This window comes from Chanodichthys erythropterus, chromosome 3 (assembly GCF_024489055.1).
Source record: "Chanodichthys erythropterus isolate Z2021 chromosome 3, ASM2448905v1, whole genome shotgun sequence".
Taxonomy (NCBI): domain Eukaryota; kingdom Metazoa; phylum Chordata; class Actinopteri; order Cypriniformes; family Xenocyprididae; genus Chanodichthys; species Chanodichthys erythropterus.
The window spans coordinates 53225348-53297436 of NC_090223.1; the positions used below are offsets into that span (position 1 = coordinate 53225348).

The following is a 72089-nucleotide window of genomic DNA, read 5'->3' on the forward strand; positions in this document are numbered from 1 at the left end:
ATTTTGCTAAAAATACAAACTTTACAAAATACAAACAACAGACTTTTGCTTTGTGACATTTTGACGAGTACAGGACAAAGATAAATAAGATTCCATATGCTCTCTTTCCAAAACCCTTCCATCCAAAGGCATTTATAAATACTCTTATAAACATTTATAAAGGTAATCATGAACGTGCTATATTGATTTATTATATTGAGTGGCTAGTTTATTTTACAAGAAAACAAGAAAAAAAACTGTTAACTTTTCTTTGTTGTTCGCAGATTCTAGATCTCTTACAGAGTACCTCAATGAAATGTCAGATATTAGGCATAATTTCATTCTTAAAGCTTCTTAAATTTATATAGAAAATACTGAAAAAAGCAAAAATACAAAAAAAGTTTAGTATAATAAGAAAAGGAAATTGCACATATGAAATAAAATAATTTCTTTTTAATCTATTTTAACAATCAATAAAATGAGTTTGTTGAAACAGAAAAAAAATTAGAAAAAAATATATAATTAAAATTGAATTATTATAACTGGCCAGAAACACCTTCACATTGTCATTATTTTATGTCACACATCTATAGGTGAAATATGAATGGGACAGTTTTTATGTCTTCACTATTAGAGGAAACAATAACACTTTACTGTATAAAACTGCTTTTCAGGGGTATTCGCTTTCAGAAAGAACAGTCCTTACACTTTTTACACAGAACCTTTTTGAAGGCTTTACGGAAGTCCCTGTTAAAGATGGTGTAGATGAGCGGGTTCAGGGCACTGTTGCAGTAGCCGATCCAGAAGAAGAACTTAAAAAGTGCTTCCGGCGGTTTACAAATTGGGCAAATGGCCTGCAAGCAGTAGGTGAAGAAGAACGGGAACCAGCAGACAACAAAAACCCCAATGATGACTGCGATGACGAAGGTGAAACGCTTCTCGCGGGCGATCATGGCTTTCCTCCTGGTGTTCGGAATTTTTGCTGGTTTCACTTTAGAAGAGGCCAGCTGGCTGCCCTGAGAAGTAACAATGACGTAAGTTTGAGTCGGTGAGGAAGTCTGGTGGCCTGGCTCCAGTGCCCCTACATTTGAAGATGTCCCACTGCCATTATGTCCTTCTTCTACCTCGACATTTGAGCTGGAGCTTGAACTGTCCTTGTTGTTGTCTTTCCACCTCCATGAGCATTTCTGCTGCTGACTTTCTATTGGAGGCTGAGGCTGGGTTATGGCTTCAGATCTGGAAGCAACCAGATTGGGAACATTTGCAGGGTCAACACCTCCCTGGTCTTTGCTGCCCTGCCCTTCGGTGTCTTTTCTTGGCTCTCCTGGAGGACATCGAGTGTGCTTCTTGGCAATCTGATAGATGCGAACGTACACCAGGATCATTATGAGGCACGGGACAAAGAATGACCAAGTGGAAGAGTACAGGATGTACCATAAATCCTCGTTGATTTTGCACTGTGGACAGCCCCCACCCTGGGTCTTATTTATGGCAACCAGTGGGGGGAATGAGATGATGGCAGAAATGAGCCACACCACCACAATGGCGCCCTTGATCTTGCGAGGGGTGCGCTGGGTGACATACTTCACTGGCTGGGAAATAGACAGGTAGCGGTCCAGGCTGATGGCACACAGGTGCATGATGGAACTTGTGCAGAAGAGTACATCCAGTGCCACTACAATCTCACACCAAAACAATTCGAAGTACCAGTAGCCCATCAGCTCATTGGCCAGGGAAAACGGAATGACCAAGGTGGCCAGCAGGATGTCTGCCACAGCCAGGGACACCAGGAAAAAGTTCTGAGGTCCTCGCAAAGAGCGGCATGTCAGGACAGCGACGATCTCCAGGATGTTCCCAAAGATGTTTAAGAGCATGATGAGTGTCATTGCAGTGGCAAAAGCAGCTGTGGCTTCAGGGGAATAAGAAGAACTGGAATTACATGCACTGAGATTTTTCAAGGTGTCTACTACTCCCAACATACTAGTAGCTGATTGCCTACTGGTACTTTCAATCACAATATTTGGAGATGTCATATTTAATTTCCAGGCTAGACAGAGAAGTCTTTGATGTAAATTTGTATCCTAGTGTAATTCTTCCAAAAACTTTCTTTCTTTTAGAAAATTGTTGAAAGTGAAATGTGTCTTTACAGCAAAGAATGGCATCCTCCAGGTACTTCTTTGGCAAATCAGGAGAGAGAGAGAGAGAGAGAAAGTAATCAAAATACTGCATTTGTAGTCAAATTAATTACAAAATTACCACAGCATAATCCAAACAGCTTTTAGACACAGTTAAGTCACCCAATCTACAAAAAAGTATCCTTTACTGATCTGATTATAGTCCAAAAATGAGGCACCATGCACTTAACTAATGCTCAACAATCACTTACATATTCACTTAATTATCTCACTGCAACACTATTGATTTTACCTTTACACTTTGTAGTGTGGACACTGCAGGATTTTGATGTAGGATTAAAAGGGTTAAAGGTATAAGATAAAAAGAGACACCCAGAAAATGTACAAGTGAATATGTAAGTGATTGTTGAGCATTAGTGACAAACACCTGCTGTTAACAAGCAAAATAGACAAAATGAGAAGCACATGAACAACAACCGACTTTCAGCAATTACACGTTATTACACTTATTTCCAGTGGGGTAATGTCTTGATTTACTGATCTCATCCACTGTTTAATCTTCTATCAAATGTATTACATTATTAACACACATAAATTTTACATTACCACCACTGTAAAACTACAAGAAGTGTTCCAACAGCTACAGCATAATTTAGGCACACACAGACATCAAAAATCAGCATCTTAACATGGTGACAAAAAAAACAAAAAAAAAAAACAACACAAAACAGGCTACAAACTCACAACAAAAATTCTAACAAAAATAGAAAAAAAAAAGAAAAAAGAAAATAGTAAGACCATTCAGCTGCATAATTTAATGCTGCAGTGCCTGCTGGGAGTTTTGTATTTGTATCTGGTACTCAGCATGCATTGCAACATGAACCTTTGATTGTCACCATTGTTGAGATTCATATTCTGATTGTTGATGTCTGTGTGTGTCTAAGTGATGCAGGGGTTCAAAATGTTTTATGCAGCGTACGTTTTTAATTTCCTTAGATCTAGAAGATCTAGAAAAAATTAGAAAACATAATTTAATCAAGGATTAAAGGATCAGTGTAACAGATGGATCCATTTCTTCTTGCTATAATAAATGTGTTTTATTAACACTTATTTACAGAAGCCAGAGACAAAATAATGTTCAAGTATCAAGAGCCTAACTAAAGCAAATACTGATCACCATAATGATGAAACCAACTTTAATATCAAGTTTGTCCCCCTAAAAATGCCATTAAAACCACACTGTGTATTGTAAATAATATAATGATATATAATTAAGTAATAAATAATAAAACAATACAAAACCAAACGGGGCAACAAAAAAAAAAAATGCATTTTAAGTTTAGAAACATTTTCAGTCTCCCTTTCCTCACAGTGGTTTGGTTCACCACATACCTCACCTACACACACAAGTCCAGTGGGAGAGATCAAGCGAACTCCAGTAAGTCGGCTGTTAAGTATGAAGTGATCCTTTTCTCTTTAACACAGATGATGCTAAGTCATTAATAATTAAGTCATGACAAAAAAAAAAAAAATGATGATAACCAATTTATTTTTCTAAGAGTCTATGAGAATTAATATCTTGTGGCCACGACAAAGCTAAGTGAACTGAACATGTCCCCAGTCACCATAGGATTTACTTTAAAAAAAATGGATATTCATTTAAATTTATTTAAGAAGCAAGACAAGATTTGACAGGAGTATGTTGCACAGCATAACAGAACATGTAGTCACATCAGTCTTTGTGACAACACCACAACATACCTTTCATTGAAATTACACATTTCATTAAAATCTGTCAGGTATTTGTGATATTTTATGCTATAAAAATGTTTAAAAAAACATTTAAAAATTAACATTCTCATTTCATGCTACAGTAAGGAAACATTAACAACTGAATATGCCAATACTTTGTGTTAGAGATTTGTTTAAATTATATTTTAAAAGTAGATGGTATGCATATGTTGTAGTCCTCCTTTTTTGTGCTATTAATGTTTATATATTGCTAAATTGATTGTTATTTTTAATGGCAACTGATTGTGAAAATTCCTGAAAATAGTTTTACAAAAAATTAAATGTAGATATATATTCATCTCACCTGGAATTTGCGACAGCTGCTGGACTGAAACAAAAATAAACAGAACTGTGTACACATCTGGAGTCTGTGAAGAGTGTCTGGCTGAATAATCGTCAGCTGAAATTTTATAAAGAATTAAGCCCATCCCAACCAAATCTAATATGTAAGTATGCAACACATCTTCATACTGTATGTGCGTGCTTTAGGTATCTTAGGGCCCGTCTTGAAAAGTACTGTTTAAATGTATTAATTTAGCAGACACTTTTATCCAAAACAACTTACAAATGAGGAAAACAACAAGCATTCATCTTATGGAAGCAATAACAAAGTATAACAAAATAAAAGTATATGCTAGAATATTGAGGGAAAAAGAAATAGCGAAAAAATAAAAGATTTGCATATAAGCAGGATGCCGTGCTCACTGAAGAGATGAATTTCCATTAACACTGGTAAACATGCCTGAACATCTGATTTGTTTAACAAACAAGGATGTGTGTCACATGCATGCAAAAAATGCTACCTCTTCTTCTTTGATACACCTCTGAGAAAAGTTAAGAATTCATTTTAGACCGAATCTGCTCGAAAAAGGTAAACTAGTTCAGGAAAAAAACAGGTCAAGGTTTGGCTGTGCTCTACTAATGACTTAAAATGCTGTGTTAAACAAATATTAAAATATTTCCTTTAACATAGTGATTTCATGGTGAGCACCTAATGCCATTATCTACTTCGGAAGAGAAAGAACCCTGGTAGGCCCATTGTTTCTCTGACTGAAAGACACTGACTGTTTGAAATCACAACCTATACCCTCATTCACTATTCCCTACATTTTGTTATTATACACTGTAAAAAAAATCCCGTTGTATCTACAGAAAAATACCGGCAGCTGTGGTTACCAGAACAATACTGTAAAAATGACATCAAACCGTAAACATACTTACGGAGTTACATGTGAATTTTACATTTTAAATCTGTTAAATTTACGTTAAAATAACGTATTTCATTAACTGATATAATGTTAATTTACCAAACTAATGAAGTACTAATATCTGTTTTGTACCTTTATAATACACTGACAGTCACCAAAAACAGTGGTGATGAGAGTCACATGATGAATCAAAGTTCATCACAAGCAGCTTTTCCACAAGCTGAGAAGCACAATACTAATATATAGAAGGTGCACACAGTGTCATTCACACACACACTAAACACCATCATGGTAACATGCATGACATTTTAAAAATGCAATAAACATTAATTTAACAACATTAGATGTAGCATAAAACCCTAATGTACATAACTGATTAGAAAAAAATGAGAAAAACTAAGAGTTATTTCAACGAAAATATATCAAATGTGAAGTATCACGCAGGGAATTGTGGCAATGTCGATATACGGTTTTTCACTGTAAATTTTACAATTAATTGTTATTTTTCACTTCCAAAAACTGTGAATTTAAAGGTATTTTACCGTAAAATTACATTAAATGTACCATTAGATCTATTACAGTTATTCACCATATATAGTACGGAAACTTTTTGTAAACCAACCAACAGTCTTTTACTGTTAAAATCACGGTCATTTTTTACAGTGAAGTCTACCCAGTCTCTGAGTGTCAACTCTGAACACTGTTAATATACAGTATATTGCTGTAGGCCATGTTATATTGCCCAAACATTGTTTCCTTATTACTATAACAGCAAGTTTTTACAGTGTAGAGGGAAGGCTTCTAAATTTTGAATTTTTAGGGCCGTGATATTTAAATGATGTTTGTTTTCAGCCGCTACATTTATGTACGATAGGATTGGCAGCATACAAATGTTTTTAATAAAATCACACGTGAAGATATCACGTCATCAGATATCTGTGCTCGGATTTGCGCTTGTTTCTGCGCTCATTTTTAGATTGATAAATCTCTGAAGATCTCAGTGGAGGAGGATTAAACAACTCCACAAACAGCATTACCAGCTTCACTGGTATCAAGAATCAACAGAGGTTTAAATGTTGATGACTTATTGAAAATGTTTGGTCCGAAGTCACCATGGTAGATATCAGTGTTTGCTTTTGTTTGGCTCTTGAGCCTTATTTTTATTTATTTATTTAGTTTTGCTGTTCACCAGCTGCTGTAACTGTGTGTTTATAAAACACACTAATAGCAAAAAATAACTAACTAAAAAAAAAAAAAAATGTGAATACATAATCAAGCGATCGATGCTGTGTGCTGCTGATGTAATCATCAACTCACTGATCTCATCTCATTAATTCCTTATTAAACATGTGTTATGGAATTAATACACTTAAATTTTGCATTACTACCACTGTGAAAGTACAATAACAGTTCCAGCAGCAATCAGTCATTATGAAAGTTTTAAACACATTCACAGAAAGTTTTGAACTACAGCGACATTTAGACACACAGAGACATCAAAATTCAGCATATGAATCTCAATAATGGTGGCATTCAAATAAAAGGGGATAAAATCTGAAACAGGCTACAAATAACTCACAACAAAAACAACAGCAAAAATAAGCAAAATAGTAAGAGAGAGAGACAGAATGTGTGTCTCTCAACAGTGTTCGGCAGCAGCGTCTTTACTAATAGCAAAATTGTATGTTTATCTGCTTCAAGAACAGGGCCGTAATTGCATCACTAGTGTGAAATGTCATGTACCTTTTAAGTTGCTAAACTATTTTACTGATAAACCCATCAGAGCAGCGCAAATTTCTGTGCGAGTGTATGTTCGTACTGTATGTGTGTGTGTTTGAGTGGGAGAAAGTGAGTATGTGCTTTCCGTAATACATAATAAAGTCATAATTTGACTTGGAAATAATTTGTCGTTTTTTTTTCCTATTGTATGCTATATTTATTTGCTTGGTCAGTGTGTTTATTAAAAACATCACATAATGTAAATAAGTTGTCACAGAATAAAATATGTGAACAACTACATTTTGACAAAAAAAAAATAATAATAATAAATAAATAAAAATAAAGTCCTTCTAAAAGCTTGTAATTCCAAGGTGACGTTATGGCAGACTTCTCTGGGGGCTGATCATGTATTAGACCACTTTTTTCCCCCCAGTATTAAAAGTTGATGTACAATTGTGTTTTGTTTTGGGTGATTTTGTTGATTTGGGATTTTCCTTAGTTGTCAGTTATAATCATCAAAATTAAAAGAAATAAACATTTGAAATATATCAGTTTGTGTGTAATAAATGAATATAATATACAAGTTTTACTTTTTGAATGGAATTAGTGAAATAAATCAACTTTTTGATAAAATTCTAATTATATGACCAGCACCTGTACATATGGTCCAATGCTACAAAGTGTTAAAGTAACACTGAAACAGAGTTAAAGTTAATGGGAAAATTACACAAAAATTATTCTAGTTGTTTCATAACATTAAGGTTGAACCACTCTAGTCACATGAACTGTTTTAAATATGTTTTTAGTAGCTTTCTGGGCATCTGAAAGTGTTAATTATCTTGCTGGCAATAAAGGGCTCACTGAGCCTTTGGTTTTTATCAAAAATATCTTAATTTGTGAAGATGAACGAAGGTCTTATGGGTGTGGAATGACATGAGGGTGAGTAACAAATTTTTGGGTGAACTAACCCTTTGAAAGCCCCTTGAAAGTAAAGTTGCTGGCAAGTGTTTGTCTCATCAGAAGAAGAAGAATGAGCGAGGATAAGCAAAGATGAGTGACAATGACCTCTGGTGTAATTCTCTTCTTAAAGACAAACCAGTCCACACCTATCTTTAAAAAAAAACAAAAAAAAACTGATCAATACAGAGTCTAAATTTTCCTTTGTCTCCATTTACAGCCATTTGCATGTTTATTGCTGGTCTAAAGAACTGGTGCAGTTTTACCACAAAGTATAGTAAAATTAATATAATGTGTTTTATCATAACATACTATACATCATTAATTCAGGCATAAAGACATGATCATTTGTAATATGATAGGGTTGAAAGACATTAAAATAGTGAAACATTCTCACATATGAACATAAGCATTTAAAATTACATAACATAACTAAAGAATCATAAATGGGCCAATATAACAAGGGGATATGCATACACACAGGAATACATCATATACATTCTGGGATGACTTAATTAGTTGAATGTCTGTATTTCGGATATTGTGTGTGTTTTTCCAATGTGTCCTTCATGCATAGCATGGGGTCAATCTAGGAGAAGTCACTTAGGAACCTGAAGATGTGTCTGCTTAGCATCTGTAATGGCATCTAAAGTGACAATGGACCCATAAAAGACAGACTGGTCCGAGTCCGGGCCATGATTTAAATGACCATTTCAGGCTTTCAGATGGGCAAAGTAAAACCTACGGAAGCCCAGCGGGAGATCACACGGAGTACAAGTTCCAGCCTGGTGAGAGAATCACCTCACTGTCCCTGTGGGGCAACGGTAATCGGACACAACTCGGAGGCATCAAATTCAAGACTGACCGACATAAAGAATTTTTTGTGAAAATGACAAGCTGGGGTTTAAAAACCGAATACCCCATAGATGTTGGCTCTGGTTTTTGTCTGGGCGTTGAAGGAAGGTCTGGATGCAACATTAACTGCATGGGATTTGTGTTTCTCAATAACATTCAATCCGTAGTTCTTACCAATGTCAGCTATCCCACTATTGAGGAAGTGATTCCACAGATGGCATGGGAAGAACTCAAATCCGTCACATTTAGAAATGACACCTCTGTCAGTCAACAGCAAACAGTTGAAACTTCAAAAAAAAAAAAAAAATCCAAACAACCTCGTGGTCTATGAGCGAAAACATTACAGCAACATTCTGTGTGGAGGTGAAGGCCGGGATTCCAGGCATTGGAGAAGCTTCCACAGGATTCAGTACTACCGTAGGAAAAGAAAACACTTACAGTCTTGTGTACACAACTGAAAAAACTGAAACTCTTTCCACCAATATAGAAGTTCCACCGAGGAAGAAGGTGGATGTAAAGATCACTATTGGCAGATGCTCTTTTGATCTGCCTTACACTGGCACAGTGAGGATGACTTGCACTAATGACAGAGTGTTTTCTTTTCTGCTTCAATATATATCTTTCGAGTGATTTATAATCAAGTTATTAATCAACATTCAATTATTTGAATGATTTCTTCATCTTATGTTAAAGCATTTATATTACTTTTCATTTTCACACTCATCAGTTTTGAGAATCTTTCCTGAACAACCTGAAGTAATGACGTAGTTAGTAGATTCTGTTAGAGTATAATTGTTGTGGAAATGTGAATGTACGCAGAGCGGCCTACAAACTCCTTGTGAGACTTGAAGCTGGCTTCTTTTGATGAAATTGCAAACTATTCTTCAGTAAAATTTCTTCAATTTAATTTTTTTTTTTTTTAATTGAAAATATTTTTCAATTTAATAACTTCATTCACCATATCTGGTCTTTTGGGTCTTTAACTGTAAAATTCCCCTACAACTCATACTGCATTTTCTTGATATGATTGCATTTATTGATACAATATGGTTGTCATGTCAAAGTTACTCATGTTTTGTTGATTCCTTTCACCTAGTTTAGTTCGCATTAACCCATGTGTATATATAGCCCTCAGTGAAGAGTTTATTTGCAAAAACAGATAACTCCATTTTTATGAATTCTCACAAATCATGTTTTTTTTATTGTGCATTCAAAGTAATAACAATCAAACTGCAGTTGGGCTGTTTTGATTAAGTAATGATAACTCTAAAAAATACATGTAAATTAAAAAATTAAAATTCATTGAAAGTATGTTTTATATATATATTAAAAGTTTGTTTTTTAGCAAAAGCAGATAACTCCAACATTCGTTTTTTGGCAGAAGCAGATAACTCCACATTTCATGTTTCATAGTTAAACAAAACCCAAGTAATTGCATTTAAAACACTCTCAAACACACATGTGCACACAAACACCCACCCACGCGCACACACACATACACACACACACACACAAACAAACAGATCGGCACGCACACACACACACACACACGCTCTCTCTCGCTCTCTCTCTCTCTCAAACACACACACACACACACAGATCGGCACACAAGTACACACACACGCACTCATCCACACACGCACGTGCGCGCGCGCGCACACACACACACACACACACACACACAAGCAAAAGGACAACCAATTTTTCAGCATGTAAGTCGTGTATGGTGTACAAGGACTTACAGGAGTCAAAATTTAAAAACCTCGATCACTTTTAGTCAGCTTTGATAAAACTTCCCTCAGCTAGCGCGTCTTTTTGAAGTGACTAGAAGCCTTGTCACCTGACCTGAATACTGCGCGCTGATTCGCTAAAACGGACTTATCGGTTTCTGTCTGTACACAAACAAGGGCGCTTGTCGGCTTCTGCTGTAAAACGTGAACTTGCGATGCCTGAAAGTGGGCAAAACCGGCTCTTCTGACAAAATGGATTTAGGGTACAGAACGTGCTATATATGGAGAATAATGCACAGCACTTAGTTCATTTTTTTAAAAAATGGCGTTTATCGGTTTTTGCAAATGAACTCTTCTGCCGTTGTTTGTGTATAACACAGTGTTTGTTTATTTTGCCATATTTGGATTATCTGCTTGTTGTATTTTTGTTTTGATTTGTGTATTAAAGTTAAAAATGCTGCATGTTACATCTGTTTTGTCTCTTCCAGCCTATAACTAAACTTTACATTCATTTCAAAGGGATGTCTGCTCCATTCATTCATTAGAAAATTTATTTAACATTGACTTTTTCAAAAAGTCTTTGTAATTCTAGCACATACTAGCATGAATTAGAGGGTTAGTTCACCCACAAATGAAAATTATCCCATGATACTCACCCTCAAGCCATGAGGTGTATATGACTTTCTCCTTTCAACCAAACACAATCGTAGTTAATATCCTGGCTCTTCCAAGCTTTATAATGGGAGTGAATGGTACCTTAGATTTTGAAGTCCAAATATTGCATCCATCCATCATAAAAGTAATCCACACAGCTCCAGTGGGTTAATAAATGCTTTCTGAAGCGATGGGTTTTTGTAAGAAAAATATCCATATTTATAAAACTTTTAAACTATAATCACTGGCTTCTGGTCATGGTCTAGTTCTGGTGGAAGAGTGACCTCTGATCTTGGACTCTGAATTGAACAAAAGGGTTCACTCTTCAGGGCACTGTACATGTGAAGAAATGAAAAAGACTGAAATAGTACATTGTCAAGGAAAACTTTACAATGTAATTTACACTTATTGCACTTATTTTTACTTACAGTGAACTTACATTTCAAGAAACTACTCTGTAATTTAAGGTAATTACATGGATTAAGGTTAGGTTTAGGGGTAGGTTCAGGGTTAATAACAAGTTATTACCTAGTTATTGTAATTACGATAAGTATATAGTACTTATATAGATCTTAAAGTGTTACTGTTAAATAATTAGATGTTACATATATTTTGGTAGTTAAACATAGTGTTGCACATTTTATCACTTAATTGGAAGCATCACAATGCCATCTGTTACACAGAGACTACTGAACAGACATTTAGATTACTTTAAAGTGCGACGTATTAAAAATAGGTTATCAAAAGTTCTACACACACTTGTGAACTTCAGATCCACTTGAAAACTTGAAAATACAGGAATACATCGTGTAAGTAGACAAAATTGGTCAAGTGCAAAGACTGTGAGTGTGGTTATTGGGACAGGCCCAAAATTCAGTTCTGATTGAATGGAATTCAATGGAGGCAATGGCAATTGTTTATTCAAACATAACACTGAGGACAATTTTGAGGTCAGTTGAAGACAAGCCTGGTTTGCTATAGTGATGTGTCGTTCATTTTGAACGAATCTTTAATATGACTCGAGAACAACAAGTTGTCTCAGAGAGTGATTCGTTCTTTTTGTGCTGACCGTTCATGCACAACATCCCATAGGTTCTGTACAGGAAACAGAAATGATTAGTTCACTTCTCGAGTCTTTCGGGTTTGAGCCGTTCGTTCATCAAGTCCCAACCCCATAGACCGTACCAGAAACAGAAATGATTAGATCGCCTCTCGAGTCTTCGGGTCTGAGTCCTTCATTCTTTTTTCACGTGATTTGACAGCCATTCACAACCTTCCTTACAAACAAGTGCATAGTTATTTTTTTAGTTTAGTTTAGTTTTTTTTTTTTTTAGCTAGTATAATTGGAATAGGAATAGACTTTTGTCCTCTGGACATTATATTTTAGTGATTTTCTCTGACATCATACATGTCACAGTTTTAATACCAAATTTTTGGAGGTTTCGCCATGACAACAACAACTCCTTTGTCTTTAAATATGACTGACATTAATTTAATATATATATAATATAATAATTATAATTATTTTATATCATAATTTTTAAATTGTTTAAATCAGATTATTTTTCAAATTGTTTGTTATAAATCAACATCTCAGGAAAATGTTATAAGGCTTCTAATAAAAATATGACTTTCTTTTACAAAACAGGGCATTCATTTTATGCATGTCCACTGTAGAGGACACCAGGACTTAAATCTTGTTTATCAGGCAATTTGGGAGACAAAACAAGAGAATAGCGAAATAAATTATATATCAATATTCTTATTAATTATTAGATATTATTATGAAAATTTTGCCAATTAATACTCCCATTATTACACTTCTTTTTTCATTACACGTTGCCCCAAGAACACAGAAACCCACAGAAACAGTGTATAGATACATTGTATTGAATGGGAAAACTCATGTATGGCTATTTTACCCACATATTGCAAAAAATTAAAATGGTATATTAATTAATCCCATTATATCTTTCATAACATAGTTGAGAATCATCTTTGAACAAAGCTTGGTTTAAAAAAAATCTTGAAGCCTAAAAATTGATTGATGAATAAAAAAAAAATTAAATAAATAAAAATAAAAAAAATCCATTGTCATTTCATGTCATTTTATTTTTTTAAACAACTTAGTCCTGGTGTCCACTATAGAGGACATAGCAATACATACAAATAAAATGTCATTTCATGTGTTTTTTATGCTCTAAACAATGTAATGATGTGGGGAAAAAATACTAAATTAAAATAAAAAATCTGGGTCCCAGGAGGATATGAAGACTGGACATATTGGTCTAATATTTGTATTAAAAAGACTGGTCAGAAGGGACATAGTGGCATAATAAATGTTTATTGCACATATCTTTTGATAATTATGATAATTCCTAAATATAATACAACATACAGTCAATAGTAATAAGAATGTAATGTTGTATTTGTTGCGGACACTGAGCCAGGAAGCCGTCACGTGACAAAAGAACGAAGGACTCAGACCCGAACTTGAAGACTCGAGAGATGAACTAATCATTTCTGTTTCTGCATTCAGCCTATGGGGCTGTGACTGGATGAACGAACATCTCGAACCCAAAGACTCGAGAAGCGAACTAATCATTTCTGTTTCCGTTACTGTAGTTCAATATCGGGCTGTCATCATAATGTCTATGGCTGTCACGGCCCAGATGACAACGGAACTAACAACTCAAACCCAAAGACATGGGAGGTGAACTAATCTTTTTGGGGAACAGACGTGATAAATGTAAGATGACAAAAGAAAGAACGACTCGGATAGGGAGGTGAGGTGAACTAACACACTGCATAGCCTGAAGACCCTGCTAAGCAATTAATTAATCATTTCTTACTCATAATTTGGCCTTCATGGCTGTATTAGCCAATAGTTTATTTTTTATTCCAAATGTGATAAACTTATGTGTAAGTAGTATGTGTTGAGGAATTTAACAAATAACATTTCAATTATATTCTGCTGAAATGAACAAAATAAATGGAATGACTTGAAAAAAGATTTGTTCATTTTTCTGAACGAGATTCAAAGATACGAGTCAGTAAAATGATCTGAACTTCCCGGTACTAATAGTGACTGACACCATCAAACAGCCAATGGGCATTTATTTAGAGAATTTGGCTTTTACTGTTTTGAGTATACAGAACTTCTGAGCAATATAGAGATAAAGATAGAAAATACTTTAATTAAATGTAACAGTACATATACATATCAACTACAAATTTCATTCAGGCTAGTCCAGATAAGCTTTGCTAAATACAGCATAATCAGACATGGTTTAATAAATCTACACAGTGCATGGTTTACAGTGTGTATCAAGAGAAACTAATGCTTAGAGTTGGTCCAAACCAGCCAAAAAAGGCAAAACGCACAATATTGACAACTGAGCGCAGTATAGGTTATAAAAATGCTGGATAACCAGTTCATGAGAACAACTTAAAGCATTTTTGGTGTAAGCATCTGCAGTTCTTGGAGTGGTTTCATCCTTACTGTAAGCTGGATCATGACGATCAGGTTCAGTTTTTCTTGTGTTTGGGGTTGGTGCTGTTAAAGAGGTTGAGGCCGGTCCTGACCCCGACCCCTGTTGTCGTGACACCTGGCTGCTGAAGCACCTTGTCCAAAGTAGTCTTCTTTATGGCGGCTGGAGAAATCTTCTCCTGGTCTGCCAAGTACTGAAGCTCCCTGTCAGAAAAGAGTGAGCTTGAAATGTCCTTCAGGAGACACAACTGTTTAAAAAGCCCAAAGGAGTCTGTGTCTGCAGACAATTATATGCAGATAAACATTTGAAAATAAATAACATAAATGGACCAACTTAACTATAAGTATCTTTAATGACTATACACTATAATCTAAATTAAACATTAGATTCAGTGCACTAACTGCATAGATACAAAATTAAGAGAGGCTACTCACTGCAGAGCCATAAGTGGAGTATAACCTCCAACCACACCCTAACTCTACCCATAACCCTATCTCTCCATGCATTAAACACGTAGGGCTGGGTAAAAAAAATACTGATTTCTTGATTTTGATCGATTCTCATTTTTACGAACAGATATTGATTCTTAAATCCCAAGAATCGCTTAGTCTAGTCTGTTTTCAGTTGATGAATGAATAGAACATTGTAGCGCTCTTCCCATTAAATAAATGGCAATAATCTTTGTGCTTTGTTACTTTTGATATGAAACAAAGTCTCAGATTTCAAATTCTGTCCATTTTATTACGATATTCAAAAAAATAACCATTTTGGCACTGTTTAATGTCACGTGACAGATTGCTGTAACGTCACATTTACCTCAGAAAAACCATATTCAGTGACATAACTCGTTATTCAGCTATAAAACTGAACTCTAGAGAATAGCATTTTGCTAAATATATGCACCATATTACACATTCGTTATAATTTATAATGTTCTTCAATATTTAATGCTTCGAATAAATCCGTCAAGTTTTTATAACAGCCACCATTTAAATAATGTATTTAAAAAAATGAATTGGAGTAGAAATATAATTACATAATTGTAAAGTTATTATTTTAACTTTATTATTATAAAAACTTCCTTAACTTCCACTAATTTAAGTGTTTGAATACAAATCAGTTCATTTTAACCTTCAATATTATAATGCAGAACTGATTCCCTTACTGATTTATAGTTTATAGCATTAGTTGAGAGATTTTTTTCCTTATGAAAATTTGCCATGTACTGTTCCTTATATTATATACATATATATATATATACACAAATTAATCTTTATTGAATCAAATCGAAATCGAATCGAATTGCAAGCTTGTGAATCGAAATCGAATCGAATTTTGAAATTTGTGTCAATACCCAGCCCTATTAAAACGGTTAAGCTCCACCCTTTGTTTGTTCCATGGATGGCTCAGCTCAAATCACATGACTTTGGCAGGTTGATACACGCTTCGAACCACTGTTTCGAAATCGCCCATCACTAACGTTTACCTCTGTGGATGCTATGTGTTTGGACTGATAACATGTGTTTTGACAACAACAAAGCTGGAGAATCTCACGCAGCCAAAATGTTTGATTGTCAGGAACGGTGTTCAGACTTACATTGTTCAAACTGGAGTCGGACACTGATGGAGAGACTCGGGAAGAAGTTATGACTTTTAGGATGCATCTGGACATTTCTGAATGGTTAGTGGATAAATTTATGTAGTTGCTGTTGAGTTGATTCAACTCATCGACTAGCATGTGTCGTAATGTTAATCTTTTGTGCAAAACCACTATAGACGCCCACTATACATAGCGTACCTGTTTGCCAAACAGAGCCCTACACACCAGGCTAACATTTATGATTACTATCAAATGCTGTGAATGGTCTAATATTTTTTCCAAAATATCGTTCGGAAAGATATATATATATATTTTTTTTTTAGCAATCGAGCATGCCAGGGTCAACTTGCAGGTTATCCAAGCTAATAAGAGTCTAAAGAGTGTTTTGTGCCATACATGACAGAACGTCTCGGTTACGTATGTAACCCTCGTTCCCTGAAGGAGGGAACGTAGACGTACGTCAGTAGTGACCGACGAATTGGGATATCGCTTAGAGAGCCCTATCAGCTTCGTGTAAACTAAAACAAGCCAATGGAATTGGCGTGCGATATTTGCATAATGCGCACCGCCCCCGACAGGTGTATATAAATAGGAAGCAGATGCAATTGCACTCTGTTTTTCGCTGAGGAGACAACTGGTGTCCGCGCTACAGCGAGGGTACAGAAACTGTGGCGACGGGACGTACGTCTCCGTTCCCTCCTTCAGGGAACGAGGGTTACATACGTAACCGAGACGTTGCCTTTCAGTCGGTCACGTTCGACGTACGTCAGTAGTGACCGACGAATTGGGATCCCAACTAAAGCGCCACAGTTACGAAACCCCTTCCAGTGCCCAGCGCAAGCTCAGCCGCCCATAGCACCGGCTGGCGGTGAAGGGGGCGAGCTTACACCGAGAGAGTCTACTGCTGTCTAACCAATACCCACTAAGTAAACTAGACACACTGGGGAAGCAAACCCGTAAGGGACGCTGCGGAGACCACTACCTACCCAATGGGGGAGGAGTTTACGTGGGAATACACACATGGACTGGCCCGGGGGGCAGTACGCATATGGAGTCCCTGGGATGGCTCCACCTGGTAGGGGGAGACTCATCTGACAGGTGACAGCAGAGCTGGCTCTGCTAAGGGAAAGACACGGACTCAGCCCGTAGGGAGTTTTAAACCGTGGATAATTACACATATGGGACCGCTCACGTAGAGGGGTCACGGCATATGGGCCCCAGCCAACAGACAGCGTCAGCGACGGATGTAGGCCTGGCATTAGACACTCCGCAATGTCCGAGCCGAAGGGGGAGGCGGAGGAACTCGACAGGGTTCGCCAAGCGGGGAACACGACTGGAGTGAAAGTATGCACGTATCCGGCCAGTGGCGGGAATGGCATTGCAAGCCGACGCTTAGAGTGGGTACAACACGTCTACCGACTAGTGGATGCGAGTATACGTGAGGATACCGGCTCTACACGTAGGCTATAAAACCTAGCGAACGTGTTTGGTGTCGCCCAGCCCGCAGCTCTACAGATATCTGTCAGCGAGGCGCCATGAGCCAGCGCCCAGGAAGAGGCCACCCCTCTGGTGGAGTGGACTCTCAACCCGAGCGGGCAAGGCACGCCCTGGGATTCGTACGCCAGGGCGATGGCATCCACTATCCAGTGGGCCATCCACTGCTTGGAGACAGCCTTTCCCTTCTGCTGGCCTCCGTAACAGATGAAGAGCTGATCTGAGGTCCTGAAGCTTCGCGTTCTGTCCACGTAAACGCGCAGAGCGCGGACGGGACAGAGCAAAGCTAGGGCTGGGTTTGCCTCCTCCGAGGGCAGCGCTTGCAGGTTCACTACCTGATCTCTGAAGGGAGTGGTAGGAACCTTGGGCACGTATCCAGGCCGCAGTCTCAGGATAACGTGAGAATCACCGGGCCCGAATTCTAGGCACGTTTCGTCGACCGAAAATGCATACAGATCCCCAACCCTCTTCCGGGAAGCCAATGCAACCAGAAGAACCGTCTTAAGAGACATTAGTTTCAGGTCGACTGATTGCAAAGGCACAAAGGGATGACCCCGGAGAGCTGTGAGAACCAGGGTCAAATCCCAAGAGGGTACGGAGGAAGGGCGAGGAGGATTCAGTCTCCTGGCCCCCCTCAGGAATCTGACGATCAGATCGTGTTTCCCCAGGGACTTACCCTCAAGTGCATGGTGATGTGCGGCAATAGCGGAGACAGCCTTCGCTCCAACCCAACTTGCAGGAAGGAAAGCACGGATCCGACCGAACATGATCAGGGGTCCTCTCGGCGAGAGGCGCACCATTCGACGAACAGGTTCCACTTCAACACGTAGAGACTCCTAGTGGAAGGAGCTCTAGCGGAAGTGATGGTGTCTACGACCGCTTGCGGGAGATCACTCAGAACCTCCACATCCCGTCCAGGGACCACACGTGGAGGTTCCATAGATCGGGACGCGGGTGCCACAGGGTGCCACAGGGTGCCCCGTCTCTGAGTCAGGAGGTCCTTCCTCAGAGGAATCGGCCAGGGAGGGGCTGTCGTGAGGAGAATGAGGTCTGAGAACCAGGTCCGAGTGGGCCAGTACGGAGCCACTAACAGAACCTGCTCCCCGTCCTCCCTGACCTTGCACAGGAGTTGTGCGAGAAGGCTCACTGGGGGAAACGCATATTTGCGCAGACCCGGGGGCCAGCTGTGTGCCAGGGCATCCGTGCCGAGCGTGCCGCCGGTCAGGGAATAAAACCACTGGCAGTGGGCAGTTTCTGGGGAGGCAAACAGGTCTACCTTGGCCTCGCCGAAATGCTGCCAAATCAGCTGGACCGCCTGGGGGTGGAGCCGCCACTCGCCCGCAAGTGGAGGCTGCCGTGACAGCTCGTCGGCTGCACGGTTGAGCACACCTGGGACATGAGTGGCCCGAAGGGACCTCAGATACTTCTGACTCCACAACAAGAGATGGCGGGCGAGTTGCGACATGCGACGGAAGCGTAGACCACCTTGACGGTTGATGTACGCAACGGCCGCAGTGCTGTGTGAGCGGACTAGAACGTGCTTGCCTGACAACAGCTTCTTGAAGCGGGCCAGCGCAAGACGAACCGCTAGCAACTTGAGGCAATTGATATGCCAATGCAGCTGAGGCCCCGTCCAAAGACCTGCCACTGCATGCCCGTTGTACGTGGGCCCCCATCCCGTGGCAGAGGCATCTGTGGAGACCACAGCGTGCCTGGACACTCGTTCGAGGGGTACTCCGGCCCGCAGGAACGAAGGGTCCGACCACCGGACAAGGGTGCGACGGCAGTTCGGTGCCACGGGGACACGGAGCGTGCCACACTGCCACGCCCATCTCGGGACCCGGCCGCGGAGACAGTGTTGAAGCGGTCTCATATGAAGCAATCCGAGCGGCGTGACCGCGGCTGCAGATGCCATATGCCCCAGGAGCCTCTGAAAATCTTTCAGTGGAGCCGCTGTCCTGCACTTGAGCGAGCTCAGGCAGTTCAACACCGACTGGACGCGCGCCTCGGTGAGACGCGCAGTCCGTGCGACCGAGTCTAGCTCGAGACCGAGACAAGAGATCCTCTGCCCGGGGGCGAGTTTGCTCTTGTCCCAGTTGACCCGAAGACCCAACTGGCTGAGAGCTAAAACCATGTCGGGTAGGACTTTGTACTGACATGCCCGACCCTCGAACACAGACCGTTTCTTTAGGAAGGGTCTGTGTCGAGGCAGAATCGAGACATGAAAGTATGCGTCCATCAGGTCTATCGCTGCAAACCAATCCTGGGGACGGTCCAGGATTGGCCGTAGCCCACCGCCCTTTTTCGGTACAATGAAGTAGGGGCTGTAGAACCCCGACTTCATATCGGCTGGAGGGACCGGCTCGACTGTATCCTTCACCAGGAGGACAGCAATCTCCGCCCGGAGAACAGGTGCACTGTCCAACGACACCTGAGTGAAGTGGACACTCCTGAAAACCGGGGGACGCCGGGCGAACTGAATCGCATAGCCGAGTCTGATAGTGCGAATGAGCCAGCGGGACGGGCTGGGAAGCGTGCTCCACGCCACCAGACTCCGAACCAGCGGGACCAAAGGCACTACAGACGCACCGGGGGTGGGGCAGCAAGGCAGAGAGGGACCCGACTCGGACGGCTTGGGAGTGGCCCGGAGTGGGGTCGGACTCTGCGAGGCAGCAGTGTGCATGGGAGACGGCGCACAGGACGCGGTCTGCGCCATCACACTGCCGCCTGCTGGCGCTCCAGCTCCAGGTCGCCCGTATCAGGGCCGAGTTTTTTTTGGGCTAGGCACCATGTCCGCGACCGGCACCCTGCTGTTTGGCTGGTGTAGGCTGCTGCTTTGCCGACTTAGCAGGGGCGGAGGAAGACGCAGGCGGGCGCCCTCGGCGACGAGCGGGCTGAGGCTGAGCCACGGGCGGCTGGGTGGAGGCAGCAGCAGACCGCCGTGGCATGACATGTCTGATAGCCTCAGCCTGCTTCTGTGCAGTGGAGAACTGTTGGGCACAGCTCTCCACCGCGTCGCCGAAAAGGCCGACCGGAGACACGGGGGAATCCAGGAACCGATGTTTATCGGTCTCCCTCATGTCTGCCAAGGTCAGCCAGAGGTGGCGTTGCTGGACTACCAGAGTAGACATCGCCTGGCCAACAGAATGCGCTGTCACCTTCGTTGCCCGGAGGGCAAGGTCAGTGGCAGCGCGCAGCTCCCCAAGCAGCTGTTGGTCAGGACCTTCCTGGGGCATCTGCGACAGCGCTTTTGCCTGATAGACCTGCAAAAGGGCCATCGCGTGCAGGGCAGAGGCAGCCTGCCCACAGGCACTGTAAGCTTTCTCAGTCAGACCGGCTGAGAATCTACAGGCCCGGGACGGGAGACGCAGCTCACCGCGGCAGCCAGCAGCCGTTGGACACACTTGCATCGCAACAGACCGCTCGACTGGCGGGATCCTCGCATATCCCCTGGCTTCCCCGCCGTCCAGGGAGGTGAAGGCGGACGAGGGACCAGGCCCCGTACGAGCCCTATATGGAGCTTGCCAAGACCTGGTCACCTCATCGTGTACTTCCGGGAAGAAAGGCATTGGGGCGGGACGCTGGATTTGACCCACTCAAGCCCGACGCACAAGGCGGCCCGGGAGAGCACAGCCGTGAGCTCGGGATCCGACTCGGGCAACGCTACCGTCCCGGGCGGCAGCGCGTCCGAATTTTCCTCCCCCGAGGACTCAGACTCACCTTCCGATGCAGCGATCGACATCCGATCCGCCGCCGGCACACCAAAGGTAATGGCTGGACAGGCCGTAGAGGGCCCAGCGGAAACCAACGGTGGCACGATGGGTTGCGGTGCTAATGAGGCGGCAGGGGCCCGAGGAGCGTTTCTGCTCGGCGGGGGAGCCCTGACCGTAATCCTCAGGTCACCCTTCCTATACACCGCCGAACCGTCATTCCGGCCCGGGCCGGAAAAAACGGTCGAACGGGGCATAGGGGAGGGGACCCCCGCTTCCTGAGACTTCAGGAAGGAGAGTCTCGACCTCAGCACCACGATAGTCATGTTCCCGCAATGGGAACATGAACCATCTACAAAAGCTGCTTCAGCGTGCAGAATGCCCAAACACGAGATGCAACGATTGTGCCCATCAGCAGGGACCAGGGAACGACCGCATCCATCAACGCACAGACGAAATGACATACTGTCAGGGTTCGTCTGTAAAGCTCTTTTAGAAGGGGAAAACAGTCAACTCGCTCGTGCCGAAGCACACAGGGAGTGACGCGATGTGCCAGGTACACCACTCCCTAGACACACCGAGGAACCGGCCCAAATCGCAACACACACACTTTCACTCTAGGCATGTGCTGTGAAAACAGCAGTTGAGAGCTATAGCTCGGATCCTCGGGAGCTCGCGACCTCGCTGTAGCACCGTTACACCGGCACACACGGCTGCTGTGAATCCTCTTCGAGGCAGTTTAGTTCACACAAAACAGTCTTCTTAAACAGGACACCACTGAATGGCTCCGAAGCGAAAGACAGAGTGCGATTGCATCTGCTTCCTATTTATATACACCTGTTGGGGGCGGTGCGCATTATGCAAATATCACACGGCAATTCCATTGGCTTGTTTTAGTTTACACGAAGCTGATAGGGCTCTCTAAGCGATATCCCAATTCGTCGGTCACTACTGACGTACGTCGAACGTGACCGACTGAAAGGGGACAGATAGCATGCTTTGCTCAAACTTTTTGCCTTAGAAAACTTTCACTTGCGAAAACAAAATGATGGTGCCGATGGAAATGTGGGTGGAAAGTGCAGATTAAAGGGCGGTAATATTTATAATAAGATCCACTGTCTACATCACAAGGGGAGCGAAATCTGAGTGGCTCGCTTTTTCACATACTTGCAGAGAAAGGCTTGCCAAAACAAAGTTACTGGGTTGTCCTTTTTCACGTTTTCTGGGTTGGTAGATGCAACGGGGACCCGATTATAGCACTTTAAAAAAAGTCAGATTTTCATGATATGCCCCCTTTAAAAAATATCTGAATTAAAGCGGCTGACCCTTTCTAGCTGAAAATCACTCATCAGAAATGAAGTTGCTGTACCTGGTTCTAATGCATGATGCCTCCACAGCGTTGATCAGGAGGCTACGGAAGCCGCCACTTTCCATGACATGCAAAGCGTGAATCGTAGCACCTCCAGGTGAAGCCACGTTGTCTTTTAACTCTCCAGGGTGTTGCTCAGACTCCAGGAGCATTTTTGCCGCCCCCTTTGAAAAAGCATCATAGTATTGTAAATCTTATACACAGAAATATTTTTTAAGATTATCAATATCAGAAATGTTTTAGAGACTGTCAAGCACTAACAAGCAGAGCCTGAGCTCCTAGTCGCACAGCCAATCTTCTGGGCAGTCCCATCTTTACTCCTCCATCAGCAAGAGCGTCAACAGCTAGGAATGCCTATGATAAAAAGATATATAAATATTCCCAGTCAGAGGTGGATGCTTTTGGGCAAAGGAAGCCACAAGGAGCCCAACGGTTGGTTTAAACCTCTTGAATATTCCTAGGTTGATGCTTACATAGGCTGGGCCGCTGCCACTAAGACCAGTGACAGCATCAATCAGGTCCTCCTCCACCTCCGTGCAGTAGCCCACACTGGCCATTAGCTGCTCCAGGAGCTTCCCATCCTCCACCTCTGCATGGGTGCCGGTGGCGTACACCGTGGCCCCTTCACGCACCACCACTGGGGTATTTGTCATGCAGCGAATTACTTTAGGTGCCGGACGGTACTGCAGCAGTTTCTGCAATATATGAAGATTTGAATCGATATAGAATTTAATTGATGTATGATCACAGGTTTGTGTATATTGTGTGGCTCATCCATGTAGCATTAAGAGTGTAGAATCTCCATTCATAATATTGGTTTTACTATTTTGAGTCTTTCGTGTTACATAAAGTGAAGCTGTTTTTGCACTGAAGCAAGACTAATTCATTTGTTATGAATAACCTGGTTTGTGTCCATCAAGTTCAAATAAAAAGAGAAAATAATAAAATGAAGAACCTTTCATATGAACTTCAAAAATAGACATTTTTAACACTGCACAGATTCTTAATATATAAATAATTTGATGAATTTGCATTAAAAAAAACCCTGATATACAGAAAATTGGCTGCCCACAAACATGAATTAAAAAAGTGAATTAATGATAAATACAATATGTATACTAAACAAAATAAATGATAAACATATACTACCTGTCAAAAGTTTGGAATAATTAAGATTTCTCGAAAGGAGTTTTCTTTTTTCTATTTGAATATGTTAAATTATTTATTCCTGTGATCAAAGCTGAATTTTCAGCATCATTACTTCAGTCTTCAGTCACGTGATCCTTCAGAAATGCTGATTTGCTGCTCAATTATTAACAATTATTATTATTAAAAAAAAAACATTAAGTGAAGTGAATGAGACTTTTTCAAAAATAAAAATAAAAAATGCTATTATTCCAAACTTTTGACCAGTAGTGTAAATAAACATGCATTTACCAAAACTGAAAAAAAAAAAAAAAATAGAGAAAATGTTTATTTACTAATTTATTATTTATTTTGTTTAGATTTTCATTTATTTAGCATTCACGTTAGCATTCACATAAAATCTCTGTATATAATGCATTATAAAATTATCTGTCTTAATAAATTGATTATGCCCATTAAAACACATGACAAACATCCAATTTCAGATGTAACAAGGAATATTATTTTATAATGCATTTTAACTTTGGTTACAATTATTTATAAACAGATGCATTATAATAATAAATACCTTTATAATGCATTACACAAAAAAGCTTAAAGTGTAATCATTATTTTTCATAAATGAAATGCTTTGCTTCACCAAACAGGCAGGACGTGTTAAATCATTACTATAGATCATGGAAAAAGTGCATTCTGACCTTTTCTATGGAGCTGATCGTGACTCCTGCTGCACAAGAGACAATGAGATGGCGGTCTTCGATGTCTGGCCCAATCTCATCCAAAACGAAGGGAATGATATGTGGCTTGACCGCAAGAAAGAGAACATCACTCTTGTTCACAGTCTCTTTATTGCTGGTAGTGAAGTATGCTCCCATTTTCTGAAGAACAGAGAAATTGCCTTTTTAAAGATGTTCAACAGTGTATCACTGCTACTTTTGTCACTCTAACATGTCTCAGATGCTGGTCAAAATCTTGTCAAACACTCACTCTTAGCCCAGTGACAGTTGGCAGGTCTTTGTCTGGAGAACTTGCTGTTATCCTGTGCGTGGCGATCACACCTGATGGACAGGAGAGGGAAATGTAAAAGCTTCCATTAAATATTGATGAGAATGAGATTCTATGTTTTAAGTGGTGGTACTACACACATCATTTCGCAAATGTGATGTGTCATGCGGCCAAAAGTTATATAAGTTAGTATACACTGCTTTGCCAAAAAAAAGTCGCTCTTTGGATTTAAATAGACAAATACTTAAGAGTCTATTATTACAGTGATTATTAACATGTTATATGTTTGGGAACAGTTCAGTTAACCCTCATTGATAGAGTATATTGCTTTTCATTTCTTAAACAACCATGTAGGAAGACACATCATTCCAGAATGACAATGTCAAGATTCATCAGGTTCAAATTGTAAAAGAATGGTTGGTTGTGAGCATCAAGAATCATTTTCACACATGAATTGGCACATCTAAGTCCAGACCTTAAATTCATTGAAAGTCTTTGGTTAAGATCTTGACCAAAAAGTGATGCACCTCTGGATGGAAATAAATGTTGTGATGTTATTTCCATCAAAAGGTGCATTTTTTTTTTAATCATAAAATGAGCAAATGTGATTATTACATGCATTATGTTTTATTAAATATTCTGTAAATAAACAACTTTTTGAGAAACAACTTGTTCTGATAACTTCCCACTGAGATCATTACTGTGTGTCAATATTACTTGATATAATATGCTTATTTAATAAAAATTATGCCAAAAATGAAAAAAAAATGGCATGGTTTAAATGTATTTAAAGGGTTAGTTCACCCAAAAATGAAAATAATGTCATTTATTACTCACGCTCATGCCATTCCTCACCAAATTAAGATATTTTAGTTGAAATCTGATGGCTCCGTGAGGCCTGCATAGCCAGCAAATGACATTTCCTCTCTCAAGATCCATAAAGGTACTAAAAACATATTTAAATCAGTTCATGTGAGTACAGTGGTTCAATATTAATATTATAAAGTGACAAGAATATTTTTGGTAAGTAACGACTTATATAGTGATGGCCGATTTAAAAACACTGCTTCAGAAAGCTTCGGAGCGTTATGAATCTTTTGTGTCAAATCATGATTTGGATTGCCAAACTGCTGAAATCACGTGACTTTGGCGCTCCGAAGATTCCTGAAGCAGTGTTTGTTTTGAAATCGGCCATCACTAAATAAGGCATTTTTTTTTTTTTTTTTTTTGCCGCACCAAAAATATTCTCGTCACTTTATAATATTAATATTGAACCACTCTACTCACATGAACTGATTTAAATATGTTTTTAGTACATTAATGGATCTTGAGAGAGGAAATGTCATTGCTCCCTATGGAGGCCTCAGCCATAGGATTTCAACAAAAATATCTTAATTTGTGTTCCAAAGATGAACGAAGGTCTTACCGGTGTGGAATGGCATGAGGGTGAGTAATAAATGACAGAATTTTCATTTTTGGGTGAGCTAACCCTTAAAGACAGAAAAGTCTTATTTGGTTCAATATCATAGATTGTTCAGCCTGTAGAGTGTTTTGGCGCCTCTAGCGGTGGTTTTGTGTGTTTAATGCGCTGTTGTACCTGCTGCTGTGAAGCCCTTCACCAGCGCGTGCGCCAGCTGACCCGCTCCGATGAAACCAACGCTCATCTTGACCTGTTAACAACCAGACCGATGAGTTTATTCACCAGCAGACAAAAACACACACGTTATCAATCACTTTACACACTCTAATACATCAGCTGAAGACAGACTCTACTACTCTATTTCCTGATCGGACTGAACAAGCTGTAACGCACCACAAACATCGAGATAAATGTAGACAACTAAATGTTTAAACAAACGTACCTAAAATACGATCTTTCGAAGAGCTCGTACGCATGTATTTTGTTTGTTTCACGTTTGTTTATCGTGTTCACGTTGTCTGTGGACGTTTAGTTAACCTGCCATTCCTGACGTGGAGTAGCAGGCTGTGACCAATCGCGGTAGAGCACTGCTTGAGCCTCAGCCAATCCCTGTACTTTATGCGTGCACCATACGTCCTGATAGGCCAGAGAAGCCAGTTGCATCACTCTTCATGAGCACGTGGTGTTGTGTCAACAGAAAGACAGCAAAACTATCCCTGCGTTCCAATGTCCATACTATCCATCCTAAATAGTATGTGAGATTAAAATAAGTGTGTCCCAAAGCATAGTATGTAGAAAAGAGTATGCCAAAATGCCCGGATGGTCTACCGGTAGATTTTCGAAGTGTGGATCCGTGCACACTATAAAGGCTAATATTGCCCACAACCCATTGCACGTTGGACGAGGATTCAGTTCAGAACTACAAACACGAGTAAAAAGTGTTAAAAACTACAAAACATGGCAAATATGCACGATCGACGCTGAGAGGTTGTTTGAGTGACTAATAATCAGTTTAACCTGATAGAAAATATTTATTTAATGTTATCTGTGTTATTTTTCATCTGCAAATACCAATGTGGACTTTTATAAAGATCTGATTGGCCATTAACTTTTAAATGCATCATTATGCATTAAAATGAGGTGAGTTCTCCACATGAAAGACTCGCGACTGCAGATCAACGTGCTGTATTTCTCTCCGATACGGTAGGAAATTAGCTAAATGAAATGTGGAGGATGTAAGATGATTGACAGGCCAGTTTACGGTGACAGGATGCGACAGAGAGAAAAGACGCGATTGTATGACGTGTTAGTATGTCCCAAAGCTTGTCTACTCTTTTGCTACACACTCAAAAGTAAGTACTTTTTGTTTACAGAAAGAGTACATACTTTTAGGGCGTAGTATAAGTAGGCGAATTGGAACGCAGCATGTAACCGAGTTGCAGTGTTGTTTCCGCATTTTAACATCGCCTGTCCGATAAATGTAACAGATTCCTTATTTTTGATGTTTCCATTTTATGTATTTGTATATTTGTCTCTATTTGCTTGCCCCCTGTCTCACTGGTGTTTAACTACTTTTCTTTATTAGAGACTTATCATAGATCTATTTTCAGTTGAAGCTAAATTTAATAATTACATACAAACCCAAACCCACAACTAAAAAAAAACAAAAAAAAACTATATGCTGTCCATTTATAAACATTTTCCCCAATTTATTTTTTTTTCTCTCATCTTCATATTTACTTAAAGGATTAGTCCACTTTCAAATAAAATTTTCCTGATAATTTACTCACCCCCATGTCATCCAAGATGTCCATGTCTTTCTTTCTTCAGTCGAAACAAATAATAGGTTTTTGATGAAAACATTCCAGGATTTTTCTCCTTATATTGGACTTCAATGGAGCCCAAACAGTTTGAAGCTGCACAGTTTCATTGCAGCTTCAAAGCGTTCTACATGATCCCAGACGAGGAATATGGGTCTTATCTAAAGAAACATTTGTCTGGCTATCACCAGACCAAGCTCAATTTAAAATTAAACATTGGTCTGGGGAGTCTGCTATGTATTTTTTACTGCACAAGAGGCGTGATCAACAAGCATTAGTCGCACAATTGGATAGTCCTTCAACCAATCAGATCAACGATCTGGGTGACGTACTTTGCAGAGCGACGCGAAACTCCAGACAGGTTTATTTTGTATTGGTTTGTAGCATCAAAACTTGCCTTTGAAAACTTTTAAAACAGCATCGACAGCGGCATCAGCTGGTTGCTGCGCTTCAGTGGCTGCCATGTTCAAGGTAAACAAATAGCTGCTTGCCGTCGCTTCTCTATCGTCATCGTGTTATACCCGCCAATAGCGAGCAAGGTGGATAAGCCAGTCTGTGATTGGTTCCCGCAAAAGTGTAACAGAAGCAGAAGAAATGAATGTACGGGTTTCCAGACTGAGATGCCGGGCGAAATCAAGTCGCCGGCAGATCAGGCTGGGTTTACCCAGTCTAAAGAAACATCGCTCATTTTCTAAAAAACAAACATAAAAATGATATACGTTTTAACCATAGATGCTCATCTTCTATGCTCGTCTCTTCTTCTTTTTCTCTCCACAGGTCAAAGTTTGAACTAATTGTTATATACTTGCACTAGCATATTGTATGACAATTTAGTTCAAACTTTGACCTGTGGAGGGCAGAAATACACTCAGCAGTGTCTACACTGCTGGAATTCAAATAGAGAAGAAGAAGAAGAGAGCTAGTTCAAGATATGCATTCATGGTTAAAATGTATAAAATGTTATTTTTATTTATTTATTTTTTTTAGAAAATGAGCGATGGTTTCTCTAGATAAGACCTGCACTGAAACCGTTTGGAGGTCATTGAAGTCCACTATAAGGAGAAAAATCCTGGAATATTTTCATCAAAAACCTTAATTTCTTTTCGACTGACGAAAAAAGGACAATATCTTGGATGACATGGGGGTGAGTAAATTATCAGGAAATTTTAATTTGAAAGTGAACTAATCCTTTAACTTTTTAGGACATAATAAATTAATACATTTTCATAATAGTGTAGGCTATAACCATCCACCCACACATATTTATACAGAAAATTGTCTTAATTTGTATTTCTGGACATTTTTGTGTGCTGGTATTTGGAGGTGGTGGTGAGAAAGAGAAAGAAACTTTGACACAAAAGAATCCAGTTTAATTATTTTGATTTATTTAAATATTTTGAGAATAAGTAACAATATATTGTTACATAGCCTACTATAGTAAAAAGACATAATGAACTAATTTTAGAGCCTGAGACGAGTAGTTTGACTGGATAAACAGAGATGCTATCTGAGCACCATGACAATTAAGGCCATTCATGAAAACAATGCATGGGATTTATTTCTGTGGACAATACATAAACAAGTGACATATTCTCTTCTTTTAATCAGAGGTCTTAGATCTCTCAAGTTTGGAAATTGCCATACTAGTAATCAAATAACAATGCATATAATTATAATAACATTATGTATAGCTAAATTAAGGGAAAATACACATTAATTTTACTTAGAGTAAGCCATATAATATCAGTTCTAAACCACAACAATCTTAGTGTTTTAATAGACATAAAAAGATAATAAATAAAATTCTCAAAGAGATAGTTCAGGCAAAAAAAATAATAATAATAATATTCTGTCATCATTTACTCAGCCCCATGTTGTTCCAAAACTGTATGACTTTCTGTGGAACATAAAAGACATTTTGATTACTTTTATGTTCCACAGAAGGGAAAAACGTCATGCTGCCTTAGAACGGCATGTGCTGGGGGGCCACTGTCCTGCAGAGTTTAGCACCAGCCCTAATTTAACACACCTAAACCAGCTAATTAAGGTCTTCAGGATTACTAGAAACATCCAGGTAAGTGTGTTGGAGCTAACTGAAGCTAAACTCTATAGGATATTAGTCCTCCAGGAGCAGGATTGGACACCCTTACATTAAATGATTAATTCAGTTTAAAATGAAAATTACCCCAAGATTTACTCACCCTCAAGCCATCCTAGGGTTATATGACTCTCTTCTTTCTGATGAACACGATTCAAGTTATATTAATAAATATTCTGACGCATCCAAGCTTTATAATAGCAGTGAATGGAAACTAATTCAAATCAATTCAAATTTATTTGTATAGCGCTTTTCACAATAGATATCATTTGAGAATGAAGCTCAAGAAAGTGCATCCATCCATTATAAACATACTGTACACTTCTCCGGGGGTTAATAAAAGTCTTCTGAAGTGATGCGTTTGTGTAAGAAAAATATCCATATTTAACAAGTTATAGCCGGACCACCTTCTATATTCAACTTATGAAGAAAGTGTAACGCTTCTCGCAGTTCAAAACACTTACACTATGTCCCACTCCTTCTGTATTCAACTTACAAAAAAAAAATAACCCTTCCTTTTTGTGAAAGTTGAATATGGAAGAAGCTAGATATTTTACTTTATAACTTGTTAAATATGCATATTTTTCTTACACAAACGCAACGCTTCAGAAGGCTTTTATTAACCCCCGGAGAAGTGTACAGTACGTTAATAATGAATGGATGGACTTTCTTGAGCTTCATTCTCATTGGTTTCCATTCACTGCCATTTTAAGGCCTGGATGCGTCAGGATATTTTATTAATATAACTCAGATTGTGTTCATCAGAAAGAAGAAAGTCATATACACCTAGTATGGCTTGAGGATGAGGATAAAGCTTGGGCTAATTTTCATTTTAAAGTGAACTAATCCTTTAAGGGTTACAGTGAGAATGAATTGCAGAGAGGCATTGTTAATTCTACATTGGTATGCACCAAAACTTTGATTTAATTCTACTAAGCAAAGTAACTCTTCAATGAAAAATTCAAGCCCAGCAATTAGGAAGTCCAAACATTTTCATTCTAACCAACAAAAATAACAAAAAATCAGAAATTATACTTTAATATACTAGTACATACAGCTGTATTTTATTGGCATGTCTGTATTTCACAACACTTTTCCTGCCTCATTTCCAGTATTTATAAATCCACCAGGCTAGAGATGAGATGGCCTTATGCTGCTGAATGTGAGACAAATCGTATTCTCTGAGAGTATACCAGATCAGTGAAGTACAACACCAGATTTGCACAAGTGAACACGGCGATCACCAACTTGCTGTCCCACGGACACTTTCCTCTAGGGCAGTCACTTGGTCGCCCTGGGGTTCCATACTTCTTATCGAAACTAAAAACCGGCCAGATCACAGCAGCACTCAGGTACAGCAGCACCGCCAGGAAGGTGTAGACGACCACAAAACGGTCGAAAGGAAAGCGCAGCGAAGACGTTCTCCCCGAGACGGTAAGAGCCACCACGACTACGGTCACAGCAAAGCACAGGCTGTAGACCACCACGCAGTATTGTGTAGGGATGTGGCGGTTGTATTCACTGTCATTGGCCAGAGCGCCGAAAATGATGCAGGCTATGAAGGCTTGGACCACCTTGAGCAGGCCTGACACGGTGGCCATATAGCCGACCACATGCCCCGGCTTGGCCCGCGTGATGAACACCTCGGCTCCGTAGGCGAAGCAGCAGACGCTGGAGCAGACGGTGACGGCGATACGGTAGTTCCGCACCTCGCAGCCCTCCGATGGGCACTCGGACCTGAGGAAGTAGACGGGGTACACTATCGAGGCTGTGACGTACATGAGAGTGGCCAGCATTGCGAAGGCCACGGTGAAGTTGTCCCAGGAAATGGGCATGCACCCGTGTAGCCTCGTCACGTCCAAGGTGAAGACCAACAGTGTGACGGCAAAGCAGAAGCACCAGACGAACATGCAGAAGGTGCCATAGGTGGCGCTGAATCCCGCACTGTGGGCCACCAGGGCCATGGTGGTGCATCCCAGCAGCAGCTGGCACATGCGGGCAGCGCCGAGTCCAGACAGCACCGCTGCCTTGTTTAGGTAGTGGCCTCCTTGGGGGTCCATGAGCCGCTCTCGGGTGGATCTTGATGAGTGACGCTGCACCTCCGCGGCCGAATCCACAAACCTCGCCCTTTAGCCTGCCTCTTTATTTAGGCAGCCTTAATGACAAATCTCCTTTACTGCTTCCCAGCTCTGCTTTATAATTACTGCAGTGTGTGTAGGATCAGATTACAGCAGAAACTCTAGATGTTCTCTCTGTTTGTGAGTGGACAGTCACTTTGCTATAAGTACTTTTAGATTTTCAAGAAACTGACATGCAAGATATATCAAAGCAACAGTTTGACCACAAGAGAATTGTCTTTTAAATTCAAATCATTGCTGATATTTACTTCAAGTTCCAAATTCCAATCAACGGCTCCCTACTACCTTACAGCAGGAGTCTTTACATAGCCACCTTCTCCTCGCAGGTCTTTCTCTTGGTATTTGTGAGTTGATCGTGACCACTGGATCTACGCAGAAAGTTCCTTGCGAGTCGAATGTCACCTGCTATAGCTGAAGTGTCTCTTCATAATACAGAAGACGAGCAAGTAATATCCCACATGAGATGGTATCCGTAGGTCCCGGTTTCTTCAAACAACTTTTAACACTGATTACCTTTAGAACTTTTACTCTCTCTAACACTGTTTCCACTCTCACACACACACTGGCATGTGCTGGGCTTCGAGTTGAAGTGTACTAGGGAAAGCGGTTTTAATGAGTGTGTTCTGCCGAGCTCAGGGCCACGGGCTCCACCAACTCTATAAATAGAGCCCTATATTCCACTGTGGAATGGGGTGGGAATCCAAATGTCTGCGTCCAGCAACAGTGCAGGGAGTCGTGTTTCATATGGTTGCAATCTGTGTGTGTGTGTAAGTTTGGGGACAGTTACAAGGTGTAGGCCCTGGCACATCTGTCTGGCTCAAAGAAAAAGTGCAGTGTCATGGCCCCAGATTAAACAGCAGATGAAACATTGCTCGTCAGTTTTGTACAAGACTATTCAGATCAAAAAAAACTTTTTTTTTTAAAAAAAAGTGCCTAGCAAAAACACTAGCCAAGGCATTATTTTATTGTATCCTTAGAGTTAATGTAGAATATTTTTACATTAACTACTGCTTACTGTTTTTTTATTATTATTATTTCATTTGTTTTATATCAAGAAGTTGATTTTCATAATTAGATGCTTTATTTAGATGCTTTGTCTACAGTAATCAAAAATGTCTCAACAGCTCTCACTGGCACAGTGTCACCCAAAAGGTACTATGCAAAGTTGGGGAAAGTTACTTTTAAAAGAAATGTGTTACAATATAGCGTTTCTACCTAAAAACTAATTGTATTTCCTAGTTACTTGGGCTTGCTTTTTTGTTTTTAATAACAAAGAAAAAGTTCTATTTTTGATGAATGTAAAGGACCTTCCACACCTAAAGTGAGGCCTCATGGTGCGTTCACACCCACCAGACAGGAATGAAGCGTTACGCGCGAGTGATTTACATGTTAAGTCAATGCAAAGATGCGAAAGACATGTCTATCGCGTCTTTGACAGGGCACAAATTGAGCGTTTCGGGCGAGTTGAAAAATCTGAACTTTGGCGAATATTAACCAATCAGGAGCTTGCTCTAGTAGTGACGTGATTACGACGTAGCGACCCGAGGCAGAAATCCGAAACAACAATGGAGGACAAAATCATCGTCGCTGTCATAGACAGTAAAAGAAATGGATACAGCGACCCCATTGGAACTCAATGGAGACAAGTGAAGCCCATTTTTAGCGATTTTTAGCACTTCCGTTTCTGACGCGCAGACTCACACTAAGCTTGATGACGTCCGCAACCTGTCTGACAGATGTAAATCTTCTAGTAGCTGTGCATGAAAACTGCCATCGTTAATCTTGCAGAGACGGCGAGCTTGAGCGGGGAGTTCTTTGGCGTGAGTGAGCAGGAGTAAGTATTCTGATTAATTAGTTTGTATAGTATTTTAAAATGTAACGCCAGTACGCCATATTAAGTTAATGCATACTATTGCCTGCGAGCTTCTCCTCCTGTCTGTACGGTCATTTCTCTACTGCGCGACAGAAAGTCGAGTGGTTATGACGCAATCGTTAGCCTATTTTTACAAAAACTGTTTCTACGGGGCCATAATGTAACATAGAAGGTAATGGAGCCCTTTATACATTGTCGTGTATCTTTAGAAATAAATTATGGACAAATGGAGTCTTTAAATGCCTCAGATGTAAAGTTATTCACTGTCAAAGTGACGCCAAAATGAATGGGAGTCAATGGGATGCTAACGCAAGTGAAGTTCTGCTACAAGATGGCGGCACGCAGCCGACTTCAACTTCCGGTCGACTTCCTTGGGCACTGGTTGCTGTATGTGGATGCCCGGAGCAGTAGGATACATCTTCGTATTTTTATAGAAACAGGAATAAAAAGGATCCTGCTTGGAAGAAAGGTGGAGATCCGACCATCTGGTAAGTTGTAAAAAACGCTCTTTACTCAATTTGAGCCATATATATATATATATATATATATATACATATTGAGACTACAAGCTAGCTAAAGCCGGCAAATTAAGCTTATTCGCCGTATTTTACAACTACTTTCCTGCTGACAAGTTGATTTATTTATTCAGAGAAAGTGTGCAGAAAGAAGTGGAAGAATCTGGGACACATATTTAAAGTAGAGTCCCTCCCATGACGCAAATTGTGTCTGTTGTGAAGTGAAATTCACGCGCGAATGAAGCAAGTACACTCAAAATGTTCAAGCTAGTGATGTTACGTATGACACTGATTCTTCGATGTGCGTATCGCGCATGCGAGACAATTTCTAGCGAAGCCCCGTATCGGGGTGTGTATTGGTCACGTGATTGATGACAATTGAAGCCTCACTTTCTATCCAATCACGTGCGTGTTTCGCTTTGCGTATCATAAAGTTCGAACCCCAGATCTTACTTAACGAGTCCTCGTTGGCTCAGTCTGGTTGATGGGTCAATAAAAATAATTAACACAATTTTATCCCCTTTCTGTCTTTCCTACAGTTACACAAGCACTATCAAAGTGTCATAAGCACATTTAAAAACAGATGATCCTATAACACAATGTCCTTTTTCACTAGGGAATGAGTGTAGAGATAAATAGTACATTACATCATATTGAATCATGTAAGGTCATATTATATTTTGTTGTCACACTTTAAAGGGTAAATTAGGTAAGGCTTTTATTTGTACACATAACATTGAAACTGTGGAGCGTGTGGTGGTTACGTCATCTGACAGAGCTTCTTCCAAAAGCTTCTGGCTGATATGTTTTAAATAAGCACCAGATGGCGCTGTTCTTGACACTCTTGAAGCTTTGAATCTTTTCCCGGAACAGTCAGGGGAAAGCCTCAGTGCTTCATGAGGCTTCATTTACCCATCCCTAGTTCAAGCGTCCAACTACGCACAAATAGCATGATTTATTTGCACAAGTCGCGTCTGGTGTTAACGCCCCATTAGACTGAAGGAAATGCATATTTACACCTGTACAGTAGAGGGCGCAGCTCAAACAAACCTTTCAGCTGTGCTCCTGTTCTTGTAAGATACAGGAGAAGAAAGTTCAACACTCTTACATTAACAACAAAAAACTAAAAAAATAAACACAACTGTGATGTTCACCTGAAGTAATTTTTTGCTTATTAGTATGGTTGAATTGGAACGTTGAAAGTCAACAGTAAAGACATTGGTTAATAAAGTGAGATTAAATCAATAAAGTATATTTGTGTATTTTTGTGTATTCTGCGTTTGCATTTCACAGTTTTTATTCATTTTGAGGAATACTGAAGTTTTTTTATGAGTAAACACCATCATGTTTTCACAGCGCACACAATGGATCTGAACCTTCCCTCAACACGGGGACAGGAGAGCTGTCATTCAATAAATGGGAAAACAAAGTTACTTGCGTCAATTATTTGAAAAAGTAACTATTTTGTTGTCAATTTAAAAGTAATGTGTTACTTTACTCCTGTTGCACTCAAAATTATGATGATATATTGAAAGATTATGGAAGTAAAATAGGTTCATAATTCAGTAACACCATGAGGTGGACACTGGGGTGTTAAATATGTTAAAAATGAAAAGGCAATATTAAATGTTTCTTTGGAATAACTGTAATGTTTTCTCTCAGGGACACAAACATGCATTCAACACAAGAAAAAAAAAACAGAATTATTTACAATTTACAAAGAATCACTTCTCTGTGAAAATAGCATTATAAATATGATTTACATAAAATAAATATGCAGCTTAGCAATGTAGATTGAGTTTTCTGTTAAAAAAATATGTTATCGAACAAAATAGCAATTAGTAATACCTTCACATCTCTGTTGTTTTCTTTTCTTTTGGCTGATTTATTTATTTTTTCATTAGACCGCTACATAAAAAAAATTATATTAAAAAGTAATTTTCTATTAAATATTTTAACAGTCTAGAATGTCTTCATTTGACAAAAGTACTCTCAGAAGAGTCAGCTGTTAACAAAACATATACATAGATACAGAGCATAATAGCCTCTCCCAATTGTGTGAGAATTTGCATTGATAAATGTGTGATCAACCATCATCTTACTGTCATGTTAGTACAATGGTGGTTTTAAAGGGGAATTGCACTCAAACAATGTCATTTTGCTTATTTACCATTAAGATACTAAGACAAAAATGTCCCAAGAGTTTATACACAGCTGAAAAGAAAATGAGTGAATGAAATGAGTGAAATACCCCTTTTAATACAATGTGAACGAGTTAAACTGAAGGTATACCAAAAAGGTATAGAGAACCAACCTGAGTAGCAGGGTCACATTCAGGACATTGCTGGCCTGAAATGTGACTATGAAAAAGGAGGATATGTTTGTGGGAATTTGCATTTCATCCATTATTTGTGAAGATATATGTATTTTGTACCATAGAGGAATAGTTTACCCAAAAATTTAAATTCTGACATCATTTACTCACCCTCATGAACAGTTTTCAATGTCCTACCTTCTGATTTACATACAAACACACATGTATGTACACTGCCACAAAAGTCTCCAAAAAGGCAATCTAAAGTAGTTCCCTATTGAACTACTATCATGCTCCATATTGTCATGTCATTCGCTCGTGTTTAGCTAAGAGGTTTTATGAGAAAAGGTCTCATGTCAAAAGCCAATGTTTGCTGTGTCAGCTTGACCACAAATGAGATTTGATAGCTATGGCAAAAAGGGAATAAATGCCTATTCACATCAAGGACTAACTATAATGTTAAAAACATAGTTTCGCTAGTTCCGGAAGGATGTTTTCCATTCATTTTTCCCATAGGCGCTTCAAAAAAGTTTACCTGTTATAAGCCATGAACCAAGCCAACCAGCTATGAGGTAAATCATAACATTACAAACTTTGATTTGAAGCAAAGAAAAGTTTGAAAATCAGACAAAATGACAAAGACTGCAGTTTTGCTTTAGTGAGGGAAAGAACTACAATCCCATGAAGCAATGTGAACTAATGAAAACTTTAAATATAAAATATAAAACCATTCATTTAAAAATGTTGATTATAGGAGTGTGTATTTCATTGCAAAATATGCATGTAGTTACAAGCATTTAAGTATTTTGAGAGTGTATGGAGAACAACTTGATTAAGTTATTCGCAATGCTTCATGGGAGTGGGTGGAGCTAACAAGATCTTTTGACTCTGGTGAAATTTTCTACACAGCATCATGGGTAATGTAGTTTTTCACCACAAATTCTGCTGTTAAAAGGCAGGAACACACCAAGCCGACGGTCGGCCGTCAGGCAGTTTTTGTCCATCGGGCGACTAAGTTTTCTCAGTGAGTTCTGCACCGTCGGCTGAAGTTGGTCCTCGTTTTTCCGGCCGATTCGACATGTTGAATCGGCGCCAGAGCTCGTCGGTCCGTCGGGCCATCTGATCATTCTGATTGCTGTTCAGCTACTGCCACCTGCTGGTACAGGAAGGCATCTTGCGCAGGCGCAGAACGGACGTGCTACTTGGCTGTCGAGCCTCGGTTTGGTATGTCAGGGCAACTTTTGACACGCTGCTGACATGAGCCAACCCCGCAGTCTGCTTTCATCACTGGTTGGTCGGCGTCGACTTGGTGTGTTCCTGCCTAAACACGATTATTTTAAAACGAAATTGAAATAATGTGGTCCAACAGCTTTAAAAACCTCGCAGCTCACAGTAGGGCTGTCTTTAAAGGTTTATAAGCTATCGTTAAAAATCCATTTTCCCTATGGAGAAATTGAATGGAGTTTTCACCTCTGGAACCCAACCGTTGACTGTTGCATATAGTTATCATTATAGTTATCGTTTTGGTGTCATAGTTGGGCCTCAACTGGATTCAGAAGACTTAGAATATAGTGTATGACAACTATGATACTACTTTTACTGTGTTTTTATATCCTTTTTGGCTTTTGGCAGTATAAATGACCATATACTTTGATGATATAGAGAACAGAAGCTTGAACATTCTTTAAAAGTTCTCCAGCTATGTTCTACTGAGAGAAAAAAAAGATCCATGTTTGGATGGATTGGCATTGGAGTTAGTTAAAGATGACAGAATTATTATTATGGGACTGACTATTCCTTTAAATATTATTATTAATGAGACATTTCAGAAAATAACTTAGCTATACTCCAAGAATGATGTTGGGTTTAGAGTAAGGTGATCCAGTGCTTTCCACACACGTGAGTCTGTCTGTTCCGAAGATCCTGTTTATACGATTCTTTATAGTCTTGAGTAGATCCAATATATATTTTACATGTAATTCATAAACTCTATAATCCGTGTTGCAGATTATAAACTCTATAATCGACAATATCCGTACTCTCTCTGTATTTTCTTTCTCTGAATGGACATATAAAACTCTAATAAACTGTGGCTAAATATACTGGTAACAAAAGAAAATAAGATACAAACCACAAAGCAAACAACAATGCTGAAGATCCGTAAAACTGGATTACATTCGTGATACTTTTATAACCAAAAGATAAATTAAGAGCAGAGATGCAGGTGTACCTTTAACCGGTTACATGGTTCATCAGTACTTTCACCGGTACGGTGTTGTGTTGGGAACGTTTGAACAGTCAGCAGCCCATGGTTTAACTGAGGTGGATCTGACAAGGGCTCCGTTCCAAATCTCTGTTTTGGGCATCTCCATCATCTCCAAGCTGCTCAGTGAGAATAATCTGCATGGGTAATATACGCTGGAGCAAAACAATGCCATTTGGACTCTTAAATTGATCATTAATGGGGGGATCTGGAGATGGAAGCCCGTAGAGAGTTGGCACAGAGCCCCGACTAAAGGCAGGGCTCAGCATGAGGTCAAAGCTGAGGTGGGTGAAGGGGTTGGAGGTATCAAAACAGACTGATGGGAAGCACAGCCCCAACTGGGAGCGAGTCCTTCCACAGCATTTAGCTGCCACTGCTGAGCATGCCCAGTAGCTTACTTGGGTCCATGCCTTGCTGGTGGGCCATCTTCTGTACGTCAAAACCCATGTGCATGAGGAACTGGATAACGTTCATCTCCTGTCCCGTCGACTGATCTCGGATTGTTGGGCACGTCGGGTTGCAGTGAGGCCATGGACAGCTGTCGATCAAGTGCACGGGACAGCCTTTGGGAGGGGATTTATTATTTCTGCTGTTTTCCTGTAGACTGCGATCCCAGCAGTGGAGCGCTCTGGGTAAAGACGTGCCCTTGACTTGAACGTCAGTCCAGTAACTACAACAAACACAATAGGGCAGAGCAACTCGATGAATGTCTCGCTCATCTCACTAGTCCATCATGGGAAAAATAGCACTTTATACTGTATATGATTATTTATAACTTTATATAAATAACTTGAAAAGTGGTACAAATCTACTCCTGATCTACAAGTAGAAATGCACAAAATCAAAAAGATGACTTACTTTCTTGTTATGAATTCATGCGAAAGGCAGGCTGGAGCAAACATGGCACTGGAGGTGAAAAGCAGATCATCAGAAACAGCAAAAAAGTATTCACATCAAATGAGCATTCAAGCTATCTTCACAAAGAATCTCTAAAGTGCCAAGTCATACTTACGGGACATCCTTCAGAGTGTTCCTCAGCTCTGTCCCCAGGTTCTGAATATAACGCCACTGACCCTCCTGAACCGGCTGACCCGTCAGATGAATGTTGTCCACCGTTAGCTGGGCTTCGTCAAACAGCCACTGTACTACAAACACAGGGCCTGTGATAAAGAAACATCACACTTGGTTAAAACTAACAAACAACCAAATTCAATACTGCCTGTGAAGAACTACGTGGATGGTGCCTGTACTCACGTTTAATGGTAGGATAAACTTTATATCCAAAGAAGCAGTTCCATTCTTTTCCTTCATAAGCCTGTCGGCATCGCTCAGGTACAACGCCGCCCCAGTATCTGTCGACAAGAAGTTCATGACATTCCTAAATGTCTAATTCACTGTGAAATTCACATGAGGAAAAAGGTAAACATGGAATGCGAAAGACTCTAGGCCTCTTCACATCGAATATTAGGTTCGATGGACATTATAAATTGAATGACGGCTGAAAATCAGACCGAATTTTCATGTGGAACATTTCTGTTGGTGTGAACAGGACTCTAGTTAGGTCACCTCTCACAAGAAGCATAAAAAATATATATATTTCAGATATTTAAAGTGAGATGGTCACAATGCCACCATATATTACCTATTTAATGAAACACTGAAAGCAGAAAGTGCATTGCTCATTCCTGGGAATACAAGCAACATTGCAGACTGAGCTTGATAGCGACTATAATAAATAAAACAGCCTACGTGAAAAGTACAGGAGAAAATGTCCTGCTATTTGGAGGTAAGTGTGGATTGAAGCCTACCGGTTATTTCCCGTATTTCCCATAAATTATTCTATCCATTCTGTAAACTGAAGATAAATTGTTTGGTGCCATCTGACTTTATCTCTTGTATATTCTGTTAACAGATCCTGTTCTTTATGAGTTTCTGCAGATATGGAAGCGATGCGAATGTAATAATGAGCAGATCGTTCAGAAAATGGAATATAATGTGTAATTTGTTTTGGTCCAGTATTTATTTATTTTTTATTTTTTTAAATCATTCAGTGTTCTTTTAATGAAAATATGGTACGTTATCTTGTTTAGTTTTGCTGAACCCATGTGAAGTTTAAATAAGAACTGCTGAAATATGTCTCTTCATAAGGGATGTTACATTTTATTTATTTATTTATTTATGCATTCAAATGTATTCATTAAAATGTAGTTGAATGTTAGCACATTTAAACTGTATTTTGTAAGATTTTGTAATTTTTAAAGTATAATGTACAAAGTATAGCTATATTATAACTAAGTGTATTATTTTTGAATATAAAGTGTGCAATTTTTTTGTATTTTGAATAAGTCAAAGTTATTACTGAAAATGTACCTCAAAAATAATATAGTCATGGTATATTGCTTGTGTGTTTTGAAGACACTCACAATAAATTTGAAATGTACTTATAACACAAATAAAGTACACTTTAATATCACTAATCAAGCATGTTGTGATGTCCATCAGCTGCAGTACCCTTAAGTACCAGCAGATGGCAGTCTCGTCCCTCAGTGTTTCCATAAACTCTGGGCGTTTTGCCCTGTACTCTTTATGAAGTCTTGTTTGTTTTGGTTGACATTTTCTGTTGGCATTTCGAGCAGTTCTGGGGCCTGTACCATGATGGTAGATGAACAAACTCAGGGTTATAGGATTAGTTTCGAGTTGACAAAACCAAACCACTCCAATCCGGCTTTGTTGGTACCATGATGCTGATCATCAACTTTCTCTGTCAACTCAGGCTTTGATCCTGAGTTTGTGAAGTGTGTGCACATGAATCTGTGACATCAGTGGTGAACAGCCAATCACATGCCTTGCAACAGAAATAAACTGTGATTCACTTCTCACGAGAGAGCCAGCGAGATTCAATTCACTGAAAATTAAGAATTTAAACGCATTTACACTAATGGAAAATACTTATCTTTGAAAGAGGACAAATAAAAGAAATGATCTTTCTCTATCAGTCCAAGTGAAGTTAGTTTATTTGGTTAATAATATATAGAGATAGAGACTCAAACATACAAGCTCACATGTAGTCATATTTAAATAGTATATTTACACCTTATTTATATTAGCCTACATATGATCAATATTCATTGAAACTAAGTGCTTAATAACAACTGTTAAACTAAACTTGCATGTGTGTAATGGATTAATAAAAATATAGATCATATACAAATCATATATAAATTATATTATCATTAAAATCAGACAATTTCATCATTAAATATTTGTTTTTACTATATAATGACCTTTAATTTGGAGGAAGAGAAACTGGGGGAGTGACTTTATTGCGTTGGGTGTGTCAGTGTCACTTTGCTTACACCTGATTGGTCCAATTTCAGTTTGAGATCTCTAACCCTGAACATAACCTGCCCCGGAGCAGGTTAGCCGTGGAGCGTAAGTTACCATGGCGATGAACACCGCTAAAAGCCAAGTCACTTTCATGGTACCTAAAACCCAGGATTGGTGCAAACTAATCTGAAACTTACCTGGCTAGCCAGCTAATCCAGCTTCATGGTACAGGCCCCTGGTGTTTCTTCATGGAGTGTATGTGTGTACGGACTGATTATACACTGAACAAAATTATAAATGCAACACTTTTGTTTTTGCCCCCATTTTTCATAAGCTGAACTCAAAGATCTAAGACTTTTTCTATACACACAAAGGGTCTATTTCTCAAATATTGTTAAAAAAAAAATGTGTTAGTGAGCACTTCTCCTTTGCCAAGATAATCCATCCACCTCACAGGTGTGGCATATCAAGATGCTGATTAGACAGCATGATTATTGCACAGGTGTCCAAAAACCAGTCAGTATCTGCCTGGTATGGACTAAGACCTTGGATTATAGCTATTCTTAAACTGCGTTTGGATTCTCACTCCTTCTGCTGTATGCCTTCATTCCACCTCCACCAAAACATTACATATGTAATTAGTCCCTACACAGGCATATACTTAAAGTATACTAAGTATACATAAAGTTTTTCCAATTTAGCAGATAAAAGTACACTATATACACTTAAACTTATGCTTTACTGAAATTTACTTACAATTAAAATATACTTAGTACAAAATTAGTTTTTTCCAAAATAGCACACTTCAAGTTAACATCATTATTCGACTTGAAGCATACGGATTAGTCTTTTTTAAAACTATGGAATAGTGCCACAAAGACATGAAATGTGCAAAATCTGTTTTGTAGGTGTAGGTGTAGTCGAGTCCTCTTTAAAAAATAAGTGGAAATACAGCAAATTGTATTTCTGCGAGAACAATATGACTCACCTCTCTGAAATTCTTATTGCTCAATGGATTTCATCAACTTTTAGTCACTTGCAACACAATATCCCCATTAAAACTCTACAATGTAACTGTCCTTAAGGTTAGAGGTTTGTTTAAATCCATAAACCTTAAGCATGAGCAACAGCAAGATCAAATTTGTCTATGTTAAAGGTAGGGTATGCTTTTCATAAACACTTTTGTTATACTGATTGAAACTCTCTTCACATCCTGATAGTAAGCAATAACAGAAGTTGTCAATAATATATATATATATATTTTTTTTTTTTTTTTTTAAATAAAATGTTTTTCCAATCAGTGCATATGGTCCAACAAACATAATATTCTTACTTGATTCCTCTCTTGATGACCTCGGTGGGCGCACAGTTGATAGTGTCCACACAGTCAGTGCAGCGGTACTGTTTGTTGTCCAAGAACCAGCCCGAGTCAGATAGACCCCTGACCTGGATGTTTGTGTGACCCAATTCCTCCAGGAGCTCAGATACTGGATCCACATTCAGCAAAACCCCAGTGCCACCCGCACTGTGGACAAGATGCACACATTTAGTCAACATCAGTCACAGATATCGGAGTCAGAAACTATGGTCTGTAATATGGACTCACCTGCTTCCAGCTAACAGCAGTATCTTGGCATTGTCCAGACCTTTGGTGAGCAGATCCTTCACAACTTCCTTTATAATCAGTGAACCCATGAACGCATAGTCATCTGTACACAATAAACAACCAATTAATGAGCGGCTAGTGCTAACTAGCTTATAATAGCTATACAAGAGATCAGGTAGATGTCGGACTGTCATTACAAGAAAATTATAGTAGCCTACTGTACTAGAGTACAGTGATGGTATAAAGTGGTAATATATTGGCACTTTGATATACCAATCAAAGGTTTTGGGTCATTGTTTTAGATTTAAGATATTAAGGCCTGGTTTCACAGACAGGGTTTAGATTAAACCAGGATTAGGCCTTAGTTCAATTAGGACATTTAACATTCTATTTTTTCAAGTTAAAGTATTCAGGTCCAGGTTCAGTGTGGTCTCACTGGCATTTGGACCCTTCTGTTTAACATAGTACTAAATATATCATCTTTCAGATATAATTTGAGTCTTACTTTGATCAGTTTTTGGTGTGGCTCCACTCCATACATCACTTGAGCAATATGGGATAAACCTGAAAAGTAGAAAACACAAAGACTTCAGGTCGAAATCTGTGCCAACATAACCACAATGAAAACGACCGTTTCATCTAAAGTGTAAAAAAAGGGTATATACACTAGTGGGATACTCACACCATGTTGGCATTCCACCAGTGTGGGTTTTCCTCTGGAAGTGAAGACAGTATTCCTGTGCCTGCAGTTAAAATAAATATATACAGAACTATGAAATAACAGTGCAAAATAACAGAAATGAAAATTGACTTCGTATAACTGTTTGAAATCTAGTTTATGTATGTTTATCAAGCCAAAAAACTTGGCCTGGGTCTCAACAAAGTCCCTTTAAGGCAAGTCATTCCACTGGGCGGCCATCTTTGAAACACTTCAGCTATTTCAGTCATGCAAGTACAGCTCATATCTCTTTGAATGGGGAAACATCAAATTCTCTAAAACTGTTCACCAAGCTTACAATTAAATGTCTAAGTGTCTAAAGTTTATCTTAAACACCCATATCATGCAAATCAAAGGCAGCTGCAGTGATGCAATTTACCCTTCGATCTTGGTTAGATCGCTTGTCAATCAAACTCCCGGCGAAGGGTCAATTACCAATTAGTGATTTGCTCTTTTATTTAGAAGGAGGTACTTATTGCGCGTTGCACTTTCTCCCATTCATTCCATCTTTGTATATCAAAAGTCTGAATAAGCCTTTTAGTGATGCTATTAGCAGTCACACTTCTGTTGACAGACTATTGGAATTTCTAACCTGTCTTGGTTTGTGGCCATTTGGAGGAGCTCATGAGCCTCCTCATTGTCTCGTATCTGCTGTCACAGTTCTCTTTGTTGAAGCAGTACCAGCCACCTGCAGAGAGACGCATTTCATACATGTTCAGCATCAACAGGGATGAAATAGGGGTCTGAATTCCACAGAAGATATTCTGATGACTGAAAGCATCACACTTACCCTCCAGAAATATTAACCACCGTCTGCTTCCTTTGGACTCCTTCAGGTAGTACCTACAATAAAGCAGACTGCCATTAAACCTATACTTGCAGACTAGATATGCCATCTGTTCTTATGTTAATTATTTATATATACATTCAAATAACAATTCAGTTAAAATAGTTATGAATTATACAGTTTTCTCAAGATTACTGTCAGCATGTATTCGGTCAACAAAATATGATTTCTAATCCTAAAAAAGACAGCTACACTATATTGCCAAAAGTTTTGGGACGCCTGCCATTATGTGCACATTCATTTTAATGACTTCCCATTCTTATTCCTTAGGGTTTAATATGGAGTTGGCCCACCCTTTGCAGCTATAACAGCCTCAACTCTTCTGAGAATGCTTTCCACAAGGTTTAGGAGTGTGTTTATGGGAATTTTTGATCTCTAATTCATCCCAAAGGTGTTCTATCAGGTTGAGGTCAGGACTTGCTTCTTGCGCAGTCATGTTGGAACAGGAAGGGGCCATCCCCAAACTGTTCCCACAAAGTTGGGAGCATGAAATTGTCCAAAATGTCTTTGTATGCTGAAGTATAAAGAGTTCCTTTCACTGAAACTAAGGGGACAAGCCCAACCCCTGAAAAACAACCCCACACCATAATCCCCCCTCCACCAAACTTTACACTTGGCACAATGCAGTCAGGCAAGTACCGTTCTCCTGGCAACCGCCAAACCCAGACTCGTCCATCAGATTTCCAGAGAGAGAAGCGTGATTCGTCACTCCAGAGAACACGTCTCCACTGCTCTAGAGTCCAGTGGTGGTGTGCTTTACACCACTGCATCCGACGCTTGGCATTGCACTTGATGATGTAAGGCTTGGATGCAGCTGCTCGGCCATGGAAACCCATTCCATGAAGCTCTCTACACACAGTTCTTGAGCTAATCTGAAGGCCACATGAAGTTTGGAGGTCTGTAGCTATTGACTCTGCAGAAAGTTGATGACTTCTGCGCACTGTGCGCCTCAGCATGCGCTGACCCCGCTCTGTGATTTTACGTGTCCTACTGTGGCTGAGTTGCTGTTGTTCCCAATTGCTTCCACTTTGTTATGATACCACTAACAGTTGACCGTGGAATATTTAGTAGTGAGGAAATTTCATAACTGGACTTATTGCACAGGTGGAAACCTATCACAGTACCATGCTTGAATTCACTGAGCTCCTGAGAGCGACTCATTCTATCACAAATGTTTGTAGAAGCAGTCTGCATGCCTAGTGCTTGATTTTATACACCTGTGCCCATGGAAGTGATTGGAACACCTGAATCCAATGATTTGGAGGGGTGTCCCAATACTTTTGCCGATATAGTGTATGTTTACATGGACAGCAGTAATCTAATTATTGACCTTGTTCTGAAGAAGACAATATTGTAATGCACAATGCAAGTGTCACAAAGAAGTCCGATTACTGAATGTGCACTTGTAGTGTAGCTCAAATCTTAAAAGTGTATTTTTTTTATTCAGTATTTGCAGAAAATAGAGTACTTACAGAGAGCACACTGTAATGTCAAACTACATTGTAAATTATTGTTTTAATCATCTTTTTTCATGCTTTAAAGTGCACTTATTTTGATGTGTTGACTAACATACTAAAGCACATGTACAATACTTAAATTTAAATTAAACTATAGTGTGTTATTAGAAGTTACATTTAAAGTTAATATACATTTAATTATACTAAATTGCAACAAATGTGTAAATTAGGGCTGGGCGATATATCGAATGCTTTTGTCACGCGCATTTCGTCAGTAAAGCCGGTTCCCTGATTACCGCTAAATCGCCATCACCTGCTTTCAAATGGAGCGGCATTTAATAGACAGAGCCGTAGTTCACTGATAAGCCACGCAATATCGCGTTCAATATCGACGGCGATTCATATCGATATTGAACGCGATATTGCGTGGCTTATCAGTGAACTACGGCTCTGTCTATTAAATGCCGCTCCATTTGAAAGCAGGTGATGGCGATTTAGCGGTAATCAGGGAACCGGCTTTACTGACGAAATGCGCGTGACAAAAGCATTCGATATATCGCCCAGCCCTAGTGTAAATATATTCAAATACATAGCCATAAATAATTGACAGTACATTCAATAGTACACTTTAACCATTTTTCAACAGAATTATGAAATGACATAAAATGACATATAAAGATGCAAGTTCTACTTAAAGACTTAGTTCACCCAAAAATGAAACTTCTGTCATCATTTACTCACACTCAAGTGGTTCCAAATCTGTATACATTTCTTTGTTCTGTTGAACAGAAAGGAAGATATTTTGAAGCAAGTTTGTACCCAGGCCACTTTGGGGCACCAGTGACTTCCATAGTAGAAAAAAAAAAAAAAAAAAACTACTACGGAAGTCAATGGTGCCCCAAAACTGTTCAGTTTAACACATTCTTCAAAATATCTTCCTTTGTGTTCAACTGAACAAATAAATTTATACAGATTTTGAACGACATGAGGGTGAGTAAATTATGACAGAATTTTCATTTTTGGGTGAACTAACCCTTTAAGTCAAAAGCACTCATAAGTAACACAATTTTAATTTAAAACTATAATAAATGTTTGTTATATTGCAATAAATATGCAATAAAGTATCTGAAAACATTCCATTACATTCAGTTTGCACATAAGTATATTCTTTTAAAGTATATTACTTTAATAATAAGTACATTTTTCTTTTTCACAAGGGATGATAATCTATCAAGAAATTGTTCAGGGCTGCAAAGTTCATTGTATCCACAAGAGGGCGTTCAGCCATTGTGTAAACTCTTTCCAGCTCAAACTTCAGTCCCTTTTTGCTTGTGTGAGAAAAGTTACAGTTGTGGCTCAGCTTGTTACTTTGAGGGGCATCAGTCTGCCATAATTAAAGACAGCTTTAATTCTCATCCAAACGATGCCACTGGTGACCACATTTTTGGCATATGGTGTACATTTCTCACTATTACCCTCCAGACCACTTCTTACACGCCAACGATTTCTGTTTCATTAGGCTACATTACAGCTTATAAAGCTTAGGCTGCAAGTCTGATAGCTCTCATAAAATTAACGCGAACATTCAGTAAAGGTTTTTATAAATGCTGAAAAATTAGGATAAGCCTGATCATAAAAGCTTTTCAGTAGTATGACCTGTGGAATCCATCCATGTGTAACAGCCTATCACACGACACACAGGAGAACTTCTCTACAAGCAATGACTGCAGATCTGAAAGAGAACGTGGGCCAATGCCAAAAACATCACAGCTTCTGTGCATTAGAGAGGATCAGCATGGAGTTTGATTCTCTTTCAGCAAAGCAAGCTAATATATAAGAATTGCACTTATAATGTGATTCTTAAATGGGAACATTGGGATTTTGCAAGAAGTCAAGTACAGATGATCAGTTTTTAGTTTTCCGTGTCATCATTTAACTATTTAGATCTTATGCAGAGATATTTGTGTTAATTACAAATGATGGCAAATATGAAAACCCATTTTTCTGTGTATATTATTTAACTCCAAAACACTGTGATGTGCATATATGCGACATGCATAAAATATGCTCAAAATGCTTTAGATAAACAGTTTTTGAATGTAACAATTATTTCTGATTCAGCAGATCTGCATGAATATAAGGCATATTGAAGTTTTATATGAGAATGATGCTCTAGAATAGTTTGTTCACTGTATAGAAGGAACCAAAAAGATTAATGAGCTTTCTTCGCAAGATAGATTTACAAGATGTATTGATATCACTGTTGTTGCTCCCATAGATTTTTTTGCATTGTCAACATTAGCCTATTGTCGCAAGGAAAGAGTACTACTTACACACAGCTGGATCACATTTTCTACTTCTGTACATCTGTCCCCACTTTTACATTCTACAAGAGTCGAAATTTTTAACTTCAGTGGTTAAAATTTAAATTTGAAACAGCAGAGGCTCAGGTATGTCATGTAATGATGTGACTGGTGTCTAAAAAATTATACATATTATAAAAAAAATGCAGTCATTTTGTATTTTGTCTCTAAACCCTCAATATCACAAAACATGACAATAGTCAAAGCATATGCTCTTACTAGCTTTCATTAGAATTCCAATATATATCCTAATTGGGCAATTTAGCCAATTAGCTTGTCAGTTTCAATCAGCAGGTATATCAGAGCAGGGATGCATTCAACAACAACAACAAAACACTCTTCAGTTCAATACTTGAGGGTTGATGTGGGAATGTGAACTGGCCAATGAAAACCCATAACGATTGGCATTTACTCTGGGGACGATGTGCCCCTCATGGTGCTTTGGGACATGTTCTGATGTTTGCAGAAACATAGACAGCTTTTTCTGAGAGTATAACATAAAAAATAAAATAGATATTAATTTTGAATGATCAGCAGTGGCAGGTGCACAAAAACCAGTTGGAGGGATGCCACTGAAATTGGGCATTTTATGTGCTTGTCATGTCTACCTCATTTGCACATCAACTCACATGCAGATATTGTACAGCACTGCCACTGTAAATACTGCAAACTCAACCTATAGATCACATTTGAACACATATTTCCCTCTTACCATCCTCAAGCCCTGCCCACCTGTCACTGTATTACTATTTATTCTCACTTCTCAACCTCAACTTACACCTTACATTTGTATTATTGGATTAATATTAACATTAATGCTTTAAAACCTGATTTGCCTAGCATGAAACTGTCAGGTCACTGATAAATGGATGTACTGGACAACACACTCTCATAGCAATTCATTTATATCTCAAACCCGTAACACTTTAGTATAGGGACCACATATTCACTATTGACTACTTTTAAGTAAAACCAGCGTAGTGCCAAAGTTAAAGCTTTTTCTTAAGCACATGGAGTTGAAACTCCAACTAAAATCAGGAAGCAATGACAGTAACAAGGTAGGAATAGAAGAAAAAAAAAAAAGGTCCCAAAAGGGTGTTTTTGAATGATATTTGGTTCCCCAAAGAACATTTCAGTGAACACTTTTCAAAAGAATCAGTTTTTAGTGATAAGAACATTTTAATACTCTAAAGAACCTCTTTTTTGTTCAATGGAAATGTTCCATGGATGTTAAAGGTTCTTATTGGAACCACAGATGCCAATAAAGAACCTTTATTTTTAAGAGTGAGGATGTAATGATGTTAAAGTAGACTTTATGGGTAAAAAGCAAAATGCATAGTTTGAAATAACAATGTTACGGTTAATAGACGCATGATAATATTTCTCTTCTGACAATGTAAGGAACGTATACAGTCTTTCTATTATAATGTATAAATTAAATTAAGACTGTGATGCCTCAGTTTTACTGTACAGGCTTTGACAACAATAACGGTCGAGACTATGGTGCGAGTCGGAACGCGCCTTAGATGATGCCGCACGCGCTTGCGATGCCCAAATATTGTTTAAGTAGGCAGCCCGCTGGGTTACCTAACAATGTGATTGTAACCGGCTCGTTGTCTTACCCTGCTGGGGTCCCGTCGTTACAGGTGACTGATGTATTCTCCAGGAAATGTAACTTCATGTCGTAGTCGAGCTTCTGGGCCGAGCACGGGTAGAGAGACTGCGCGAGGTTCTTCACCTGAGTCATGAAATTGTCCATGTTTTCTTCCACGGCTGTGAAATCCAGTGAGAAGCTCTCGGTGGTTTCGGCGCGGTCGCGGGAATGCGCGGAGGGCAGCGCACGCCGCGGCTGCGGGTTTCGACCTCCGCGGAATCTCCGCGCGCCAAGCGCGCCAGACTGAATCAATCCCAGCATCACAGCCCAATGAACGACACTCATCACCCGTATGCTCCTCTGCGGCCGCCTGCACTTCATCACGCTCTCCTCGGAATCCTGAGATGTGAAAATCTGCACTTAAGCAGTTAACTTACACAAAATTCAAAAGCGAGCACTTACACAGAGCCAAAGTGCGTTGAACAGGTGAGCTTTCTCAGTGCAAAACTTCTAAGTCCTTAAGGCTTTTTCTTTTAAATATTCAATATACTGCTTCCTCCACTATGGAAATTCCTCCACGGACTGTGGCGTGCTCTTCGGTTCAATACCTGTGTATTTAACCGCTCTGGGTTTTAACCCTGCTCTCTTTCCCATGAACCAATCGCTGTGGAGGGCAGTGCAACGGGGCGTGATCCAGTCACACTGATTTCTGTCCTTTTCATTTATTGAAAAAAATGCCCATAGTTTGGTCTTTTTGATCTGCGATATTTTTCTTGATGTGGTAGTTTTTATTGGCATTGAAATGTCTGTTTCGTAATCCACGCGAATTTATAGAGTGAGAATGAGACTTTTCTGACACTCTCGGCCCCCGTGCTTTGGAAAAAATATATAAATATACAACGAGAATAGCGTGAGAATCTACAAGTGGCGGTGGAACTTGCACACAATGGGTTTTTTTGTGTTACAATTTTATTTATAATTTATATTTTATAATTTATTAGCTTTGTTTGGGATGGGGGGTTAATACAACTTAAAATATGTGTAGGTATTTTGTCACGAATTTGTGAGAACAAACATAGCCTACTCCTTATTTTTTTATTTTCTTTACTTCCATAATGCGAACGAAAACTTCAGTACTTGTCTAACTTGTGCGGGTATTTTTGTCAGTATAAGAGATTCCGCGACTTTTTTTATCTACTGGAGTCTGTTGACTGGGCCTCTGAAGATCAAAGGAGTCAGTCATCACTCCTCCACCCTCATGAAGCCCCTTCCAGACTTTCCCCTCTGCTGTATATTTGGAGTCGGAAGGAAAACCCGCACCTTACAGGAATGCTCCTTTTTCGTGGGTACTAAATTAAATGCTTCATTATTTGACGCTGGTATGGTAGTATAATTAGTCAATCAAACAAATAACAAACTCACACCACAGCTCAAAGCTGCTTTATCCATCCCTCGTTGCTTGTTTTAAAGACCTTTCTTTCTCCTTTTACAGTGATGTCTTCACTGTGTTTCACGCATCGCGTTAATGTAATGGGGTTCGCTGGATTCCTGCTTCGGCCATTAATCGGCCATTGAGCGGTGAGATAAAAGGGTGTCAAGTGGCTGGTGTTAACGCGACACTTAACTTTACACAAGCCTGTTGTTTCAGACCAGTGCTCTCACTTTTATGCATGCAGTGCCGTGGAAACGGGGGAACTCGCCCATTGGCGTCGATTCATTCCGTCACTTACCGCGAGTCTCTCTTTGTTCAGATGCTAAACACTTGAAGAATAGACCAGTCATCCTCTATTCAGACGTAGATCTACGTCTTCATGGGACCATTACACTCAAGCCCATAGGTAGGTCCATCCAATGCTTGCTCCAAAAAAGTATTTGGACACTTAAGCTTAAATTTAATCCTTAACGACATTATATTTGACAATAAAATATCAATGATAATTTTGAAATAATAAATACAATGTTCAAAAAAAAAAAAAAAATTAGACATGTGATGGTCAAAAAGATCATAGTTGATGTGATTTTCTACACCGGTGGTTAGGACACCCGTGTGAACTTGAGATTCTGACTTCATACAGCCAATAAAAGTACTGCCACACCTATTAAGCGTCATTTAAAAATATATATGAATTAAAAAAAAAAAAAACTTGCTTGCAGATGCCACAATAATACATTCTTACAAGACATTTTCATGTGTATTTTTAAGTGTCCGATTTTTATAACAGAATATGCTGTAAATTTATGCTGCCAATAGTAGTAAAACAGTAGATCCCATTAAGCATTACATTTTAAATCATGATCATGTCACGTTTTGCTGGTTTATGTAGTAAATCCATAAAGAAAATGCACGAAGGAGGCAATATATCCAAGGAGACTTTAGTCAACAATGAGATAAACACAGGAGAAATTAATACACATTCACGTTAACGACACCAAACAATGAACAGACGGAACTCAGAATTTTAAAGGTCGTTTACACAACACTGTTTTAAACTAAAAACATAAACTTTTTATGTCTTTTTATTTTCTGTCCACTAAAGGTTGCTAGAGGCCTATTCAAAACAAAGGCGTAGCTTGATTATAGCACGTGGAATCTTTGGACATGTGGTCGTTACATCACAGCCGGTGCAAACAATCGGGATATGCCTCGGGAAGAAATCATGTTCATGGATGCGATTACTAACGTTATTGTAGTATGAAGCAGAGCAGGACCGAGTGTTGTGGAGCTGAACGAGGCCGCTGGAGCGATTGAGCAACACACGTCTCACGAGCAGCGGGACTTTTATTATGACACAGTCGCCGGCGCCACTTCCGCTTTTCCGGTCATGAGTTTGAGGTAACACAGCTCTGTTTATTATTAGATACATTTGAGAGTGTTGAAAATGTTATAACGTTACTCTGTGCGTTCGCTCAGCGGTTGCTCTGAGACACTTGTTTGAGACACACTGCAGTAAGATAGATCGATTTTAAAATATCATATTAAATGCTGGATGGCTTCCAAAATATGTTTTTCTCTGAGGCATGGTAAAGCATGGTACTCGCAAAAAATCAAAAAAATTATATTTAAACAATAAGACTAAACTTGTTGAGCTATATAACAGCAATTAATTTTCTGTCTATAAATGTAACCAAACAGCTGTTCCCTTGTCTATTAAAACATGTAATTTATTAAAGTGTCTTTGGTGTTCCCATGGTTTCTACAAAATAAAACCAGAAACCGAGAGTAACGCGGGTATGACGCAATTAACAGGCGACTCCTCACACAAGATGCAAAATTGCAAATTTACAAATTGTTGGAAACATTTGGGATATTGTAAGTACTCAACTGAACAAATACCTTTAAATGTTGTCTCTGTGTAAACAACGAAAACATGAATTTGTGAAAACAGTGAGGTCATGCGCATGTGTATTACGTGTTCAGTCTATAGGCGCGTAATGTTTCTTTACAAAGTGACATCACCATCTACTGGCCTGGCATGAATAATACAGTGGTTTTTAGTCGTTTTGTGGATCCGTTTGAACGGGGATCGTTTTGACAACGTTGTCGTCTGCACATGAAAAATGCAAAGGAAAAACATTTTCCATTTTTAATCTATCGTTGTCATGTAAACGTACCCTGAATACACAGGGAAAGATGAGAATTACCAGAACAAGAACCAAGTAAATCAATTAGGAAACATAGTACAAACAAGGACGAGAACTGCAGCCGGAACATGGAAAACAAAACCAAAACAGAACCTGACCATTACAGTGATAGGCTTTTTATAAATATATATTTTATAAATACCCAAACCAATATTTCTTTAGATATTATAGGCTAGGTTTAGGTCATATAAAAATTCAACAGAAAAGATTCTGTCATCAATTATTTTACCCTGCATGTGGTCGCAAACCTGAATGATTTTTTTTTTTTTTGCATAAAAATAAATACATAAATAAGTGAAATTTCAAAAACTGTGCTGGTTGATAATTTTCCAGAATAAACTGAATGAATGGGAAATTAATCTTACAAGTTTCAAAAAGCATGCAAAAGCAACATGAAACATGATGGTCTAGAAGATTACTCATTAAGTTTTCAAAAGACTAAAATCTGTTGTCATTCACTGAAAGCCTTGACTTCTGCTCTAGTTCTTCTATGTGTTTTCATGAAGTGATGACATATTGTGAAAGAACTGTTCTTAGGAGTCTGATGTTTTCAAGAAATCATTTGATCTGGTCTGAATGACTCATTCACAAATCGGACTGGACTGTTCTAACATTTAACTCCAGTTAATAGTGATTTACTTGTCTATCTGTTTCATACAGACTTTTATTGTGTGGCATCAGAAGATTTGAAATCTTATAGGGGGCCTCAGCAAACTTAAAGAGGGCGCAAGATGATTTAAATTTATTTAAAACTGGACAAAAATAAAAAGTAAAAGCTAAGGCCAAAAATCAAGATATTTCTGATTTTATTTCACCCCTTCAATAACTACAACAATATTTTACCAGCTAAAAAAATTGTTTGTTTGTTTGTTTTTTGGTAAAAGTCCTTATCCTTAATTTTTATTAATTGAACCACAAACAACTTGAAGAAAATTCAATATACCATCTAAACTGACTTAAGTTCAAATGCATGCAAAAGCGAGAGAACACAGTCTTCAGTATTTGTTTTCTAGAAGAAGTCAGGTGGGTTTGGAATGACAGAGGGTGAGTACATCATGACACACTTTCCGTTTTTGGGTGAACTATCCTCTTTGAAATTCAGATGTGGTGAAAGTAAAGAAAAGTGAAGATGATGTACTGCACACGTCACACAGCTCTTCATGTTGAGCTATAGCAATAGAATGAGGTGGTTGGATCTGTCTACATGAGGTCACACCAGCAGGACTGATGGTATTCATTGAGGAACTTCAAACAGATGTTTGTACAGATTAGAGCATGTGGTGGACTCAGAAGTAAAGGCTCTGTCCCTGATTGAGTCTAGTCACTTTGACCCATACACATCATCTTTGGAACTGTAGTCATTAAATCACTCACAGATGGATCTTTACTTCTGCTACACCTTCTTCGGGGGCCCGTCACACATGGTAACATGACAATGGGGATAACGTTACTGTTGTGGGAGTTACTCATCACAGGAATGAACAGATCTTTAGTAACTCACCACTGCTCAGAGTTGCTCTATGAAGTACACCTAGATATGTGTCCAAGTGAGTCAGTCTAAGAATTATGACACTGAAAATTACCCAGGAGTTGCTTCATGTTCCTCTCTAACCCCTTTTATCTGACCCTTCTCCCCTGTCAAAGTCAAAGACTGTCTTTTATCTCCAATCAGTTACATGTGCCCTCCACAGATCCACAGGTTTCACTTTTGTTTGGCAGAGCTGCTTACATGACCATCATGCTTAGCATTCAGGTTAATTATAATCGAACATCACAAAGAGTGTGAGAGAAAGAGAGTTAAGAACCCTGTTTATGTCACGTAGTATGTTTCTGGTCTTAAGCCTCATTTCCACCAAAACAATTTGTCATAGGAACTTTTTTCCCAGGAACCTTTTCCCCCCAAACCTGTTGCTGTCTGTGTTTCCATCACAGTCTAAAGTACAGTGAAGAAGAGTCTGGTGACATAGGACTGCGCACAACTTTCCAGTTTCCGCTGGATTTTGTCCTCTGCATGTAAGCTTAATTAAGCCTGAACCTCATTGTTGCTCCATTGGTCATATTTTTTAAACTCCATTGTTGATTGTTGTATGCACGTCCTGATATTGCTGAGTTAGATGTGTTCCTGGGTCAACACATTTTGTTGATCCTGGAACAACATTCTAGTCTGAAAATTTAGTCTTAACCCTATTCCTACCCCTAAACCTAACCCTACCCATAGGTTATCCCAAAAATCAGAGGGAAATGATAGATGAATAACACTGATGCAGAAGCACCAATTCATAATTTTAAGCCTAAACTTGACATAATCTGTAAACTTGTCCCTCAAATCTGATTGATTGATTTGAATGTTGTTCCAGGATCAACAAAAATGTTGACCCAGGAACACATTGAACTCAGCAAAATCAGGTTATGCCTTAATGCACACACCGCAACAGACTTTTAAAAGGGTGGTTGGAATAAAATTCTGCATGGAGTCAACCAATCAAAATGCTGTGTGAACTCAACCAATCAGCATGTTCAGCGCCCAAGTCCCACACCTAAATTTTCTGAACTTTGAAATAGTACGACCTCACGAACTTCCTTTAAGGCACAACTTTGTACCTTGTCTACTCCTTAAAAGGTTGAATATTAGTATTATTAACTTCAAGTAAAATATGTACCCTTAATGTACCACTATAAAGGGTACGTAAGGTACAAAGATGTCCCTTTGAGGGTACTGCCCCAGTGATAAGCTCATGTTGTAACATCAGATGAACTCAGGCCCTGTTTCCACCTGGTATTAAGATCAATCTGATCAAAAGTGGATGAGGGAGACACATTCCCGTTTACACTTGCTGTTTTAATCTGTCTCTTTTGTCCACTTTCAATCATTTCTGTCCTGATTTCTTTGAGGAGAGGGTCAAGGGGCGGGTAAATGTATGGGCTTTTTCAGATCTTTCAATCTAATGGATGATATTAGCTCACAGAATTAACATATGAACATGAAAAAAGATGACGAAAAAAACATATGTAGAGCAACAGCTTTTGCTTCTTCTCTGACAGCCGTAAGACCATGCCAAATGCTGTGTTAGAAATCAAGAATGGTGAGAGAACATTGTTCTTTAGGCTTTTGTCTTGAAACCAAACTTGGGTATTCAGCTGACAGAGTTTAAATTGCGTCTGGCTAGTGCGCTTCCCATAATGTTTATGCATTAAGTCAGTAGGCGGAGAGTCAGCGGTCATTAGTGTCTGTTCGAACACATACAACATCATGAGTGTCTACACTTCAAAGGCAATCCAGTCAAATGCTTTTTCGACTACCTCTGGAAGTGGTTGAAAGTGACACCATTTACACCTGTATTTAGCGTCGTCCACTTGTGATCCGATCAACCAAAATGCATCTTAATTCCAGGAGTAAACAGGGCCTGAGAGATGAGGGAGAGCAGGATCCAACTGCAGACATTTATTTAATACCCTGGGGTGCCTTTAGTGCCCTACTGGGAATTGGAGATACCTCTTTTGTAAACTTATTGTTTTTTTTTTTTTATCGTTTGTTCGTTTTTTGTATTTTGGCTACTATATAGTACGGAAGTATGCAATTCCGGATGCAGCCAATGGCTTAAATCCATAAGGACTAATCAGGGTAACAAGACACAGAAAAGGGCTGTGTTTATTTCCACTTTTAGACATACATTTGGGGACACCCTCGAGGGAATCCCCACCGCCATAAGTGCATTCAACATCGTCAAGTGGACAATGGAACTATACTTGGACAGACCCTCGACCCCTCTATTTTGTAAGCACTCGTGCAGAATAAGCAATGATGTACATCGGAATGAATGAGACGGAGGGAAGTTAGCGAGAGAAGGGCATAAAATAATGGACTTAGACGCAGCTGAGAACAATCAGTGAATCACAAAGGGGAAGGGAACAGGAACAAGACAACTCTACAAACTAAAAGTCCATATACAAAATAAGAGAACAGGGACAAAGACCTTGTTACAGTTGCACTATTAAAAGTATAATATTTGCACTTTTTTTTTTCTTTCAGCAGGGGTTAACTGTGTAAGTCAAACTCACAAATCTATTACTTTAAGCTTCTCTAACCACCTGCCACCATTCTGGTATGTAATGCCCACTTTTCACAAACTAATCAATTTCCAATGCCAAAAAAAGAGAAAAAAAAAAATCCTTATTCTACTATTTTGTTTTCCAGTTGAATATCTTGTTTCATGTGGAAACATGTCAGATTACAGAAGTAAGATGAGCTGCAAATGGTGTTTCATGTTGACTTAATCGCTCTTCAGTTTTTCTAACCCAGTTTTTTCAATCCTTACTTTGGCTTGACTCATTTTGCTCAATTCTCATATCTCCTACGCAGCTAGTTAAAATAGCCCATCTACAATCATCAAATTCTTCTCGCTGGAACTGTTAGGTCAAGTTACATCAAAGAGATCAAGAAGGATCAAGCTCTTAAAAGGGACAGGCTCCAGCTCCCATCATCAGAAACAGGTGGAAGTCCTCATTCCTAGAACAAAGCAGAGATCACCATCTATAAAACCTTTGTAATTCACTAAGAAGTTTCTTAAACAGATTTCTTTAAAGTGACACCCAATTTTGAGGGGCGGGTTGAGTTCCAGTGTAATGTCTCAGTATGGTTTCAGGGTTAAGCGTGCATGATTGCATCTCAGGGCGTTGTTGGAGTTAGAGTCACCCTTGAATTTTACTCTGCATTTGATGGTGTTAATCTACAAAGAGCTTGAGTATGATAATCCATTAAGGCCTGTAGAGTCTGAATCAGTAATGTGGTATAGGACTGTAGTGAAAAATCCTGCAAACATATTTTAAAGCATCATATGTTGTAGCATAAGTATGACATAAAAGCAAACAAACATTATTCAGGTCTTTCTGGCACATTCTGTGCTACATTCATGTGTTCTGCATGCACTCCATTTAATCAGTAAACAAACTCGACCATAAACATAAGTCATGAGGTGCCATCTAGGAAGTGGACTTCAGTAGAGAAGAAGCAGGAGACATCTGTCAAACAGGCTCTCCTTTCGTAACCATAGTGTCTCTATTGGTTGCAGATGATGCCCCACTTCATGAAGGAAGACTAACTACTTCAAGACTGTGCAGCTTTCCTTTCCCGTACCCTGGCATAGAGAGATTATGGGAGTAAAATTGACAGCTTGTATACTAGTTCAAATGGGAGATGACTAATTTGTTTGTATGTATAATTTGTTTGTGTGGATGTGGGTATTTAGACATGGAATCACACTTGGTTGATCTATGTCTAGGGTGGATAAACAGGGAGAGGAATCTTTAAAGCAGCAGATCAAATCCTGTTTTATTTTAACCATTTGTCTGTTAGTATTAGTAATTTTTTTCAGAAGCCCCTTATTTTCTGAGATATCTAAGTAAAACCACATCAAATGTGCTCCTGTGCTGCTAGCAAAACCAGTCCTGCACTGGCTCCACTGTATTTTTCAATGAAAAGTATTTTGGTTGGCCTGCACATGCGTGTATGTCTATGAAATGCTGTGGGCCCCTTCAGAATGACACAGCTGAGCCCCAAAGCGCCACACTCTTGCCCTCTCGTATAGGTGGAAATAAGAAGAAGTGTGGAAAGCAAATATTAGCTTCACATTATTTAATTGGCATTGTACTCATCTGACACTGACCAGTCTCAAGAAAGACTTTGGTCATGAATCTTTGGTCACTGAATCTGAATTGTAAAATTCTAAAGAGAACGTGTTTATCAACTCAAAACATCTACTGAATTATTGCTTGGATATAATGTAAAAATGAAAAAGTGACATGAAGGACAGGTATGGTAACCCATACTCAGAATTTGTCCTCTTGCTTTAACCCATCCAGTTAGTGCACACACATTAGGAGTCACAAGTAGTGAACACACACACACACACACACAATCGGAGCAGTGGCCAGCCATTTTGCTGTGGCACCTGGGGAGTGATTGGGGATTGCTCAAGGACATCTCGGTCATTTCCTGTTAGTACTGAGACTCGAACCCGCAACCTTCGGGTTACCAGTCTGACTCTCTAACCATTAGGAAATGAGTGTCCTTAAGATTTCACCTAAGAAAACATCTAATTAGTGTTTGCTAAGTCAAGCATCACAAAAGGGCAAAACATACAAGCCATATCTAGAGACCAGACTTTCAGACAGACTTGGGGATGAGCTTGTTTGACCTGTAAGCAGCCACCTTCTAAAATAAATAAATAAATCAAGCTCAATCTGTGCTCCTAGACAGTGACCACTTCTTGTACAATGAGTTCTCTATTCTGCTTTCTGGCTCTCGCTGTAGACTACCAAAGATGAAGAATACAGGCCTGTTCACACCAAGAACGATAACTATAAAGATAAGTATAACTATATTTGCATCCACAACAATGAATGATAACAACGCCTAGTCTTTTTCACCACAATTTCAAAGGAAGCAAGACAATGTTGTCGAAACTAGCGCTGGATACCTGAGGTAATTTTATTTTACACTGTTTGCTAGCCTGGCATAATGATCTCAACCATAGACTGTAAAAAAAGATGGACGCCGCGACGCCGCTTCCTTCCATTGTAATGAACTGAAGGTACTCGTCAGTGAAACCAGGAGGCGGAGGCGGAGGCGGAGGCGGAGTCGCGGTATCAAATTTCCGCCCAGACGTCTGCGTCATCCAGATCAGATCTCCTATTTGTTTTATTATCTATTGTTTATTATATTTTTCTTTTCCTCCTCCCTTTTTCATTTGGCTTAAACGATGGCTTAATTACATCTGGCAATAAGGAATTTACATTTATTTGAATGTTTATTAATGCACATTGTTCAGTTTTAAACTAAATTACTCATAACTAGGTCAAAACAACATATCGTAATTGATGTATTTTAAATAAATAAATTATACACAAATTAAAATTATACTTGTAAAAAAATATTCTGTTTCTAGAGCAATAATATTTTTGAAACCTCGGTAAAGCTGAACTAACTCTACAGGAGATTGATTGCTGTAACGTTAGACAGTGCTCTTTAATTAACTAGAGTAGGATTAGTTTTGTCCTGATAATTATTATTGTATACCCATAAAGATAATTAGTAACTGCCAGATTATGATCACCTGCTTTTTCCGTCATGGCTAACATTAGCCGTGTTATCTTGGCTAATAACATTTAGCTTATAAAGCCCACATTTAACGTGACCGAAAAAAAACTCAGTGATCCGTCAAATCTGTAGGTCGGTTAGGACAGTTTACTGCTGAACAACAAATTTTGTCAGTGAGAAATAACACAGAAATCGAAAAATAATAGTTATTTATTCATCTTCAATCTCCGACAGTCCTCAGAGAAGCTGTCAATCAACTGTAAATCGTGACGACACGCCCCGTTTCTATAGCACCAAATTGCTTGCAAAAATCAAACTGATCACAAAAATTAACTATTGAATATATATCAGCATGATAACAACTACCTTAAATGACCAAAACCATCTTTCGGAAAATTTTATTGTACGTGTAATTATTTTTTGTTATTTTTACAAGTGCCATTAGTTTGCATTGAGAGGGCGGGTTTATGACTTGTACTGCATCCAGCCACCAGGGGGCGATCAAAGAGGTTCACTTTTCAGGACGTATGAGACACACCCGATCTCAACATTAAAGGCTGATTTATACCTCTGTGTCGAGTGTATGCCATAGCTACTGCATAGGCTCTTTGTATCATGCATAGCATATGGCGTAGCCTGACATGCACCTCTTCAAAAACGTAACAATGCGTCAATTCTACGTGGACCGCAAGCGTTGTGATTGGTCTGCTAGAACCCCTCCCACGGTTCAAAAAACTGTTGCGGAGCAATAGGAGAACAGCAAACGTTTTCAACTTCCATAGGAATGAAAAAACACTCTGTTTCATACAGTCATATTACAACATACTAGCTTCTAGCTTCTCTGCTGTTTCTATTTGTAAGCTTCTCTGACAACGTACATGACACGCTGCTTCTTCTTCGGCTTTTGCCTTGATACTCAACATTACCACGGACACTGCCTACTAGTGGTCTGCATGCATGTCGACGCAGAAGTATAAATGAAAACAGACGCATTGTAACATGCATCGTCTTGTGACTGTCACGTGCTCCTTTGTTTTCTGTTCCCGCCACTCATCATTCACAATGGACACTGATTACACTCACAGCTGTTCATCTGTTCGCTGTTCGTTTATTTAAATTTTTTTGTAATTTATTGAAATTAAATACCTCTCTGAGCTGATATGTGATGACAATAGGGAGAAGAATGGTATCAGGAAAAGGCTGACTGGAACTTGGGTTGGTGGCACTAATGGTTTGGTAGGTGGAATAACTGTAAATAGCATTTGCCAGCAAAATGATCTATTTGCTCTTAGTGTAAATAGACACTCTGTATAAGTCATATTTCCCTCTCTGTGTGAAATTTCAGAGCATCTGTCTCAATCCTAAAAAATACACAGCCTTTGCATGTCTTTATAACTCTACAGCCTATTGTCCTGTGCCAGTGAGATGTCATATTCATAAATGCTGCTGGCACATATCAGGCCTTTCTAGGAGCCTGGCACCTGCTTTGATGTTGTGCTCTAGTATGATGTAGCCCAGTTTGCGCCAAACTGTGCCAGTTCCAACCAGCTCCCTGATGATGTGTCTTTCATCAAGATGACATCATTCCACAGCTTGATTACTTTCCATCCATGTTTCCAGCTCTGGGAATGTACTTTTAGGTTCCTGGAATAAGCATCTCTGCTTTTGTCTTAGTAGAACATGCACATCTGATCACTTAAATGTTGCTCTTTGTTCATCAATGTTCTCATCTTGGTATGGCATCACTCCACGAAAAGCCTCTGAGATATTTCATAAAATCATCAGTTTGGAGTCTTAGTATTATGTCCTTTCTCCTATTCTCTCTATCCTCATGTAGAAAAGAAAAATCACTAACTCTTTTTTCATAGATGGCAATGAAATTAAAAGAAGAGCAAAATGGAGACTGCTGTCTAAAGGCCATAACACACCAAGTCGACGATCAGCCGACATTGAGCCATTGTTAAGAATCTGGGTCCCACTTTATATTAAGTGACCTTAACTACTATGTACTTAATCACATTTAAATTAATCATTCGATACAATGCACTTACCCATACCACCAGAGCTTTCCCTAACCTTACCCATATCCCACCCCAAAAGCAGCAAAAGTGTTTTGCAATTCAATATGAACCCAATAAGTACATTGTCCTTTTTTTTTTTTTTTGATGCAAGTACATAGTAGTTAAGGCCACTTAATATAAAGTGGGACCAGAATCTGTCAGCTCTGTTTTTGAGGTGTGTTCGGCACTAGTTGGACCCCGTCTGCAGCTTTTTGTTGTTGGACAGTTGGTGAGATCACTTTGATTGGTTCTTCAGCTTAGCAAACCAGTGCACGAGAAGAAAAAACAAAAGTGATGAAAGGGAGCAAATGATGAAGAAGTCACACATAGAAGGCTGTTCAAATTTTATGTCATCTCACCTGAGCATTCCAATACATCTGGGATGAAGAAAGCAATCAACATGATTTATATTCAAAGCCGCTTTTCCACCAAAAAAAAAAAACAGAACAATTTGTCCCAGGAAATTTTTTCCTCCAGACCTGTTGCTGTCTGCATTTTTATCGCGGTCTAAAGTACCATTAAGATTAAGACCGGTGAAGTAAGACTGCTCACAACTTTACAGCTCCTGTTGGATTTCGTCCATATAAGCTTAATAAAGCCTGAACCTCATTGTCCATTAGTTGTATTTTTTTAAACTCTATTGTTGATTTGAATAGCCAACAACTCTTACTGCACACACCGCAAAAGACTTTTAAAAAGGGTGGTTGAAATAAAATGCTGCATGAACTCAACCAATCAGCATGTTCAGAGCCCAAGTCCCACCCCTGAAAGTTCCTGAACTTTGAAAAGTACTACCCCATGAGCAGGGACATTCTGAGGGGGGATTGTTTACCCAAAACTTCATTTAGACCCTGGTTCCTGTGGTCAAAACACACCTAGTACCACCCCAACATCCCTAGTTTCTGGGCAAAGTTCCTGCAGTGGAAACAAGGCTATAGTAAGAAGTGCTGCCTCGATTACAGTTTGTATATCAGCTATGCTGATTCCGGTTTCCCTTTTTGAATGATGAAGAGTGTTGGGGAAAGTTACTTTTAAAAGTAATGAAATACAATACTGCGCTACTCCATAAAAAGTAAATAATTGCAATAGTTACTTTTTCTGGAAAGTAATGAGTTACTTTTGCATTACTTTTTCTCACATGGACTGGGCTCGTTTGTTTGTTTGTTTGTTTGTTTGTTTTTTAATAATAAGAACAACTAAAAAGTTATATTTTTGGCAAATTTAAAGGCCATTTCACACCAAAGATTAAATATATAAGCCTCAGGCTGAAATAAATGCAAATTCATGTCTGGATTCTGGATTCCAGGAGATAAGGAGAAGAAAGTACAACACTCCTACTTCAGGAAAAAAACAAAGTGAACACAAAGTGTGAAAAAATGAAAATATGTCATTTATTACTCACCCTCATGTCGTTCCACACATGTAAGACCTTTGTTTATCTTCAGAACACAAATTAAGATATTTTTGATTAAATCTGAGAGGTATCTGACTCGTCAATAGACAGCAATATAATCAACATTTTCAAGGTTGTACTAAAGACATCGTTAAAAAAGTTGATGGGACTGCAGTGGTTCAACTTTAATTTTATGAAGTGATTAGAATACTTTTGTGCGCAAAAACAAAACAAAAATAACAACTTTATTCAACAATATCTTCTCTTCTGTGTCATTTTCCTACGCTGTTTATGTTCAGCAGACGTTGAGACGGCATTTTTAATTTGTGTTCTGAAGATGAATGAAGATCTTACGGGTGTGGAACGACATGAGGGTGAGTAATAAATGACAGAATTTTCATTTTGGGGTGAACGAACCCTTTTAAGTCATTTTTGCTTATTAGTATTCAATTGGATCATCGAAGGTTAGCAGTAAATACACTGCTTAATAAAGTGAGATTAAATACATAAAGTATATTTGTGTAATTTAACATATTTGTTTAATCCAGGTTTTATTAATATTCTGAGTTTTCATTTAACTGTTTTTATTCCTCTTGGTCAATACTGAATCTGTTTTTGTGTAAGTGAGATGAGTAAATGCATGCTCCTCTCAACATGGGCACAGGGGAGGTGTCAATGAGAAAGCAAAGCAACTTGCGTTACTTATTTGAAAAAAGTAATTTGTTGTAAATTTAAAAGTAATGTTTCACTTTACTAGTTACTTTATTATGAAACTTGTATTAATTGTAATGCATTTCCCCCACAACTGATGATGAATATAGACTATCTGCAGGTATGGAGAGTTATTTCTTCTCAAGCAGACACAGAACATACATTCTTGTTGGCCATTGGCTGTAGTCCTCGTGTTCAAGAGCAACTGTAACGAATGGAGACTCAGGCAGGGGATCCAAATGCAGCGTTTTATTAGAAGTGAGCGTGGTCGTACAGGCAGGGTCAAACAGGAACAAACAGGAGCAATAAGGAACAGGCAGAGTCGTAGTCAGGGTACAGGCAAGGATCGAGGCAGGCAGCAATGGGTCGTAAAACAGGAATAGGCAGGAACGATAACAGACAGGCAGACAGGAATGGTAATGCTCGGAAATGACACACGGTGTAATCAAGACTTCGCAAACTGGTGGTGAAAGTGTGAGTCCTTTATAGTCCTGTTAATGTACTGCAGCTGGGTGTGGTGATTAGTGATTGATGGAGTGAGTGCAGGTGATAGGCAGAGAGGATATTGGGAAATGGAGTCCGGGGTGAACAGGAACAGACTGTGATCGTGACAGCAACTTTTTTGTCCAGATACACCCGACACGAGCTGGCAACACAATCGGCTTTTGTCACCACTAGTTTTAATGTTTATTTGGTGTGTCACAGCCTTAAGTCTTTTGCTTCACAGATTTTTCTCCTGTGAAAAAAGCCAGTAATCTCAAATGTATCTCCTTTATTTTCAGACTTGAATGTTTTCAGAAGATCAGAAGATCTCCACAATATTTCAAACTGTTTTCAGATTTGCAGAAGCACCAAAGTCTGCAATGAACAATGGTGTAACTTCATTTCTGTACTTAAAGGGTTAGTTCACCCCAAAATGAAAATTATCCCATGATTTACTCACCCTCAAGCCATCCTAGGTTTATATGACAATCCGAGATATATTTATAAATATCCTTAGTCCTCCAAGGTTTATAATGGTTGTGAATGGTAACCCACATTCTGAAGACAGAAAAAAATGCATCCATCCATAAAAAAAAAAAAGTAATCCATACAGCTCCAGGGGGTTAATAAAGGCCATTTGAAGCAAAGGGATGTGTTTTTGTAAGAAAAACATCCATATATAAAACTCAGATTGTGTTCTTCTGAAAGAAGATTTTCATATAAAGTTAGAATGGCTTGAGGGTGAGTAAATCATGGGATAATTTTCATTTTTGGGTGGACTATCCCTTTAAACTGCATTTTTTTTTTTTTTTTAAAGAAATAAGAAAGAAATATGTTCTTCCTTGAGTATTCAAATTTCTTGCAACTTTTACTATGCTTTGCATCAGAGTCCTGTTCACCTCAAACAACAGGGTTTTTAACACACACAGCTTGTTTTCAGTGAAGACATGGTATGAGTGGTTTACTTAATCACTAAGGAACTTTTCCATCAAGTTTGATGAGCAATTTACCCAGACACGAGGATGTACTTCAGGTACACTTAGTGAGGGAGCGAGGAACAGTGCTCTCTTCCACCCACATTACCCACAACTAAGGTGCCCTTGAGCAAGGCACCTAACCCCCAATCACTCCCCAGGCACCGCAACAAAAATGGCCACCCACAGCTCCGAGTGTGTGTTCATGGTGTGTGTGTGTGTGTGCACTTGGATGGGTGAAATGCAGAGAACAAATTCCGAGTATGAGACACCATAATTGGCTATATGTCACATCACGTTCACTTTTTCACTTTCACCCACACACAAACATACATAGACACAAAAAACTGCCTGAGTCAATCCACTTACATCAATTAATCCAGCTGTACTAACCTTGCTTCTGCTTCTATTCTTTCTGGCTAAAATGATATTTAGAGTGTTTTCACACTTCGGTCCTCTTTAAAAGAACCAAACACAGACCCCTTTAACACCCCTTTTCCACCAAGGCAGTTTGAGTGCTGGTTCGGAGCCAGAGCCTAGTCTCAAATCAGTTCTTTGTCTTTCGACACACAAAGCACCAGCTCCGAACCAGAAAAAGTGGTTCGTAAGTAGCACCAAAACATTGCTAGGCTAGAAGTAAGAACCGCTTGCGTCAGGGGCTGGGGGCGGGGTTACCGTGACCAACAAGAAATTTGTGACCGCCATTTTTGAAATAGCAGCTAATCGAGCTAATAGCAGCTCGATCATAATCTCCGTCCATATACAAATTACGGCGAGCCGTGTTTGGATGCCGATGTAGGTTCGCAAAGCCATGAGCATCAACAGTAGTGAAACATCCGCGATTGTTGGTAGAAGGCTTGTTTGAGATGAGCACCGCGGGCCGATTCGGCAGGTGCCGCAGGTCAGCGGGAGCGTTTGTAGAGCATACAACTCCTTGTACTTTTGGATCGTTCTCGCGGAGCTTTGATGTCATGTGCCGATCGCTTTGCGAGAAGCCGATGCATCTCAAACGAGCCTGGTGTATTTGTGTTTGGCGCTGTAGCGCTAGCTTTGCTGTGAAATATGAGACGTATACAGTTACGCAAGACCTGGCTCTGTGCTGCTCTCTAGCCTGTGGAAAGGCAAACTGGTTCTTAGAAGGCTTGTCAGTTGAACCAACTCCGAACTGGCACCTGGTTCGTGCTGGAGGAAAGGGGGTATAAGTGGACAGAGAGGTGAACCCAGTGAAAAAGGACCCAGTTTTCTTAGTATTCACACTGTCCCTGTCCCTAAAAAAGGACTCAGATCATTTTTGGTCCAATAAGTAGGAATGTGGTCTCAGATCTCTTTGTGGTATACTGGTGCATTTTGGATCTAGTCCAGTTCAGTGTTTGATGGCTTGACCTATGGCCTTCCAAATTTGATCCCATTCACTTACATGTATGTGCCTCACTAAACAAGAAATTTGTTTGTAAAGATTATTATTATTACAGAGCTTTGCATGACATGTAGGAAAAAAATTGTGAAAACGAAATTGCACTAAATTGTGTGCACAATTTACTTTTTTCCCTGCATGTAATGTGCGGGGCTCCGTATATTATTAATTATTATTTTGTAAAACTAAATTGCTACAAATGTTCTTGAATGAGCTTAAAGGGTAGGTTCACCTAAAAATAAAAAATCTGTCATTATTTACTCACCCTCTTGTTGTTCCACACTTGTAAGACCTTCATCTTCAGAACACAAATTAAGATATTCTTGGTGAAATCAGAGAGGGTTTTTTTAACACTGAGGCGTTCTAATGTAGAACCTGGTGAAAGCGCTGCAACATAAGAAGCATAGCAGAATGACAGGGGAGATATGAATTTGTGGTGGCTTTGTTTTTAACTTTTAACTTTAACTTTATAAGCAATATCAAACTCTCAGTCGTATACTGTTGGTCAGCATGTCACATACAGTAATGTCTTCTGGCATTCCAAATAAATGAAAAATTCTCTTCCTTCTGTCACACACTCTCTGTTCTCTGTGGTTCCTCCTCCTGCAGTAACTATCACAGCATGCCAAGCACAAAATGGGTTAAGACATGCTTTTTTGGGGATGTTAAATAATGGTGCAAATACAATAAATTGACTGCTGCAAACCTTAGTAAATCACATTGCTTGATTCATTTAAATACTGCCCTCCCATAAATTTTGTGTCTGAAAGTGAAACTCCTAAGTTCAGGTGTAAAATTAACTCCACACCTTTGTCACGGATATGTTTAGTTTCAATGTGTTTTAGTTTGGTTCTGTTCCTGTTTGCCTGTGTTCCCTTTGCTTGTTTGTTTCCATGGTTTCTGATCACTTATGCACCTGTTTCGGTTCCTATTCGTCATGCACTTATTACAGCCACCACCTCATGACAGCTTTTTTATCACTATTTTTTCACTGCACAAATCCTGTAAATCCTGATAGTTATCTTTTTTAGGGCTTGGAAAACACTGAATTGCATTGTGTTTGAATTATTTATATCACTGCATTATATTTTATTATTTTGTATGTGTTCAACCACTTGGTTTTTAGTTAGTTTAGTTTAGCACATACGTTCATATTTGTTCTCTAGGTCTGGTGTACGTTTCCCGAAACCGTCGTTAGTTAACTATGGTTGTAAGTCCCATTGAACTCTATTGGTAATGACAAAACTTTCGACCATAGTTCGCTTTGGGAAGCTTTTGTATTAGTACTGAATTTTAAACTGCATATAAATATCATGTAAATTGACATTGAAAATTTGTGATTTAAACCTGGAAATGAATTTTAAGGATTTTGAAAGCAAAGTCATGTGATACTATAATGATGAAACATTAAGATTCTGCATTATTTGCAGGTCACTTGGTTCTGCCAGGTCCTGAATCTGCATTTGTCTATTTGCTTAAATTATTATGATGACAATAATATAATTTGTAACAGAACAAACAGAAAAAAAATAGTATAATAGAAAAAAAAAATGCAAGATTGAAACAAATTCAATAGCTTTTCACTTTTGAACATATTATTTAAAATATGACCCTGCAACACGTATTAGGTTTATGTAATATGCTGACTGACAGGACAAAAAAATCTACCTTTCTGTTTGTTACAAATGTAATCAGAACATGCTTTGGTGCAAAAGGTTTCTCAGCTATTTTCCCACAGGCAAAGTGCACATCAGGCAGGTATAAAAGAAGTCAAACTGTAACCAGACATGAAAGCACAGCCTTCTCTCAGTCCTACATCTGAAACCAGATGAAGGATCTTCCTGGCCCTGAAATCATTACACCTTCAAAGGTAATTAACACATGGCTTTTGTTTTGTCCCGATGAGCCCCAGATTGTGAAGATACAGCTGTTCTGAGAAGCGAACGACAGAGACAAAGAACAAGGTGTGCTGAGACGGGCTTTCATGTCAGCAGCAGGAGCTTGACCTTTGCCCCGTCCCTGACCTCAAATCTATACTGTCAACGCATTTCTATGAGCAGAAAGCAAAAAATGAACATGTGGAGTAGGGCCACGCCTGCTGGACTGCTAAAATGTTGATGAGAGAAGCCACCTGGTAAAACCGACTTTTAAAGACAACGTTACCTTTTCTCATAGCATTTTAACATACAGAAGCAAAGCACAGTAACACTGCAAGTAAAAAGTAGGTGAGAAATGTGAGAAGTGAGAAATATCATCAGATTTTATTATTGAATCGTCTTCTCTGAGCATATTGTCATGATATTATCAGGACAGATGACAGTCTAGGAGACCAAATTTTACATGGATTAAAGTAAAACAAGGGTAAGTGCATATCAGGTCAGCATTTCTTTTACATTTTTACCACTTTCGCATGGACTATTTTAACGATGTCTCAAAAGGTGCAATGACATTGCTACCTATGTGTGCTTCAGAAACCTTTGGACTTCATCAAAACTATCTTAATTTGTGTCCTGAAGATGAACAAAGGTCTTACGGGTTTGGGACGACATGAGGGTGACTAATTAATGGAAGAAATTTCATTTTTGGGTGAACTAACCCTTTAAGATCCATCAGTATTTAAAAATAAATGTATTATGACTACTGTTCATTATTCATATTTCATATCTAATTAATTTTTCCACAGAGCCATGCATATCTTTTAGATCTACACTTAATAAAGGTGAAATAAAGGTGAATCGTAAATCATGGTAAGTTGTACATCATTGACATGTATGGATACAGAAACCACTATTACTTAAAATAGATTCAAACTTATTTTAAAACTTTGATTTTGTTTTCTTGTGTGATATCATTATCCTGAAATTCCCTTTCTTTCAATCCTGCCCTTTAAACATATTAAACATGTAGGCTAAATGACAAATGTATCACAGAAACACTGACTCTGAATTAAAAATGTGTTTGAAATAACTTAAATACTTGAGCAATGTTTAAAATAGTATATTTCCAGCATATTTATTTAAATAGGAGACAATGTAATTTATACAGATAAAGTAGAAAGTCTGATATTAATATTGATTAAAAGTTCATTTTAGTACTTTTAGGAGTACATGAAAATGACCT

At 39.1% G+C, this 72089-nt stretch overlaps 4 protein-coding genes and 1 pseudogene across 4 annotated transcripts; 1 reads left to right on the forward strand and 4 right to left on the reverse strand.

The window, feature by feature from the left end:
- Nucleotides 1–665: 665 nt before the first annotated feature.
- LOC137004887 (alpha-2B adrenergic receptor-like) lies at nt 666–1958 on the reverse strand. The gene has a single exon (XM_067365571.1). The coding sequence runs from the start codon at nt 1956–1958 to the stop codon at nt 666–668; it is 1293 nt and encodes a 430-aa protein (XP_067221672.1).
- A 6489-nt stretch (nt 1959–8447) lies between these two features.
- LOC137004893 (aerolysin-like protein) lies at nt 8448–9274 on the forward strand (annotated as a pseudogene).
- Nucleotides 9275–12977: 3703 nt separating this feature from the next.
- Nucleotides 12978–26861, reverse strand: pycr1a (pyrroline-5-carboxylate reductase 1a). The gene is made up of 8 exons (XM_067377243.1): nt 26706–26861; nt 26441–26513; nt 24826–24896; nt 24537–24716; nt 23166–23387; nt 22954–23046; nt 22693–22856; nt 12978–14722 (listed from the first exon to the last, which is right to left on the reverse strand). Exons 2-8 carry the CDS (start codon nt 26505–26507, stop codon nt 14557–14559), a joined length of 963 nt encoding a protein of 320 aa, XP_067233344.1. The 5' UTR covers nt 26508–26513; nt 26706–26861; the 3' UTR covers nt 12978–14556.
- A 4093-nt stretch (nt 26862–30954) lies between these two features.
- LOC137013471 (myeloid-associated differentiation marker-like protein 2) lies at nt 30955–32917 on the reverse strand. The gene has a single exon (XM_067377254.1). The coding sequence runs from the start codon at nt 32239–32241 to the stop codon at nt 31330–31332; it is 912 nt and encodes a 303-aa protein (XP_067233355.1). The 5' UTR covers nt 32242–32917; the 3' UTR covers nt 30955–31329.
- Nucleotides 32918–36368: 3451 nt separating this feature from the next.
- On the reverse strand, nt 36369–51779 carry notum1a (notum, palmitoleoyl-protein carboxylesterase a). The gene is made up of 11 exons (XM_067377260.1): nt 51225–51779; nt 45726–45778; nt 45528–45623; nt 44900–44960; nt 44723–44781; nt 44218–44320; nt 43945–44136; nt 40539–40636; nt 40297–40444; nt 40143–40190; nt 36369–39954 (listed from the first exon to the last, which is right to left on the reverse strand). Exons 1-11 carry the CDS (start codon nt 51575–51577, stop codon nt 39648–39650), a joined length of 1518 nt encoding a protein of 505 aa, XP_067233361.1. The 5' UTR covers nt 51578–51779; the 3' UTR covers nt 36369–39647.
- Between the last annotated feature and the right edge of the window lie 20310 nt (nt 51780–72089).

Coding starts and splice junctions, on each gene's coding strand:
- pycr1a (XM_067377243.1), bottom strand. CDS start 26,507: ATGAGCGTTGGTTTCATCGGAGCGGGTCAGCTGGCGCACGCGCTGGTG. Junction 24,717..24,825: donor CAACTGTCACTGGGCTAAGA/GTGAGTGTTTGA, acceptor TCTGTTCTTCAG/AAAATGGGAGCATACTTCAC. Junction 23,388..24,536: donor CGATCAGCTCCATAGAAAAG/GTCAGAATGCAC, acceptor CATATATTGCAG/AAACTGCTGCAGTACCGTCC.
- LOC137004887 (XM_067365571.1), bottom strand. CDS start 1,958: ATGTTGGGAGTAGTAGACACCTTGAAAAATCTCAGTGCATGTAATTCC.
- notum1a (XM_067377260.1), bottom strand. CDS start 51,577: ATGAAGTGCAGGCGGCCGCAGAGGAGCATACGGGTGATGAGTGTCGTT. Junction 45,624..45,725: donor GTGGTTAATATTTCTGGAGG/GTAAGTGTGATG, acceptor GTCTCTCTGCAG/GTGGCTGGTACTGCTTCAAC. Junction 44,961..45,527: donor ATGGCCACAAACCAAGACAG/GTTAGAAATTCC, acceptor TTTTAACTGCAG/GCACAGGAATACTGTCTTCA.
- LOC137013471 (XM_067377254.1), bottom strand. CDS start 32,241: ATGGACCCCCAAGGAGGCCACTACCTAAACAAGGCAGCGGTGCTGTCT.